At 44.8% G+C, this 62,675-nt stretch overlaps 3 long non-coding RNA genes across 4 annotated transcripts; 2 read left to right on the forward strand and 1 right to left on the reverse strand.

Annotated features, from left to right (window-relative positions):
* Positions 1-10,566: 10,566 nt before the first annotated feature.
* Positions 10,567-37,563, reverse strand: LOC136305226 (uncharacterized). 2 transcript variants are annotated; one of them, XR_010725167.1, is made up of 3 exons: positions 37,488-37,563; positions 12,921-13,028; positions 10,567-11,885 (listed from the first exon to the last, which is right to left on the reverse strand). It is a non-coding gene; the product is annotated as an uncharacterized lncRNA (long non-coding RNA). The 2 variants fall into 2 exon arrangements; XR_010725168.1 differs by having other exon boundaries at positions 10,567-11,950.
* Positions 37,564-38,837: 1,274 nt separating this feature from the next.
* LOC136305225 (uncharacterized) lies at positions 38,838-46,661 on the forward strand. The gene is made up of 3 exons (XR_010725166.1): positions 38,838-38,983; positions 46,028-46,250; positions 46,418-46,661. It is a non-coding gene; the product is annotated as an uncharacterized lncRNA (long non-coding RNA).
* Positions 46,662-49,340: 2,679 nt separating this feature from the next.
* Positions 49,341-57,338, forward strand: LOC136305224 (uncharacterized). The gene is made up of 4 exons (XR_010725165.1): positions 49,341-49,409; positions 49,939-50,082; positions 50,717-50,826; positions 57,215-57,338. It is a non-coding gene; the product is annotated as an uncharacterized lncRNA (long non-coding RNA).
* Positions 57,339-62,675: the final 5,337 nt, after the last annotated feature.

Consider the following 62,675-nt stretch of genomic DNA (forward strand, 5'->3'; position numbering starts at 1 on the left):
TGCCCAACTCCCTCTGCCGGGCACCCAGCTTCGGCCACCTACAATCTAGAACGGAACAGGATTGCTTCCTGATGCCAGCTGCCAAAATCTGGAAGCCTGGCTTCCCTTTGGAGGGCCAAAAGCTTCATAGAAACTGACATCAGGCACCTGAGAAGGTGACTTTACTTCTCGTTAGAAAAAGGCCATCCTTTGTGCTGAACGCCCTGTGCCGGGCACTCGGCCTCGGCCACCTACAATCCCGAACAGAACAGGATTACTTCCAGATGCAAGCTGCCACAAGCTGGAAGCTTGGCTTCCCTTGGAGGGCCAAAGGCCTCCTACAATTGGACATCAGGCACCTCGGCAGCTGACTTTACTTACCTTTGGAAACAGGCCATCCTTTGGGCCCAACTCCCTCTGCCGGGCACCTGGTTCTGGCCACCTACAATCCCGAACGGAACAGGATTTCTTCCAGATGCAAGCTGCCACAAGCTGGAAGGCTGGCTTCTCTTGGAAGACCAAAGGCCTCCTCCAAACTGACATCAGGCACCTGGGTATGTTACTTTACTTACCCTTGGAAGCAGGCAATCCTTTGTGCCCAACTCCCTCTGCCGGGCACCCGGCCTCGGCCACTTACAATCCTAAAATGAAAACGATTTCTTACAGATGCAAGCTGCCACAAACTGGAAGGCTGGCGTCCCTTGGAGGGTCAAAGGCCTCCTACAAACTGACATCAGGCACCTGGGCAGCTGACTTTACTTACCCTTGGAAACAGGCCATCCTTTGTGCCCAACTCCCTCTGCTGGGCCACCGGCCTCGGCAACCTACAACCCAAAAATGAAGAGGATTTCTTCCAGATACAAGCTGCCACAAGCTGGAAGCTTGGCTTCCCTGGGAGGGCAAAAGGCCTCCCACAAACTGACATCACGCACCTGGGCAGGTGACTTTACTTACCCCCGGAAACAGGCTATCGTTTTTGCCGAACTCCCTCTGCCGGGCACCTGGCCTCGGCCACCTACAATCTCGAACGAATCAAGATTACATCCAGATGCAAGCAGCCACAAAGTGGAAGCCTGGCTTCCCTTGGAGGGCCAAAGGCCTCCTACAAACTGACATCAGGCACCTGGGCAGCTGACATTACTTTCCTCTGGAAACAGGCCATCCTTTGTGCCCAACTTCCTCTGCCGGGCACCCGGCTTCGGCCACGTATAATCCCTAACAGAACAGCATTTCTTCCAGATGCAAGCAGTCTGGATCAGGAAGACTAGCTTCCTCTTAAAGGGCCAAAGGCATCTTACAAACTGACATCACGCACCTGGGCAGCTGACTTTACTAACCCTTGGAAACAGGCCATCCTTTGTGCCCAACTCCCTCTGCCGGGCGCCCGGGCTCGGCCACCAACAATCCCGAACGAATAAGGATTTCTTCCAGATGCAAGCTGCAACAAGCTGGGTACCTGGCTTCCCTTGGAGGGCCAAAAGCCTCCTACATACTGACATCAGGCACCTGGGCAGCTGACTTTACTTACTTAGGGAATCAGACCATCCTTTGTGCCCAACTCCCTCTGCCGGGCACTCTGCCTCGGCCACCTACAATCCCGAACGGATCAGGATTTCTTCCAGATGCAAGCTGCCACAAGCTGGAAGCCTGGCTTCCCTTGGAGGGCCAAAGGCCTCCTACAAACTGACATCAGGCACCTGGGCAGCTGACTTTACTCACCCCTAGAAACAGGCCATCCTTTGTGCCCAACTCCCTCTGCTGGGCCACCGGCCTCGGCCACTTACAACCCCGAAAGGAACAGGATTTCTTCCAGATACAAGCTGCCACAAGCTGGAAGCTTGGCTTCCCTGGGAGGGCAAAAGGCCTTCCACAAACTGACATCACGCACCTGGGCAGGTGACTTTACTTACCCCCGGAAACAGGCTATCGTTTTTGCCGAACTCCCTCTCCCGGGCACCTGGCCTCGGCCACCTACAATCTCGAACGAATCAAGATTACATCCAGATGCAAGCAGCCACAAACTGGAATCCTGGCTTCCCTTGGACGGCCAAAGGCCTCCTACAAACTGACATCAGGCACCTGGGCAGCTGACATTACTTTCATCTGGAAACAGGCCATCCTTTGTGCCCAACTTCCTCTGCCGGGCACCCGGCTTCGGCCACGTATAATCCCTAACAGAACAGCATTTCTTCCAGACGCAAGCAGTCTGGATCAGGAAGACTAGCTTCCTCTTAAAGCGCCAAAGGCGTCTTACCAACTGACATCACGCACCTGCGCAGCTGACTTTACTAACCCTTGGAAACAGGCCATCCTTTGTGCCCAACTCCCTCTGCCGGGCGCCCGGGCTCGGCCACCAACAATCCCGAACGAATCAGGATTTCATCCAGATTCAAGCTCCCACGAACTGGAAGCCTGGCTTCCCTTGGAGGGCCAAAGCCCTCCTACAGTCTGACACCAGGCACCTGGGCAGCTGACTTTACTTTCATCTGGAACAGGCCGTCATTTGTGCCCAACTCCCTCTGCTGGGCACCCGGCTTCGGCCACCTACAATCCCAAACGGAACAGGATTTCTTCCAGATGCAAGCTGCCACAAGCTGGAAGCCTGGCTTCCCTTGGAGGGCCAAAGGCCTCCTACAAACTGACATCAGGCACCTGGGCAGCTGAATTTACTTAAACCCCTGGAAACAGGCCATCCTTTGTGCCCAACTCCTTCTGCCGGGCACCCGGCCTCGGCCACCTACAATCCCGAACGGAACAGGATTTCTTCCAGATGCAAGCTGCCACAAGCAGGAAGACTGGCTTCCCTGGGAGGGCCAAAGGCCTCCTATAAACTGACATCAGGCATCTGGGTAGGTGACTTTACTTACCCCTGGAAACAGGCCATCCTTTGTGCCCAACTCCTTGTGCCGGCATCGTGGTTCTGCCACCTACAATCCTGAACGAATCAGGATTTTTTCCAGATGCAAGCTGCCACAAGGTGGAAGCCTGGCTTCCCATGGAGGGTCAAAGGCCGGCTACAAACTGACATCAGGCACCTGCGCAGCTGACTATACTTACCTCTGGAAACAGGCCATCCTTTGTGCCCAACTCCCTGTGCCGGGCACTCGGCCTCAGCCCCCTACAATCCCGAACGAATCAGGATTTCTTGCAGATGCAAGCAGCCAAAAGCTGGAAGACTGGCTTCCCTGGGAGGGCCAAAGGCCTCCTACAAACTGACATCACGCACCTGGGTAGTTGACTTTACTTACCCCTGGAAACAGGCCATCCTTTGTGCCCAACTCCCTCTGCCGGGCACTTGGCTTCGGCCATCTATATTCCTGAACGAATCAGGATTTCTTCCAGAGGCAAGCCGCCACAAACTGTCTCTCCTGGCTTCCCTTGGAGGGACAAAGGCCTCTTGCAAACTGACATCAGGCACCTGGGCAGCTGACTTCATTTTCTTTTTCTAAGGGCCATCCTTTGTGCCCAACTCCCTGTGCCTGGCACCTGGCCTCTGCCACCTACAATCCTGAACAGAACAGGATTTCTTCCAGATGCAAGCTGCCTCGAACAGGAAGACTAGCTTCCCTTGGAGGGCCAAAGGCCTCCTACAAACTGACATCACGCACCTGGACAGCTGACTTTACTTACCCCTGGAAACAGGCCATCCTTTTTGCCCAACTCTTTGTGCCGGCATCGTGGTTCTGCCACCTACAATCCTGAACGGAACAGGATTTCTTCCAGATGCAAGCTTCCTAGAACAGGAAGACTACGTTCCCTTGGAGGGCCAAAGGCCTGCTACAAACTGACATCAGGCACCTGGGCAGCTGACTTTACTTACCCTTGGAAACAGGCCATCCTTTGTGCCCAACTCCCTTTGCCGGGCACTCGGCCTCGGCCACCTACAACCCCGAATGAATCAGGATTCCTTTCAGATGCAAGCTGCCACAAGCTGGAAGCCTGGCTTCCCTTTGAGGGCCAAAGACCTCCTACAAACTGACATAAGGCACCTAGGCAGGTGAGTTCAGTTTCCCTTTTCTAAGGGCCATTCCTTTGTGCCCAACTCCCTCTGCCTGGCATCGTGCTTCTTTTTTTAATTCAGGGTTAGATAAACCAGAAAAAGAAATGAGAAAAGCAAAACACAAGTTGTCAGAGTAGCTGTCCATCAAATTAGAATCAATTGAGTGATTATAAATTATGAAACAATATGTCTGTAATTGCTCATAGGGGTCTTTTACTCTTGACTGTGGCTCAATCAAGATCAGCCGAACACTTACTAATGCTCTGCTTCTTCAGCTCTAACTCTGCACCCACCTGTACTCATTTATCCTTAAACTAGATACACTGCCAAGGAAAAGTGTGACTGATCACAAGTTTAAGTCATTAGTACCAGCTGTATAAATAGCTTGTGTATATGCTTTTAATGATCAGAAGAAAATATCACTCAGTTTCAAAGATATAGCACATAATGATCGGCATTTCTGGATTCTGTCTACAAACAAATTATTTGTTTGGTGCTCTAAGCAATTACTTCTTGTTCCTGGAAATGCTATTCTACATGGGGGAATTCTTCGTCCTAATATTTTCACCCCTTTGATGGGAGGCTTCTATTCATAGGTTTTTGGCGGTTTTTTTGTAAACGTACATGGAGTTTGCTTGTTTGGATAGGTTTTGTTATTTTTGTGTACTTAAGAGCAATTTTAAAACATTCCCATCCAAAGAAGTGTCATACAACAAAATAGGATTTGAAAGGTTACAAGATCCTCTGTTCTATTACTTTCTGAAACTATTCCAGTAGTTCTTTCACTTGAATACTTCCTTAGTACTGATAGTGTTCTTGTGGCTATTAAAACAAAGCACCCAGGATACAATGTCTTCCCATCATTCTTGATGTTCAGTCATGCTCTAAACACTCCTGCCCATTCACAAGGCTCTCACGAGCCACAGGGACATTTCCCACTGCTCCTTACTTACCCCTGATGCCTTCATGTCTTCTAAACGCTCCCAACATTTAATGGTTTTTACAGCACTTCTGTCAACATCCAAGTTCCATATTTGTATTTAAAGTCATTTTCAGCTTCCTTAATATGGAGTTTTCCAACTGACACGTCTGTAAGTGCGCACTCTCCTGTTTAACTACTGGTCACCACAAATATTTAAAGGAATTCAGGCACGCTTTCTTCAGCAATCCCTTGAAAAGAAGAAACCTGGATTATCAGACAAAGGCTACAAAATGGCACTGATGATCTGGCTCAGCACTGTGCCCTGAAGGCTGTTGCAGGCAGAGTAGTTCAGCCGCAAGATCATCGCCCCTTTCTACATTATCTGGAAATATTTCTTTAGCTCAACAGGGAGACAAGCTACACCAAAAATCCACACCTTATTGCCTATTTTCATTGTTTGTCTAACAGTTCTTTTGGTGGCTCTTCCCCAGCGTAACACCTAAATTCCACAAATACGGGAATTCTATTTCAAACTGCACCCACTTCTCATACCACATTGCTCCATATTCAGTAAAGCAAATGAAGTTCTGATGTATTTGAAACAAGACCACTGCCTGCAGGAGCTGTACTAGGGTACTACTGGTGCCTAAGAGAATCCAAAACTCCCTCAGAATAATGTCACTGCCCAAAAATACCTAGATTCCACTCAAATCTTCCCTAACACGTTACCAAGTCCTACAAGATCAGATGCTACTTAGATGTGAACGTTCCAGGGTGTTGCTCATTGCTCAAATTGTGACTGAACTTCAATCACAATTGAATGGGAGTGTTTTCAAGCCTCAATTTCCTCACTCGTATTTCCATAGAGAAATTTAATTTCTGCTGGAATCTACAACATTTTTTCCAAAGGCAGATAGAATACTGGTTCCAACCAACTTGGAGCTGCAGTAAAGAAAAACACTGGAAATACTTTAAGCAACTGCAGATGGCCATCAGGACTTGTGTACAAATACTCCTGGATCATTCAAGGAAGTATATTAATTCAAGACCACTGGAAAAAGGTACCAGTTAAAATGTCTGCCATCTCTCCTTGCAGTCACCAGGTGTATGTTTGGTGGCTGCGTGCTTCACTTCAGCACAAGGAAGACTTGGCATTTTTAATTTACAAGCTGCAGGTAAACTTTGAAGATGTTACTGGTTGTTGGCAGTATTGGCTGTTCAATTTGCTCTCTTCATACCCGCTTCTTTCTTCTCCACCTTGCCCCACACAGGAAAAAAAAAAACCTACGTAAGTGCTCTTCAGAGAGGAGAGACTAAATCACAAACACTTCAGGGCAGGAAGCTTCAACAGTTGAAGCTCTTATTTGCAAGTTCTGTAAATGCTATTTCATACAACTCGATATATTCGCCACCCCACCTTTTCCACAGGCAAACACTGTATCCATCCCTCCACCCCTGAAGCCCACCAGGGGCACTCCGGTATCTCTGCCACCATCTTGAGGAGCAACAGACTCTGAAACATTATTTTTAAGGAAATTGACAATTATACACACAGCATACGCTGTTTGCCTCTGCAAGTCACAGCCAACATTTCTATTCTTTCCTCCAACAATAAATTTAAAGTGTGTACTACATTTATATAAGAAGAATATATAACCCAAGAGCGCCGGCTGCAGCCCCACAAAGCCACCAAAAGTTTATTTTGTCTCGCAAAAGAAGGCAAGCACCTTTCAGAGGCATCACCATTTCCTTCTCTCCTGGATACAGATCCCTTCAGTCAGATTTGGCACACTCGCTTGCATTAAGAGGACAAGATGGAGCAATTCTGTCAGTGCAGCAGATTAAAAAAACCTGCCACCAAGAGGCTTTATTCCAAAGGCAATTCTCCTCTGATTCACAAAAGGTCTGCCTACCATACAGCCAAGCAGAGGCTCCCAGATGGTGCTGGCAAAGCAATCTCCACTTTCTCCCAACAGCACAGCAGCATGTTGATGTCTAGAAAAAATATTTCCAGTCCTGATCCCTTTGCTGTCAGTTCTGTAACATGCACTGCCCTGATTAAATAAATAAAAGCCTATCAACCACCAGCAGTTTCAAGACTTACATGAAGCTCTCCTACTCTTAGGGAAAAACCCCATGAAGTCAGCATTTAAAACCAAGAGAAAGTGCTTGGAATTATATCTCTTTCTTAATGACAGTCTCACTATTCCCTAAAGTTTGGGGAAGTTCTTTAAAGCCGCAACATTTTTGGCCAGGTGATCAATAGTTTGCTTCAGTACGAGACAGGACTAACACTGGACAGGTACCTCTAAAGTCACCAGAAACCAGCAGATTGCAGTTGGCTTCTCTCACAGACACACCTCTAAGCGATCTTGGCTCCCAGTTCCAGTCTCCTCCACCCTGGCATCCACACATGAACAAATGGACTAAGCAGCATTGCTCAAATCCTGCTGCACTTGCTTAACCTCCATAAGATTTCCCAGGAGAACTTTACTTTGTGGCACTTCTGCTCTCCTTCAATCCTGCAGCTCTTCTGCAAGTTTCTGCTCAAGACTTAGCACAGACTACTCAAGAAATCAGAACACAGGAACTCAGAAATATTTCAACAATTAAGCTTTCTTCTGGAGTAGAACCAACCATGTAAATCATACAACTAGAATATTTCCCTGATTTTTATTTTAAGCTTTAAAAAAAATCCACACTAATTAAAGGACCTTAATACATTGATAAAGTATTTACCAGGCCAATGAATAAAAAGGTTGAAGTTTCTCTCAAAGAAAAAAAACAAAACCAAACAACCAAAAAAACACAACCAAACAAGTCTAGGTGGGAGATAACAGGCACAGCACCCTGTGTCACATTTTTCTGTCTTGAAGAAAAAATAATGGGGATGTTTGGACAAGTATTTATCAGAACAAAGCCTACAGTGGCCCCTGAGGATAAAGTCAAATTTTTTCAATGCCAGCTAGTCAGTAGCTCATCGTGACTGTTAAAAAACTGAACTCAAGGACACTGGCAAAAGCAAGATTTGAGAACTGTAGATATACTATCAAATTTCTACCATGTGAAACCTATTTTGATGGCCACAACAAGCAAGACACATTCCCTAATGCACACATTTGTCATACTCAGGTTTGTTACACCGAGTGATTTAAAGTGACCCTGCAGAAAAACTGGTTTGCAAAGACAGCAGACAAGAAAAACTTAGAGGCCACAAAGAGTAGAAGAGGAAAAACTGAACCACCACTTGCTAATGATAGTTCAGTTCATGCACTTGTGTATGCAGACCCAGCCAAGCCAACAGAAGGTGAATGAAAAATCTGAAAGCACAATTGAGCAAACCTTCAAAAAATATCTATCACTTAAGAGGCCAATTTCATATGCACATGATGCTGAAAATTTAGAAGAATCAAAATAATTGAATACTGAAGCAGGAGAATAAGAGTCCATACCATTGACACACGATCATTTTTTCCTCTTAAAACAATGGGAGAAATGTCTTGTATTAAAACAATTGCTTTCTTTAGGACTTCTAAATTGCACTAAATATTAACCTTCCTAAAACTGCACAATGGCAAACCCAAATTAAAAAAAAAAAAACTTGGGACAAGAAGAAACAGTGATATATATGAACACAGTTCAACAGATCTCCATAGACACTCTTACATTTCAGAATTGAGTTCATATTGACTATCATACACATTAATTTGAAATCCCAGCTTTAGTCTTTCATACAAGTTCTACTTCTCAGTATTTTTTAATGAGGAACTAAGATCTTAATAAAGCCATTCATTTCATTGTATCCGAAAGTCCTTTGCCTGCTGTACATTTTCTCTGCAGCTGTAGGCATGCATGAGTATGCCTAGCATGTGCATCTGCGTATTTCTATTTACACTAGGAGTGCTTAAATATTCATCTGCAGTTATGTATTTATGTACACAGCTAAAACCACACAGCTATGTTAGATCTGATGTATTTTAATGGGGGTCAAATCTTCAATCCATGCTGGGATTTTCTGCTATTTAAGAGAAACAGGCTGTGGAGCATTTGATCTTTTTCTCCAAGAGCAAGATAAAATGTCCCAGATGTGCCCAATTCTCAAATGCATTGTTTGTATCTCTTGTAAGAACAAGTCTCCAGGCACCTGAGCAAAGATAACCCACGTTACATGGATACCTCACAGACTGGCAGCAAAGTGCTGTCATCTTACCAACCAATATTAAAAGCAGGCTACTGCATGAGGCTGCCAGAGAGGCTTAGGCAGTGCTGTTACAGCTCACATTTCGCACTTGGTTTGCTACAAGAAGCAACAAAAAATAGTATTTTTAGCTCACCAATAACAATAGGAAAAGAGCAAGTGCTTTCCATAAAGAAGGATTCTCACCTGACACCAGGAGCCCCCTGAAATCTTGGATACAATCAAGCTCTATGAAATACACTGCTGATATACCTTGCAGATAAGACAGAATTTTACACCAATCTCAGTTTCCCATCTTAATATATTCTCTTTGCTGTGACAGGTAATTATGCAGAGCAGGACAGCCCTCTGAATCGCTGTCTTGTAAAACAAACATCGCTTTAATTAACATAACCAGTACAACAAAACATTTTCTAAATTTGCACTCAAGAGAAAAGATTCCCTTCACTAAGACAGCAGCTTGAGGGCATTGAGAGGATTTTTTGGACTTGGGGGACAGGGACAGAGCAACATTACTTGTTTGTTTTCAGTTTTGTGCAGCTCCTCATCTGATTCACCGGCTATTGAGAACTGACAGAAATGCCACCTATCTTATCTAAACAGTTCTTATCTGACCTTTTTTGGCTTCTCTTGAGACAGACAGCAGGACTCTGGTACTGCTAAAGGAAAAAGTACTGCCTGGTATCTCTAAAAACACAGATTTTCAGAAAGAAAAGAACAGTCGAATGCATCAAACAAGAACACTTTATTCCTTCAATAATGCTTACGTATTTTCACTATTTCAAAGTCTCCAAATAAAGCTTAGAAATTAAACACGTTAATGCTACATTCAAATATTTCTCTCTTCTAACCTAAGCCAGGAAAAAAAAGAAAACCAAATCAGGAAAAGAAATCCTTATTTTTACTACAAAAAGTCTCAGTTTTCCACATGAGAAGCCACATTCTCAACAAATCGATGCCAGAAGAGTCAACATTATTGAAGAGGGTTAAAGTGAGCTGTCAAATTACCTTCCATCCTCTGAGGATGTGCACTACACTACCAGCATGTTTCCAGCTCTCACATTCAGAGTAGGAGAGCCAGGACTAAAACATCTGCTGGGCCTAACAAGGTCCATGTCACATCTCTGTGATAACACATTGCTCATGTCTATCACGTAACACAGGCAGAACATATTCTCCTGGTTTTAGCCCCTTAGATTCCTCGGTCTAAGCAAGAAATTGGCAGCCTGCCAGGCTTCCTATGGACCATTCTGGGGTGGGACCACCAGGTAAATCTCCCCGAGTCAGGTCATGATATCCTAAAGAGAGACACTGCCCTACTTCCCCATGGATAAATGGGATGATGAGCAGTGCAGCAGGAGCAGGAAGCTCTGCTAAGTTTCCACCACTGCCATGCATTTTCTCTTCACTAAACATCGATTTACTTGCAGGAAGAAAGGCTCCCCTAATAGAACCTGTTCTTTTTATTGCAACCAAGAGGGAAATGGCGAAAAAATAGCTTGAAACTATACCAGTTTCAAGCTATTATTAACTAGCAGGCATACACTGACAGTAGGAGAGATGCGGTGGCAAGAGGACTTTCAATAGCCAAAGAGCCCTTTCATCATCTGACCAGCTTCATCTATTGTATTCAAATAAATGTTAAAATACAGAGAAATCACACATATCTAGAGCCTTTACAAGGAGTATCCAGTTGCAGATTTCTTTCTGCACATGACTAAATTTAATGCATCCTTGCCGTATACAAAAAAAAAAAAAAAAAGCCTTGTGAAATGAGAGGTGCTAACATTTTCTAACAAATGCGATGACATTACAGAACAGGATCCTTTTTGTTACTCATGAAAACAACATGCACTTGGTGCAATTGATTTCACACATAAACGGCAACAGTTTCAAAGCCCAATATTGCTTTTTTTGGCCAGTTAGTAGAAACCCATTTCTAAAGCTGATAGCAACTCTGACAATTAATTACAAGCTCAAGATCAAGCATGTCAAATCCTTGTGAAATCCCTAGACATCAATCAGAATGACTCCTGAGGGCCTCCATAGAGTTCAGAGCAAGTATTCCCTCTTTTTGCAGATCATCTTTCAGTGCCTCTGAGCTGCACAGATTATCAGCAGGAATATTTTATGGAATAAGATCAAGGTAAATAGGACCAGGAGGTGTACAGTTTCCTGAGTTTAGGTACAACAGACTTGCCACAGGTAAATAACTGCTCACTTAGGCACTTATACATATTACAGCCTGGTGAGGGGTGGGGAAACACTCACAAAGGAGACTAAAACACACTGCAGGGCAAACTGCAATTCCACCAATCCACACCTGCAAAACTCATTTACCACAACCGTGCTCAGCACTCCATAAAGACTCCTAATGAATTTATGCAGCACCAGTACAAGTTGACAAATACATGAAAAACATTTTAAAAAAAATAACTATAATGTCATGATGTTCCTCATGCTGATCTGAGTCAGGGTAAGAGCTGAAGGGCATTTCCTTGTGAGCTGAGAGGCCCACAGAAATAACCCAGCCATGATTGTCCCCAAGGACAACAAATGGGGCAGACCCCACACTTCCAACAGGCTGAGCTAATCAACAGATCTGCACATCTACTGCAGAATCTGCATAAGAAATCGATTGAAACCATGTGTTGTTATGGATTCATTTTGCCAAAAAATTAACTGTGACGGGTTGGCACGGTAATGACTTGAACTTTTCCACAATACCATGAAGTACTGATGCTTCTGGAACAACAAAGTAGATTCTGATGTACCATTTAGCCTTCCTAGAAAGAAACCACGCCAACAAGATAAGGTAATCTTGAAATTGCCATCTCCAAGCTTCCTAAAACTGGAGAGAAGGTTTGAAATCTATTCGGACTCTGATTAAACTCAGCAATCAACACGGTAAAAAATATATTAAATAGAGCTTTTAAATAGACAAACTGCAACAGTATTAACTTATTTTCTTCTATTTCTCCTCCCTGGAATCAAGTACTCAGGAAAACTTCTTACTTCTACAACAGCATATTGACTTTTTGACACTATGATCATTAAAGTCAACGTGGAAAATACATGCCCAAATAGAAAATCTAGATGCTGAAAGGAATATCAACCAAGTCAAATCCAACTTTTAAAAACAGAATCCTCAAGAAATGAGTCACCCACCCCCAAAACAAATGCAGCAGGAGAGGCAACTTATTCATCTCACAGAGATCATTCTCCTATCTCTCCATGCTCTGCTCCAAAGTGTGTTCAAATCAAAGGTTCTCATTTTTTTTCCTCTTCCCCTCAAATGTATTTAATTAGGTTTTTTTTTTCTTTGAAGTCAAGGAAAAGAGGCCTATTTATTTCAAGGAATATTTAGCCTGGCTTTTTCCTTCCAGTGTTCTACCTCACTGCATCTTCAAACCCATTGTTCCATAGGGACAGGGAGGCATCCAAATAAAGATTAATAAAAAGGCAATTACTGTGGTATTATTAATTGAAGGAACAGGATCACTTTTTCCAGTGTCAATGAACTTCAATACACTAATAAAATTAACAAATATCAAAGTGGTTTGGGTCTGAAATAGAAACATTTCCATTAAATCTGAGTAGCTTTTCCAAATACTGGGCAAATAGTTTGATACACTTTGAAATACTAAAATATCTCCAGTGCTCCAAGATGAAGCTGAGCAAATTTCACTGTATGAAATGAGAGTAGACATTGTTTGCACCTTCTAAGCATGCATTATATTTTCATCTTGGTGCTTAAAACAAGGCCACTGCAAGGAGAATTTCCACTATCCCAGCTGTCAGTAACTGGTTTTGTGACTTACCTGCTGGGGAATTACTCACTTCCCATTGCAAATCTGAAATCACTGTTCATTTGGACAGACTGCTCCTGACTGCACCCTGATGATGTGTCCTCAGTCCAGCTCATGGCACTGGCAAGATAAATGTGTAGAATGAGATTAGGGGCAAAACACTAACAAATTTTGCTTAGATCAATGAGATGCACTCACACCCTGTCAGTACTACCTGACATCTTCCTGACAATATTATGAGGCAATTAATGTCTGTATGTCTTGGCTGATGGAGGTGAATTATGGTAAGTTCTAGGAGGCAACTGTCTAAAGCAGGGGAAGCTGATTAATTACCCAGCAATAATTCATTATTGAGACATTTAGGTTGACTTGTGCACCACAAAGTCAGAGAGAGCAGGAAACAATCAAACCTATGAATACTATTCAGACTAAACTCTTTGCAGCTATAGCCATAGAGGCACATATACATAGAAAATAACACCATCTCAGAGAAATAAGGTGCTTGGAAGCAAATCCTCAAACCAAGTGGGCAGTCTCCATCCCATACAACGGATGTATCAGCACATGCAGCAGGAGCGCCTGTGCTGGAATTCTCACTATTTCTCAGGTCTGCCTGTTTCCTGTATCAAACAATGATCACACACCCAGGGGCACAAATGAGGAGCCAGTCTGCAAAGCCTTGGGCTTTGATCTCACACTGCTACACTGAAGCAAATGGACAGGAAAATAGAAGAAGCCTGTAAACACCTCTGCTGATAAAGATCTGTATGTTAATACCTTTAACATTGACTACATCTAATTTAAAGCTGATATCTGCCTGCATATCACATACAAGTCTCTTTTCAGGTGTACAAAAAATGTGTCTATTTCACAGCATTTCTTCCTTTACTTCTCCACCTGGATCATACAGAAAATACATTTCTTGGCCACCAGCAAATCATTACCCCTCATGGGGGCTGTTCCCTAAAGAGTTTAAGTACCAGAACAATGGACTACTGCACAGCACCAAATTTCAATTGTGACTTAACTATTCCACAAAGGGGATTTACTGTAGTGACACCTCTCAGGAATACACCATTATTTTAAATTTCACTGATATTTTCCACTAACAAAACAGCACTTCTACTTTAGCAGTGATTCGAAGATGGAAACTTTCCATAAAGCCTTTTCTTTCTTCTGGGTGTCAGAGTTGTCCTCAAAGTCCTTCTGTGTTAAAAATTAATTGTCTGGTTTGGTCTAACACACCCAATGTATTAGTTAAGGAGTACATGCACAGTAATATTTCAGAAAGATTACAACCCTCCTCCCCAGAATCTTGGATGGCAATTTTGGGTTACTCTGAACCTCTCTCCAGCTTTGGCTTCTGAACTTTTCATTAGTTTTCCTCTTTTTGTAACCTGCTGTCCAAATACCAGAACAACCACTTGACCATTTCCATAAACAAAACATCCTCTGCAAAAGTCTTCAGTCAGAATCTTATTATTAAAGCAAGTTTTTCCAAACAGTTTCTGCTGCAGAGTCAAAGGGCCCTCTGCTCAGAATCCTTTTCCTTAAAAGGATGGGGATATGGATGATTTCTGTGCCTTGTAAAGGTCCAGTGCCATTCACCTCTGGATACCAAACTGTTCTTACATCTGACTGGGGATGTAGTCACGGAAGATGAGAGGATTTCTCTCTAGCAATGATATCCTGCCCCTTGGCAGATATCAGGCAGTTCAAATCAAATTTCAGGTTTAGCTCACAACACTCAGGATGCTGACAGATGATGGAAGCACTGTCATAGCAGCTCTAGCTTGACTTTCCGCCTACACTACTGCACATTTTAAATCACTTCCAAACAGGATCACTAGAAATGGGCAGCGATCCTTAAATCATCCATGAAAACACAATGGCATCCAACAGGTGTTTGCTTGAGTTATCCCCCTAAGGGAAGGCAGTACTTAAACAGGCATATAGAGGAAAAAAGGAATAATTCTGTTCCTAAGAGCTGCCTCCTTCCCCTGTCTCCTCATTTCACATCAACATCTAAGAGGTCAACATTCAAGAGCTTTTCTTACAGTCTCTTCTTGAACTCCTCGGACTTGTTCTCATCTCAGTATATCCAGGTAACTCCATTTAGAGTTAGTATATCCAGGTAACTCCATTTAGAGTTACTGGAGATTTGTTCATCACGTTTATTATCTTCCAAGCTACTAGGCAAACCAAGTGGGTTATCCTGTCTTAAAAATTCCAGGTCTGCCTGACCAATATATGATAGACATTCAATTTAGGAAATACTGCCAAAAAGAAGACATTTCCCTGATCTTCTGAGTATAGTGGACACCACATAAAAGTACTAGAGCAGAGCCATGAAAACCAGAGCAAGGGGAACAATGCCTGGCCCAGAATTGTCTCTCTCACACAGAAAAAAAAGTCAGAACAATTAGGAGGAAGTCCAAGATTATTTAGATGATAACCATGTGTCCACCAAAACACTGCACTGGGGAAATGGATGGAGTCTAGAGAATTAGAGCAGCTGCCAACATGAGACTTAAGTTTGTAAACACACTTTTCATTGTAACTCTCCACAAAAAACCTTGGGACCTTTCACTACTCTCCCCAGAGGTTTTGGCCTTGTTATTAGTTTGCTTGGTGCCAGTTTGAGTGCCACTGAACCCACCTTATAATTTATCTTCAGAATATTTAATTAGATGAATTTTGTGCTCTATTAACATGCTTGGGTTTAACTTTTTGCCTTATTTAACATTATAAAGTAGATAAAGGATAGGGCCTATAATTGTTTACATCGCATTAGGCACAATTTCTGCATTCTGTGAATGCTTCCTCATTAGTTTTTCTCTGCTTGCTTAATTTATCCACTCCAAAAGACTGAATTCATTAACTACAATTACCATGGTTATTGTCTTTGGAATATTTTTATGTACTTATAATTAACGTATTTTAAACATACAGTCAAAGGTCATACATTTGAAATCATGTGTAGCCTTCCGTACTGATATCAAGATTTAGTTCAAGAATATGATTGATAATTTAAATATTTTCCTTTCTCAAGTCATGGAGCATAATAGAATAATTATCAAAAAAAAATACTGCCATATCATCCTATCATCATGCCTATTCTATTATTCCTGTGGATTATTTGAGTAATCCATAATAATAAAAGTTCTAACGAACAATAATTAAGAGAAAAGATACAGGATAGTTCCTCCCAGTTTTGATACCATGAGCCCTGTAAGGTTAACTCCGAAGGCCTCCAACGGGCGTTCAGAATAATTCATTTTGTGTATGATATTCCTTATTTATAGCCAAAGCAGGGAATATACTTCAGCTTCTAAACATTTACAATCTCTAATCCATTTTTTTTTCAACATGAGTAATTTACATATCCAAGTCCAAACTGAATGAAAACTACGTTTTGATTTACTAAAATCTCATTATTCTTCTAATTGCAATAGGCACGAGATTGTACAGTAGCAAATCCCTCCAATTTCCACTAACTTCACTGAATACCACACCTTAACTTTATACAGGATAAAGATATTTAAGGAATTCTATATTGTTTGACAGTTCTAAGATACAGTTTTGCTTTTGCAAACTGTATTCCAACTGCTGTTTTCAACATCACCTCATGCTACACAAAAATCACAATGCAACCTTTTCATTTCCACTGGATACATGCAATATTATTATTAGTTACTAAAATTAATTGTGGGACACTGTCATGATCTTTAGAAAGGTTAAAAAATCCTTCGTTGCCCTTTAACTGAAGTCGTTTCAAGTGCAAAAACGCCAGAATCAAAGCACAGCAATAGAGAAAAGGAGAGGAAACAGAACTAATCTTATTAAGGAATGAAAAATAGATCCTTTACCATAATGAGAATGGTTCCTACAAATGGTGTTTATTGTGTGCTTAACAAAATAAATATTAATAGAACTTAGCAAAGTAATGCCTTAGATCCAAGCTTATAGCATCATATCCTTTCAATAGTTATGCTTGTTGGTTTTGTCCTTTTCTTCATTCCTGTCATTGATTATCCTTTGACCTAGTCCTCCCTCCACCTCTGACCATCATTCATCACACATGGTCTTATACTGCAAATCATCTACCCAAAAGAGAAACCAGTGCATTCTTCAGCCAGTGATCAAATTCCAAGTACTCAATGAAACAAGTCTAAAATACAAAAGATTTTTCAGTTCATTTTATAACTTGCCTGCTGTCATTACCCCAGCATCCCAGAATTAACATTTTTCATTCCCACTTCTAGATTATTTATTTCCTAATGCCTTCCATTGCTCTCTTAAGACATGTTTTAGATCTGGTTATCCCACAGTTATTCCAAGTATTTTAGCTAGGCACGACATTGAGACTGAGGTTTACCTAAGTCATTAACTGAAAGCCAGGAGAAAAAAACAAAACCAAACAAAATAAAGACCAAAACCAAAAACCAAAAAACCCAACCAACCAAACAAAAAAACCCCCAAAATCAAGACAGCTTTTTTCTGTAACCAACAGCAAAGAAAGAAAAGCGTGTTTGCTTTCCTCACTCCCATCTTTACAGTCTCTCTGGTCTTAGCATCAAAATCAAGTTGTTCCTTTTGCTCTTCCCTTGCTATTTCTTCCCCCACCAAAAATCAAAACCTGATGTCATCTAGATCAACTTCGCAATGAGAACCACAGTGCTGGGAGAATGGCTACCTGAGCACAGAAACACAGAGCTCAAAGCCTTAAACCTGGGCTAATCCTTCAGGAGAACGGGTCCATTCTCTCAGAGGAAAAATGGCAACCTGAACTGCATTAAAAAATGCAGGTTTTTGATCCCTCTTCAAGTGCACAGCACACAATATTTTGCTCTGCACATAGCTGTTTAAGCAGTCCATCATCAAGGCTTTCTAGCCTTTACTAGAAAGTGTCATTAACACGGGGGTTGGGACATTAAGTGTCAGCTTTTACCATTAACTCATTTTAAAGGCATGTTCTCTTTCCATTTAAATCTGCACTGCACCTTCAGTTTGATTTTGGCAAGCAAGACAGAGTCACAAGACAAGAAAGATCAACTCAAAACTTCCAAAAGTGAATGTGACCTCTGAAGATTGCATCCTGTTTTACCAGCTGCTTCATCAACATCTGTGCACCTTGGAGTAGCCTGAGACATAGCAAAGGACACACTTACTGCTAATTTTGATTCTTTTATAGTAAAAATTCTTTAAGAGATTTCAGGGAAGAAAAGAGCAAGTACCAAACAGTCTATAAAGGTTTCACTGGTATTATGATACAGCACATTAATAGCTTTAATGTGAAGAAAAAAAAATTACATGTGGGCTAATAAAAAGCCTTCTTTTAATTCCCTCTGTAACACCTCCCCACGACTTGACCATCTGTACATTGATATATGAGTAAAAACACTCTAATGTGTGGTGCCAAGGGACTTGTAGATTCACAGAAGCTGACTACAACAGCACCACGTTGAGAACACCCCCTGCACAACCTTCAGCTCTGCACAAGAAGCCAAAATTAGCACTTCCCCCCTCAGCTGCTTCAGAGTCGTGCTGACTTCACCAGCCAAAGAGTAATTTCATAAAACATCTGTCTGACCTAAAATCAAACTTGCAAAGAAACAAGGATAGGTTGAAGGTAAGGCAACTTGGGAAGATCTTTCCTCTGTAAAGATGCTACTGCACATCCACTCAGCTCAAAATACACCAACTCTTTAAGCATTTTTCTTTCACTCCTCAGTATTTTACTTGAATAAGCTACATATACTCTTATGAAAATGGTGCAAAGATTATAGATGTGTACAGGATATATATACAACATTGTTTCTAGTACAAAATTCATAGCTTCAGATTTTTTCTAAATTCAAATTCATGGCTTAGAAATTTGCTTTGTAGGGAAACCGTATCACATTCTTCTAGAAATCAAATTTCCTTGGGAAATAAAAGGAGAAAGAACTTGAAAAACTATTTAAGAATATCTTAAGTTGCTCTAAATCAGGAACTATAGTAATTTTTTTGGTCTTGACTCACAGCAAAATGATTTTAACTAGGAAAACAGTCTCTGCAAACTTGAACTGAGCGTTTCACCAATGCAAGTAATGAGAGATGGTTGCTGTGAAGTGAATATTTCACCTCGGGATGTGTTTTGCAATCCAGCAAACCATAAGCTGTCAGGAGCATCTCATCTCAGTGACTTCCCTGAATAGTCCTCACAGGATTTCTGACTCAGTCAGAATATGGTAAGGAGTATGGCCAAGCAGAGAAACCTCTTGATAACGTTTGTTTTTAAAGGAGGGGCAGAGTGGCATTTTTACATCTTTGCACAATAGTCCTATTTTTGCTGGGCCCAAGTTACCCTACATTGCACAGAATTTCTGATGTTAGGGTTGAAATTAGAACGGCAAATCCTAAACACCAAGGATGCAGTGTGTCCTTAAAGAGAAACATCAAAAGCTAGTACACTTTGTGCCAAGTTAAAGGTTTTGAGTACAAAGATGTAACAACAGAAAAGTTCATGCATGCTTATATGAAAAAATATGAAGTGTATCTGCAACCTAGGGCTTGGAAATTATTCATTAAAATAAGAAGGCCCAAGCCCTTAGATACTGTTTTGACTTTCTTCTTATTTTGATCTTAATGTGAAACAATTTACAACATCAAAATGTTGTTATATTTCAGAAGTTTTGTTTTAATTGTAATGCCGAATTATATAATAATTATAATTTGCTTTTCAAATCATCTTTGAGAAGAAAGGAATAATAAAATTATCCTAGTAAAACCACTAGGGGATTATTGTTGCACTGGAATATCAAAGAACTTCGGATGCATTGAAGATTTATTGTCGCACAAAACATCGAAGTGTTAATGATCTTAATCTGAAACTGGGTGTTCTTCCTTTGATTAGGCACTATACATCAGTATGACAGTCTTAATACTTTCTGGTTAGACTGATAAATGCAACAGATTTTGTTACGTTACTCAGTATGCCTGCAAGTTAATATAGAAATAAAACTATTTCCTTATAAATTTTAGATTATGCAGAGGTAAGCACAGTACAGCTGTTGCCTTATTTTGCAGTGCACACTGTATTATGAAATGGATTAAGCAACTTCCCACCCCCCAAACAGGAAAAATTATGGGAGTTTTTCCTCTGAGCTGATGTTCCTCCTAACAAATGCTTCAGTTCAAACTGATCAAGGCATTTAACATTTGAATGAGCTTACTAATTTAAGCAACAGTACTATGCTTACAGCCAGGAGCATACACACCTCACCTAACTGACTGAGCAAGGGGGACCTGCAAGTCCACAATTATTCTGGAATTTTCACTCTGTGGCTTACGAGTACCTCCATCTCATGTTTATTAGCAAGACTCAAACACAGCAAGAACAATCACATATTTCCTAAGATAATGAGCCCTTGTTAATTCTTCATTTATCCTTACTAAGAAAACCTAAGAAACCAAGCTTTATATTGCAAATGGATAACAGAAAAGAGCAAAAATTTTTCCTAAGAGTCATATGGGAATAAAATAACTACATCCATTTCAAATTATTTCATGCATACCAAACCTTGCAAAGCAGGCATGCAAACATTCATGCCTAGGCACAAAGTATTTCTGCTGAGAAATGCAATCTTTCACTTGCACATCGCTGTAAGTTAATATAAATCTTTCAAAAGATTCCTCAGTATTTTTCATTTTTCAAACCCGAATTTAAATAACATCCATCAAGAATTCACATAAGCAGAACAAGCACAGCAACAACAAATGAAAAAACGACTCTCTGAAGCAGACAGTTTAATGCCCAGCACGCAAGACAACACAAACAAAACTAAAAGCAATGGCTCAAAATAGGCACTGTTTTTTCTCTTTTCATCAAAAGCTGATTATAACCCCTCTAAGAAACCAGCATGATCTCCACAGGCTTCACTGTCCTATATGAGGAAGATACAGTGGCATTTATTTGTTGGATTCACACAGTGGGTGTGTGACCCGCTCGAGCAGGGTGTGGAGGGCAGAGCTGGGCACACATACAGCTCCTGCCCAAGGTGCACAACAAACAAACACTGCTGCTGTTGCAGGACCACCTTCCCTACACAATTTTTCCTACAGGTGATCTCATGCTGTGCAATTTGTAACAAGAAACTGAGAGAATCCAGGAATCAGGTGGCTCCAGAGAATGCTCGCTGATTTACAAGGTTAATTTCCCACAGCGGCATCCAGACAGGTTAGTGAACTATGAAGCATTTTCCTTTCAGTAATGGAATGGAATAACATGCTGACAGAACAGACTGAAAATACTTAATTTCTCCCTCTTACATAAGAATATTTAATGTGACTTCTAAATGACCCAGCTGAGAGAGGCATTCTTTCCTTAGATAAAATACATGACAGAGAAGAAAAAAAATATCTTTTGAAACAACTCTCCCTAAATTATATGGGCTTTGCAGGATATTCCATGACCAGAATGAAATCTAAGTAAACAAAGGAGGATGCCAAATTTCAGATTCCTAAGGTTCATGAAGTTGAATTCTACAGCTCATGATGACCACAGTGGTTTCAGAGAGAGGATGACAACGTTTGATGTTGTCCAAGAGTCCACAGGAGATGATGATGCTACTGAGTGATGAACAACACACACCTCTGAGTTTCCCTGTCATTCTGAACAGAATTCCTGACTGTACAATCATGCAGCAGAAAGACAGCCAGGAACCAAAGAAAATTCCCAAACAACCCCACAGAGAAGCCCCCCACCAGCTCTGCACTGCTTTCATCAAGAGGTATCAGACCACAGCTTTTTTAATGACATGCTCTTCACAACAGTACTCCATACATGAAATTTCATGTGAATAGCTGCACTGAACATGCTGGAATTACAGAAGAAATTTCCAGCTGCAGTAGAAAATTAGACATTTGATGGAACTGAGCAACTGAAAGTGTTTGTTATAAATATCTACAAGTATTTTTATAAGAGTCCAGCATCACTCTATCCTGCATCTAAGCAAACAAATATTTAGCATAACCTGCTCAACTCTGCAGCATAACACTAATGACAAGATTTCTTTTAAAGGTAATTTGTATTATTATCACTCTGATAATAACACATTACTGTCATTAACTGCAACTCATGAAAAATAAAAATACACTGCTTAACATGAATATTGCTTTCTGTTGGTTTAAAGGAGGAGGCTGACTGTCATTCTGCTCCAAGAGAAGCATACAAGGCTTGGCATGAAAACCCCTTTGGTTTATATTTTCGAGAAATCACCATTTCCCCCTGGCCTTGGTCAGAACTTCTTTTAGATTCCCTAAATGCCACCAAAAGCAGGAGACATTGGCTCTACAGTTGGCCTGTTCAGGAAGGTATGAGGGATTTTCCAGATAACACATTCAAATAGTCTCTGGTGAGTACACTAGGATTTATGACAACAATTAATACAAACTGAATCAAAAAGGAAGATAAAATGTTTTAAGTTTAGATATTATTGCAAATTCTGGTTTTTAAGATCAGAATTTTTCCAAGAATGCTCAGTCATTCTCCTGCAGCAACAGTCTTTTGAGCTGTCAGTGTGAATTGTCCACGGTTCATCCTGAAATTAAAGAAAATCCCTGGCAGCAAAAGTGAAGAGTCAGCCAAAACCTATCCATTTCACTCACTGCCAACTTGCTCTCAATCTCTCCATTACTCTCTGGAAGCTCCTCTACCAACTTTCCTTTCTTTTCCTATGTTAAGGGACAGAGGGATGGCTCTTCATACTTTTGGAGCATCTTCAGAGAAAATTTTAATAGAAGTACCCGTGTTTTATTATTTCCTCAATCTCATATTACATAAAACTATCTAAAACAGTCTCTCCTTTGGAATAAATTTGATGCCACCACTGATATGCCCATTGCACTTTACTACTATCTGAATAGGACCGAATGTTAAGTGATCTTGTTTTATTGTTCTAATATAATACCGAGAAGAAAGAAAAGTCAGTTAAAAAGCTTATTGCTGAAAAATGAATTTCTTATGAATTCTCTCTAAGTGAATAGAGAGACAGATTGCAGCTTCCTTATGAAGGAGGTTACTGGGGAACTGGCTTCTCTAATTCACACTCTCAAATAAATCCATTCTGACAAATGCTTTAAAACACATGTGAAAACCTTCTTTTAGTGTTAAAAGAAATAAAAAATACATTAGGAGAAAGGAAATTTCCCTACATGAAGACTCCACACAGTACTTCAAGAGACACTTCAAGTGCAGCCATATGCCTATGAAAACTGGATTTACACAATCTCCTGTCACTAGAATTCGTTTATTGACAGCACAAAGTACCCAGTAACTGCAGGGTCATCTTGCACTAGCATGCAGCTTCCCTCCCGCCTACAGAAAAGGTGTTTGTTTGCTGCTATTTCAGGAGTCCTGTTCACCCTGACCTACAGCGCCCTGTTTTTTATGGTAGATACAAAGCATACTGGAAGATGGAGGAAATCGAGTCCCCTCTACCAACAAGTAGACTAAAACCAAGCTTAACTCTGCCAGCTTTTCTGTTGGTAATTACACCAGGTTACAAAATTGCTGTTACAAAAAACATGATCAAACTTCAAGGAACCACACCAAAGATCTGAGGGATTCTAAAGTAAAGTTAAACAAATGTTTTCAGCCCACTACACAGACACTCATTTCTAATACAGTAAAAATACAGGACTGATGTGAATATTTTAAGAAATCATGGACTAAGCCAGCCTGAACTCTAATACAGGTAGAATCACCATTTTTTTCAGGACAATAAAGCTTGGAACTTGCATACACAACAAAATCCTTCTCCGCACGATTTACTGGCAGAAATCATCCACAAAGTTGGCCAAAAGAAAATTTTGAACCCTTTCACCTTACATATGCAGTACAAAACATTACCTGCTGCACTACAGAGAAGCAAGTCTTTTAAGAGAGTCACCTGTACCATGCAAAGTCACAGTAAAATATGACACATTTTTTCCAACTCAGTATTTATGCAGAGGGCAGAGTGTACAGGGAAGGGGAGAAAAGAATCATTATTTAATTGCAAAGCATTGCTAGAAGAAAAGCAGGTTAAGGCAGCAAAAAAGCCAAATGCCAGTAACTTTAGCTGAACAATAGTAACTAGAGACAATTGCCACAACAATTCCACATGGCTAGAATTAAGATTTGTGACAGCTCAGAGCTAAAGGAGGCACAACTTATGACTAGTTTCTTGCTATGATCAGAACAACTGCAAAAACAGAACCAGAGACACAGATTCTTGTAATGAAGACACTGAGAAACTACACTGATAATAAATCAGAGTTCCTCCCTGCAGTTATCAAATGGGATATCACTTCAGAAGCCTGATAACCTACACAACACAGTCTGGCTGCCAGGCTCACAAGAGATGATGCGAGCTTTGGGCTAGAAAATAAATATCCATTACCATGACCTTTCTACTGCACGTTACTAAGACTTGCTCCTATCTGGAATCCAAATATCTTGCAGATAAGTAACTTGCACTTTCATTGTAAGGTCCACAACTACCTGGAAAACCATTTACTGCATCTCTAGCGTAAATGTTATCTTTCTCACAACTGAAAGTTAATTACAAATTATGGATTCAGCCCAGAATGATTCACATTTCCCCTGGGGGTTAAGGAACAGAACCAGATCATTGCACACAATCACAGCCATAATGCAAAATAAATCTGTAAGTCTCTTAAACAATTGTTGCTTAAAACTCTTTAAATGAGTCTGTTCTGTGGCTCAGAAATTAAGAGGAAAATGACAAATGCAATCACTTGCAGTGCATCCGAGCCCTGAATGACCTCATGACACAAGTCAAGCCTGTCTAGGCCCAACACCATCTTCCGAGAACATTTCATTAAAGCTGAAAGAACACTTATTTCTACCTACAAGAACCCTAAAGAAATCATTTCAGGAAAAAAGCTGTCATTAGTACCAGAACATGTCTCAAATACCTGCTATGTCATTTAGAAACTGCATTGCACCATGACAGCAACTTATTTCTAGAACACTCTTTTTGACAGATACAATGCTATTGCACTAAAAATAACGTGGGTCAAACAATGAGGAAAGGAGGATATTCTAACACAGACATGGCTTACTGCATTTGTACAATGTTTCAGCAACATCTAGAAAGAAAAAAAACCTTGTTTTAAGGCCTGACTGCAAGTTAAAAGTTTTGCATTCTGGTTGGGTCACAGGGTACGAGTAACTCACCCACCATCACAGGCCTGGTGACAGAAGGGCTTTCCTGGTGGCAGAAGGGCTTCCCTGGCGCAGCTGATCCTCCAGAGCCTCCTGAGGCCTCCCCCTGCCCTCAGGCACGAGGCTGCTCTGCCCAGGGCCGTGCCCAGCACTGCACACTGACCCCAAACACACCAGGAGCCCACTGGGGCCACAGCAACCGCCTGGCGCCCCCAACACTCCATGGACAGCAGCCCATTATGACCACAGCAACAGCCTGGCACCCAAACATTCCCACCACTGCTGTCTCCTGGGAAACAGATGCAGAACCCAAGAATATGATTACCCCTATTAGCAGTACCACGACACAGGCTACCATTGCTACCAGTGATAAAAATTCAACCAAAATCCCATCCATTTCATTCTGCTGCCAACCCTCTCTGATTTAGCTAAGAGAATCATCTACATTTCCTCCAAAGATCTGATCTACTTCATAAACCATTTATTTCCAATTTCAATCCAAACAACTTGCATATAAATATTTTACCATTTCCCTAAATAATATCCACATTTACCTGGAAACCATTTACTGCATCTCTACTATAAATATTACGTTATTCAACTTCATTACAAATTTATCTCAAATTTAGAGTCCAATTTAGGTCAAAGTTTTCAGCCTTCCTAAAGTACAGTTCCATTTTTAACCTGTATTTCCATCTTCTATCAATACATAGTAAAAGCAAGTACACAATGCATTCAGTTCCCCTTAATTTTTTAAGCCAAAACTAAAAATAAGAACAAACCCAAACTTCAACCTGGTCACTGTCACAGATATGCTCTCAGACATACTTTCTCCATTTTTGGACCATTACCTCACTCTTCCTGATACTCTTCATATTGTTTTCAAAATCTTTGCACAGTGATTTGACCATTTAACTGAGACTTCAGCAGCACAGGAACCAGCTTTAGGCAACCCCTGGACAAAGAAGTTAATACTCATAAGCCTATTAAACCCGCCCATTTTTCCTAGAGTTCAAAAGCTCAGACTGTGGGGGGTTCTGCAACAAACGCAACCTGCACGCCCAGAACCTGACGGGCACGTTCAGTTCGAGTCGCCTGTGAGGACACCCACGGCCCTTTCTCCTTCATGAGGGAAGCACCGCACTAGAGGAGTAGAGGAGCGCCCCTCTCCATGACGTCCTTCCCGCCAGCGAACACCGCACGCCCTCATGCGACATCACACGGCTCGCCCCACCAGTCAGCACCCAGAAACACGGAAGCAGAGGATTGCTTTCTTCCAAAGTGATTTCTCATTTCCCGGGCTAGGAGACACACTTGTGCTGCTGTGGTAGCTTCTCTGCTTCTGCAGAGCACAGACAGCACACGCGGCTGCCGCGCCAAGCCACAAGAAAGAGCCAGCAAGAGCACTAGATCTGACGAAAAAGAGATTTCTCGCTTCCCGGGCTAGGAGATGCACTTGCGCTGCTGCAGGAGCTTCTCTGGTTGCGATATAAAGGAGAAAAGAACCTACACAGAAAAATGCAGTGTTTGATTTCATAATGTATGTCCTGAAGTCTCCACTGTGATCCAATCCCAAAACATTCCTGCAGTGTCAAGTCAACAGCTGGAGAGCAATTGTTTGGGTTTTGGGTTTTTTTATTAGATTTAAGTGGAAAATTTAAGGGAGATGCTCGATAAGCTTCTAAGACTCCAAACCACCCAAAGAAGGTAATAAGAACACGGCAAAAAACTGTCTGTTTTTCACTAAACAGGATTAAACTACTATGGGAGACTTTTTTAGGCAAGTCACTATTAGGCAGAGCGGCAGTACCATAAATTAACAGCCCTGTTGTTCAATTCACTTTTGGAAGAAATTCCAGTTCTGAGCTAATTGAGTCAGTTGGAAGTCATCAAAAACTGTGGATTGCTGCAGAGGAGAAGAGTTTTTCCTACCCCTTACCTAGTACCAAGGAAAGTAAGGTCTCCCCAACAAGATATTCAGAGATTACTGCTGTGAAATGAGTCTTCTTTGCAAGGAAGGAAGCTGCTGTTAGAGCTCCTAGGGTCATTCTAAAAACCTCAGACAAAAAACTCACAGTCAATTCTAAAGAAGCCACCAGTAGAAATACCAAACTCATTTGAAGCATCATGCAGTGCCTGGGTAAGTAGGAAAGAAAAATGGAGAAAGAGTAAATTATTACCCGTTGAAAACTAGACCAAGCAAGATGCACAAGTTGACCACACCTAAAAAAGGCACTGCTTCTAAATGGGGACAGATCTTAAAACAATAATCCTGAGTTTATGCACCTGAGAATTCCAAGATTTGAAGAACCGACTAAAGAAAACCAAACAAACAGCAATAACAACAAAAAGAAACAAGGATTAAAAACTTGCCTGGCAATAGAAATACCTGTTTTATAGGAGTTTTTAGTTTTGGTTTCAAAGATTTGACTTACTCCCAAATGAAGAGTCCACAGCAGCCTTCATCCAGAAAGAATCTCCAGGACTAGCCTTGCAAACATTTAACCAGAAGCAGGCTTCTGAAAGCCCAGCTACAGTAGCTCAAAACAGCAGCTAATTCACTCTAACCATTACCTTTTCCATCTTCCTGTACACAGATACAACATAAAGGCACAGCCTAAAGCCTTTTACTGCATCTTCCCCTTGCCAAAAGTTTCGGCTGCCCCAGCTTAGGACAAATTGAGAAAGAGACAAGAGAAAGCAGCTAAATCCTAAGGAAAGTGCACAGCCCTTCCCTGCTCTTAAACTCAGGCTCTTGATTGGCTTTAGCTGTAGACAAAGTCAAAATATGCCTTAAGTGCCTTAAGCAAAGAAGAGACTCTATTGGTTGACAGAAAAGCCCTCAAGTCCAGTTCAAAGTTCAGTAGCATTGCCTTTTAGAAAGTTAACTAATTCCTAGACATAATATAAACATAACAGAGCATTGCTAACATTGCTAGACACAATAGGTAGGCTGTAGGCCTAGGCCTCCTGTAAGAAATAACCCCATTGTCACACAACTGTCTTACACCAGGATAGGTGCAAAAAGACAGGAATTCACTTTCCTATTTATCTTCCAGATTATGTCTGTCCTGATTAACTGTTAGAAACATATAGAAAGAGGTGCAAGTACAAAACCTAGAATATTAGATGTATTTATACAGACTTCCACTGTCATTTCCAGAAACACCTTCTCTCAAGAACTTCACTCTCTTTTCCAATTTCTAGAATAAAAGAGACAGTATTCCTAGGACACTAATTAATTTTCAGCTGAATCTGATTAGTGCAGCTGCTGGACTGCAGAGCCTTGTCTTGCACAAGTTACAACTGAAAGCACAAAATACTGGATGGGAGAATAAAATGCCTCCTTTGGTTTTTCCTCCATTCAAAGGTATGGATGTGTCACCCAGAACACTTTGCCACTAGCTCACCTCTACTAACGTCTTGATACAGATCTACAACAATTTCTGCAGGCCAATGATACGTGAGCTAATTTATAAATAATGAATCAAATTAAAATACATTCAGGTAATAAACGTGCACATTTACATAGAAAACATTTGCTGAAAAACACTAAACACTAGCAACAAAATTGTATTTTCTCATTTTTTGACAGTATCTGGATCAAAGAAAATACACACCATGACTAAGCTCTTGAGTTTGAAGGCTAAAATGGATTTGACAGTAAGGGCCCATGACACCTGGCACTTGTTTAGTCTTGAAATCTCTAACCAGATGCAATCTCTGTTGGCTAACTTCTTCACTATTAGAAATTAGCAGAACTCCTGCACTGCCACAGTGACTGCAACATGTTCATGGTTTGTTGGGACCTAAAATCTCTCCACTTTTTTTTTCCTTCTCATTATATTCATGGCTTTTCCTCCCCAAATCTTCAATTTTTTCCCCCTCATTAGAAGAAAATTCCTTCTGTCCTAAAATCTGGGGGATGTTTTGAATGGTTAGATTCCAAGGGGGGGTGGAAATTTCTCTCCTACCAAAATTCAGAAAATAGTTTTCTGATTCTTTTGCACTGCCCGTAACTTCACTGTTATTGATTAGTCAGAATCCTCACAGCAAAGGTTAATTTAACAAGGATGCAGAGAGCAGAACTGCATTTTCACTGCCTAGACTAGAAAAGAACTGAATTTTCCTGGGTATCACAATTGGATACCGCTGACAGAGGCTGCCTTAAACTGGCTTTATTATCAAAACAGAAAGAGGGAGAATGACAGCAGGAAAACGGGAGAAAAATCAGAACATGCTGAACTCAATGGAAACAGAGAGTGCAGTTAAGATCAGCTCCCTGGCTAGAGGTACTGAGGGACAGATGTCTGTATTTGGCTGATCAGAATGAAAGAAATCAGCATAAGGGGCAAAATGTCTAAAAGTGGAATGGATGTAAGAGCAGAATTCTTTGCATTACAGGCATCCATTGAAGGCTATGAAGGCACTCTTTCTTTCTATCATTACTTCACCTTATAATCTCAGCTGATATAAAGCAAAGTGCTATAATTAAAAATGAATTCATTTATTCTGAACACATTCCTTCCTTCATCTTTGTCTTTAACTTTGCTCTTAAAAGCTTTAACACATTTTTTTCATTTGACATTAAGCTTCCATTTCTTCCCTCCAGAGTTATGGCACTTCCCCATGTGATGCAGAGGTATGTTCAAGTCAGTGCACGTTCTGAGACTGCAAATCACAGAATGCAATGCTCTGAGCAATGCTTTCCCTGAGACTTTGCTCTTGCATGTGCACCAGAAAGCTTCCAGGGGCCATTTTTGCCATTGAATACCAAAAAAGGTTACTACTATGATAGGGGGGAAAAAAAAGTCAATTATTACCCAACAGACAACATCAAATGCACAACACAGCATCACATCATGGAATGATGATCACAACTTGTGTGGGACAACTGTCAAAGCAAAGACTTGACCGAAAAATTCAGTACAGTTCGTACTGAATTTCAAACTTCAAGGAATATTTTGTTCTTTAAAAGACACATTAAAAAGGAAAGAATTCGGTAGCTACAAAGACAAAATTATAGAATTGTCACTGAATAATGACTTTCCTTGGGTATTTTCTTCTAGCTTTTAGATTTTTATCTTTTTTAAGAAATAGATTGAAATAAAATTTAAAACCTCCTCAAATACCGCTGAAATCCAGTACCTAAATATTTAGATATACCTGTGCCGTTCCACATAAAAAGTTGTTCAAATTCACTTGCTACTATAATTGAGTTACATCATGCTTCATCAAATGTTGCAGTCGCTTCAAAAACTTTTTTATTTCATTTTAGAAGCATTGAAACAGAATCCCTGTTGTACAAAAATTTGGGGTTCACTTTCATGCAGAGGATCCAATACGAAGATGGAAAAGTAGAAAATTAGCATATTAAATCAACTACTTTGCAGAGTGATTGCACAATGGACTAGAGGATCAAGTTCCTTTCAACAATTCATTTTCAATTTTGTGACAAATCATGATATACAATTCCTTTTCTATCACGTTTTGATTTCAATCTACCTACATGCACGGAGAAATATTCTTGCTAGGAGTATGTAGGAACAAGGTTTAGATCTTCATATCAGTATAGGAATAATTTGATGCCTGCCTTCACTAGAGGAGAAAATGCCTATGTTTGCGATAGTGATGGCAAACAATGTGCTTTTGTGGAAAATTCTTGCCGTCTGGAAAGGTGTTAAATGAACACTTTGTTAGGTTATTGGTTTGTTTTGCTGATAGCCAGAGCACTTCTTTTCTATCTTTGGCATTTATTGTTCTTTGCAAATTGCTTTCCTCAGCCGCTATAGCAATACAATTTAACACTACTTCAAGCATATCCTCACTTGGGACTGGAAAACACTGACAAAGAAATGCATCAATTAATCATCACAAATTTACTCAAAGTCATTAGGATGGAACTTACTCTCCTATATCAGGGTTCAGTTGTCTGCTAGGAATACAGCAAGTAAAATTTAGCACAAACAACTTTAAATGTTTATCTTTTGCTCAATAACCATCTTCAGGCCAGATGACACACTGTTAACATGCTAAGTCGGCCATTGTATTGACTACAAAAAAGAAGAATTAGATACACTTCTACAGATTTGACCTGTATTTGCACACACTAGTCAATGTTTTCTACTGAAAAGAAGAAACTCTAGGGGAAAAAAACCTATTAAGGTAAAATTAATAACTTAGATAAAAACCAAGTTAGGATAGATGGGACACATACCAAAGTTTTTCACATGGGCAGATCTATTACTCAGCACTTCAGACCTGAATGTGAGCTTTGACCCAGCACAGCTTGGAAGAACACCACGCCAAAATTGAGATCTCAAGCCGAAGAACAACCAGATAGATTTTCGTTCTTTATTTTCTGTACAGAGGGCAGAAAGTATGCTGCTTTACCATTTTCCCTCATGGAGAAGCACGGTTATTTAGCTCTTTGCACAGTGATACAACTTCAACAGCCACACCTTACCCAGGCACTTAATTTTAAGGACACCATTTATCTAATTGGAACCAAACAAATATCAGCACATTTCAGCTTCAATGGTTACATAAATCCTTTGTTACAAGCTGAGAGTTTCTGCAATGAAGTGGACAAGCAAGAAAGGAATAATGAATGGAAGTTTACAACCATTCCTCTGCAGATTTAGTCCAACAGAAGTTGCAAGAGCTGGATTTAGTTTTCCACCCCACCCGTCACATTTTTCACTCAATTATGCAAGGAATTCTCACGTCTTGAATCTTAGTGTAATAAATCAGATTTGCAGTTTGATTCCAGTAAGTGGTTTCAAATAGAATAAATTCTATCACAATTAACAGAATTCATGGAATTCGGTGTGTATTCCATCTAAATTTATCTGTCTGTGCATAGGTATTCTCATCTCAAGGGATTCACAAGAACATCAGACTCATGCTTCACATACAATTCTTTGTTTTATTGTTGCACTAAAAACACGTGCCATTTAGAGTTGCAGCTTCTGTACATTCAGGATTTAGAATAGATGATGTTCTCCTTCAATGACAAGTAATCTTTTTCTAGTCCTGTTTCCTACTCTAAAGTGAAAAAGCTCTAAAATACAGTTGGACCAATAAAACCCAATGATACAATACCTACTGCATGTTTCCAGCTGGAGTAGTATATGCAATTATCAGGAGTAAAAATATCTAGAATTCAACTATGTAATATTCTTATATGTATATCAGTATATAAATACAAGGTGTCTTACATATCTCTTTAAAATAAGACTAAAATTGTTGCATGTTCTAAAAAAATACTTCCAGACAGCCAAAATTTAAAAAGTTTTACAATTAAAAATGGGGTTTTATGAAATTATTTTACATCCTTTTTAATTATAGTCTGAAATGGTATAGCATTTACTTTGAGAAGAAGAACAATCTGCAAAGTAGCTAAAGTAATTTTTTATCTGTCACTAAATAGAAGATGAACCATTCCAATCTCCCTGGAAAAAAAGCATACCTTCTGGCAAAGTTCTCACTCTGCTCTATTCCTCTTTGTGCTGTGAAATACATGAGGAAGTAGAACAGGACAAGAAATTAAAAAACAAACCACACCACTTTGTATTTTCAATTCCTTGCTCACTCTTGTATCTGTATAATCCATACCGTGATTTTATCAAAAACCTAAACTCAAAATACTTGTAAAAAAGATGAAGCAAAAAAAAAAAATCATCAACTACTTCCCTGAAATAAATTCTGAAATAGTTTGGGAGAGATTAATAGTTCTTAAAAAAACCATATTCACTAGCATGACTTTGAGGAGCTAAATAACAGGCCTATAAACAGTCTGCAATTTTTCAATACAAAATATCGTTATATCTTTCAAAAAAAATCTAATGTGCCAAGTCTTATTAGTATTAGAAACATATTGCTCATAAAATAAGAATTGCTCTTTTGATTATGAATTTTTTGGCACCAAGATAATAAACACTGATTAACCAATTCTACCTGAGATATTCGATTTTTTTCCCCTAAAGCAATTTCTCGCTTCCCAGGCTAGGAGACCCTCTTGCAATGCTGCAGTAGCTTCTCTGGTTGCGCAGAGCCCAGAAAGCACACGGGGCTGCTGTTCCAAGCAAAGCTACAAGAAACAGCCTCAGAGAGCACAGGATCTGCCGAAAAAGCGAATTCTTGCTTCCTGGACGAGGAGATGCAGTTGCCATGCTGCGGTAGCTTCCCTGCTTGTGGAGAGCCCAAAAACCGCGCGGGGCTCCTGGTCCAAGCAAAGCTACAGAAAGAACCTCCGAGAGCACTGAGATCCACCTAAAGCAGTTTCTTGCTTCCGGGCTAGGAGACTGTCTTGGTTTGGATAGACAGGTATTTGCCAGGGAAGATTGGAGTCTCTCTTAGAATGTGGAGATTCAATCCAACGTGGAATATGATGAAATACATTACAAAGACAAGAACCTTACACACGTTTATAGCAGCACATCAGCTACAGAGCACTACAAACATTTTGAAGGAAAGGAACTAAGGTCTCCCAGTGGCAGCAAGCACCATTTGTTTCCTTTACAACAGAAGGTGCTTCTAAACCAGGACTACAACAAAAACCCCACACATTCAAGGACCTTCCCGAGCTCTGTTCATTTGCCCAAGCAAGCATGAGTTAGAATCGTGCAACTCCCTAATGCCCTATTATCAAGGGTCAGCAAGGGAGAAGAACCCAGTTCAGGCTCCCCCAGCCCATCTCCAGGTTTCTCTATAAGCCCTCCAAGGGGCTACCTGCTCCCACTGCAGAACAGAACCAGCACCCAGCCAGCAGCTCCTCAGTCCTGGCAGGTCAGCGGCACTTCCAGGAGCACACCAGGCTGGCAGCAAACTGCCCAAAGGGCACTCAGCCCTAGACCCTTCAAACCCTCCAAAGTAGCTTGGCCAGGGGGCAGGGTCAGCACCAAAGACACAGACACCAACCTCAGGAGCTCAGGGTCTTTGGAGACAGCTCAGAGCAGCCAAGAACCTCCCAAGGAGAAGCTCAGCAATGCTCCCCAGCACTGCTACCCAAGGTGACCTACAGGGACTGAGATCCAGCACCAGGGACCCTGAGCCTTACCCCCAGCAGCTGGGAATCCCCTGTCACAACCCAGCCCTGGAGAGCCCCCCCAGAACTGGCAATTCCCGCGGGTGCGTCCGCCCGCAGGCCAAGAGGCTCCGGCTGTGCCGGGACAGGGCCCAGGTCGGGCAAATGCTGCAATAAACAGGCGCACACAACTCCCACGGTGGGAACAGCTGGGCTCAGCCTCCTCCTGCGTCGCCCCAAAGCCTGGCCAGGGCTTCAGGAGCAATGCAGGAGCTGCCTTTGGCCCCGCTCCTCCCAACAAGGCCACAGGACTCATCTCAGGGCCCTGTCCGGCCTCTGAACACAGAAAGGTCAAGCCATGTTTCACTAATGAGCACGGACCTAGCCCAGAACACTAACGATCCTGGCTACCGCACTACCGACAGGATACAAACACAACATCTGAGTTGAAGGCTCACCCAGAGGTCAGCTTTGCCTCAAGACTCTGCTTCAGGCCTCAGGCCTTCAGGAAGTCCCAAGCTGCTTGAACCTCTGCGCAAAGCCTGCTCCCATCTCCTGTGGAACCTCACAGATCAGGCAGCACTTCCTCAGCCCACTCCTGAGGCTATTTAGCCTGCCAGCAAAGAGCAGGGGCTGACCTGGGAATGACAGAAGGCAGGGAGGGGAAAGGACCCTTTTGCTTCCATCCAGAAAGCCAAAGGCCGTCAAAAAACCCTCTGGTGAACACCTGAGCAGCACCAGGAGATGAAAGGCCTGGCACTCCTGACTCCCAGAGCTCCCAGGCCTGCCTTGCCCCTCACCTTCAGCCCCCGTCTTGGACAGCAAGGCAATCCCAGGGACAGAAATCCAGGCTCCTGCTGCTCCTGGACGGAGGCACCCAACAGCTCTGTGCTGGCTCAACATGGCAGCAAAATCAGGATGCTGCTCTTCCTTGGGCAAAACTCCAGCCACTAAAAAGCTGGAACGCAGGACAACCCTGCCTCTCCACCGGGGCACTTGGATCCAGCCCTACTGACACATGGACATTTGAGACAGGAATCCATAACCCTCCGTGAAATCACAGCACAGCCTCCAGGTGTTTTCCTGTTCGTGTCCTCACTTACCTGGCATAGGCTTCTTCCAAGGCTTTGCAGACACTTTGCCTCTAGCCAAAAAGATTAACATCGCCTTCTTTCCAGCTTTCAAGAAGTCACAGCAAGTCATCCTGGTCCAATGTTCCACATCAGATTCTCCCATAAGAAGATAGATATTTTTCCATTCAGATCCTTTCTCAAGCTATCAAGAAAACCAGGACCCCACATGCACTCCCAGAAATTCTCTCAGCACCATTTGCTGCTTCTCTCTCTGCCAGGGCACCAACAAGTCCTGGGTTGCTTCTTGTTCCATGCTGGCCAGTGACCTTGAGCGATAAAAGAAGGCACCAGTATTGCTGCTAATTTTACAGCCACAGGCTTTCAGCTTCGCACAGGTTAAAAGCAGAAGCAGACACTCCTCCCCCTGCTGGAGCTGATGGGTCCATTCCCCGCTCTGCTCTCACAAACCCTTCAGTCCCGCTGCCAAACCCAGCACTGCTGCAGATCTGCAACACAACAGCACTTTATCCAGGGGGGCTGCCCCAAACACACATTTCCCATCACGGGTCCAGAGCAGCCCCAGCGCTTATTTTACATCTCCCCAAGCACGGCCAAGGTCCCCCCCAGGTGCACAGGAACATCAAATCCTCACGGTGTACCAAGAGCACCAACAGGTTCAACCCATTCAGGCAACAACTGCTCCAGTTCACTGCCGGGCACTGGCACTGCTCAGTGTGGGAGGATCCACTGAGCTCCTGGGTATACTGAAGGACAAAACATTTCCCATCATGTATCCAGACCAGTTTATTCACGGGGCTGCTCCAAACACACATTTCCCATCAAGTAACCGGAGTAATCCAAGTGCTGATTCTACCTCTCCCCAAGCGCGCCTAAAACCCCATGCACACAGGAACACCACATTCCCACAGGGTGGCAAAAGAAACTGGAATAGACTTCATCCATTATTCCTCAGACAACAATTAATCCAATTAACCACCGTGCACTTGCAGTGCTTGGTTTGAAGGGTCAATACACCTTCTGTACATGCTGAGCTACAGAGCATAAACACAAAAATGAATCTTGCTCTGTAAATAAAACCAAACAGAAAGAATAACCATAAGAAAATTCCATAGACAAGGAAACTCTTGCATGCCTTTAAGCATATCTCCTGAGAACTCAAATAGCCATTTACAACAGGAAGTATTCCCAAGCCAGACAAAAGCCCCGAACACTGGACCTAGTACACAAAGTTTCCAGTACAAAACCTTCATGCTTCATGACAAAGCTAAGACAAGGAAAAAAGCTCCTCCTGACAAAACAAGTTAAACACTCTCTACCCCCACGATAAAAGTCCCCAAAACATACCCCCAAACCAAAAGCAAACAAAGCAACCCAAACAAACCCCAGCTGCCCTGAGTGCCATTTATCATTCAGCCCCTTCCCAGACTGGGGACACCTAAGGGAGGTCTCACACACCTTTTCCAACTCTTCTGCCCCTGCTTCCCTGCCCCTCAGGCACCACTGCCCTGCCCAGGGCTGAGGCAACCTAAATATTATGGAACAAAAAACTTAAACTAGCAGAAATAACTCACACTACTCAAAAGCTGTCTCTGCTTCCAATAAGTAGCCCTTTGAAACATGATAGCACTTTCCACAGAAATTCTATAATTGAAGTCACTCCATAAACCAGCCAAGAAAGCAAACCTCACAAGGTTGTTTCTTCCTACCATGTTCTTCCTAGTGAAAGGCTAATTAAAACCTTCACTACCAGACACCAGCCAGGCCCACATGTCACGGGAGATTAAAGGGGGAAAAAAAAGACAGGAAAACTTTGGTACCTTCCCTAAACAACACACCCCAAGAGTACACGTCCTCCCCCCCCCCCCCCCCAACACCTGCAAACACATCAAGGCTTAGCATAGCTTTGATTTATAGGAGAACTTACCAAGAAAATTCTATAGCACAGCACAAAACTCCCCACATTCCCTCTACCTCAACCATAGGAAAGCTCAAGCAAGAGAAAACACTGAGACAGAATGCACAAAAAAATCCCTGATTTAGCACCAAAAAAGGCCAAAAACAAGCTAAATTAAAACAACGTCTGCCTCCTAACCACACATAACAGAATATCTTGGAATTCAGAGAGAAACTCTGACAAACACACAGAACAACAGCCCCTCAGCCCTACCTACCATCACCCACTACATAATAAACACAATCCCACACAGCACAGCTTATACAGAAACAAATGAACAAATTCTCACCGCACTAAAACAGCCTGGAGAAACTCCATACCCACACAGACAGACCTCAGCATTCCACACCGAACCACAGATCCCCACAGCCCCTTCCGGGGCCCTTTTGAACCCCCACCCGGCTCGCGATTCGTGGGCTCTCTGAGGCATCGGAAGCGCTGATTGGACAGCGGGCCCTGGGAACCCACCCGGCCCCGGCCCTGCCCAGCCTGCGCTGAGGGCCCGGGGGCTCCGCCCCGCCCTCAGAACCGGCACCAGCCCCCCGGCCCCGATCCCCCGATAACCCTTGGCACCGGCCTGGGCTCTACCCCCGTACCGGCCCCGGCCTCAATCGCCCCCGGTCCTACTCCCTCGTCCCTGCCCCGGCCCCGCCTTGGCCCCGCCCTGTGCTCTGCCCCAGACTCTGCCCCGGCCCCGCTCTGAGGGCCCGTGGCTCCGCCCTCTCCCTCGATCCTCCCTGGCCCCCCCACCCCGGCCCCGGCCCCGGCCCTGCTCTGAGGGCCCGGGGTTCTGCCAGATCCCCCGGCCCTGATCCCCCCCGGCCCCGTTCACCCCCGGCCCCAGCCCCGCTCCCCCGCTGCAAGCCCAGGCTCCGCCCCGGCTCTGACACCAGCCCAGCCCCGGCCCGCCCCATCCCCCCCGTGGCAGGTTTGCGTTCGGTTTGTGTCTGAGAAGTAGGATCTCTGCCAGAATGGTGCTGTTGGGAAGAAAGTAAATCTGCCCCAGGGATCTGCAATAAGGGATAAAGTTGCAAGGAAGGGGAGTATTTATAAATGGTCTCCGTAGTTCCTCGTAATTCTGGGTGTTTGGATTTAGCCTGGGATTGTCAGCTTAAGTCATAAAAAAGCCAACCAGGCTTCTGAACTCTCAATGAATGTTTGAAACACTTCCACAGAAAGACAAGTTAACAATGATTCCAAGGCAAAATTCTAAATGGAGGGTAATGACTTCTGGGGGATTTCCTAAGGAATTGTGGATCTCAGGCATATGGACTTTTGGAGGTGGAATCCCAGTTTCAGCCTTGGGCACCTGCAGAAGAGGGACCCTTACCCATAGCAAGGAAAGCCCGCTGCCCCAGCGTGTCAGGTGCAGACATTGAACTCTCTGGGGAATAAGCAGCAAGTCCGCTCTGCCCCTGCCCTCACACTCGGAGTGGCAGCAGCCGCAAGGTGAGAGCTGTCACAGAATGATTGAGGGGACAGACTAGCCCCAGGTATGAGCTGTAAACGGTGAGGGGAGAACAGAGCAGCCACAGGTGTGACCTGTCAGGATAATGAGGGAGCAGACCAGCTGCAGGTGTGAGATGTTACAATGATGATGGGGCGGTTCCTGCCAGGGGCGGTTTAACAGAGGAGCCTCGGTTCACTTTTCCATTGAGCTGTAGAGGTTGAGGAACTCATGTTGAGTTTCTATGTGGGGTTGCTGCAGTGGTGGGAAAGCCTCTTATAGTGCCTGCAGGAGTACATGGATGTGGAGTGTTTCTTTGTGGCAGACAGCAGCAGCAGGTAAGCCAGTGTGGAGTCGTAGGGGGGATTTTTCTCTTTTTCAGCTTTGTTTTGCTAATCTCTTTTAAGTGCTCCCAGAAGAAAAAGGGCTTACGAAGGCAAAAAGAGTTCAAAATGAATAATGAAACTCCTCTTCTGTTTTTGTTTGTGTTTAAAGTAAGAGGGATTTCTCTCCACCTGGGATTTTATAAATAGGGGTACATATACGTGTTTTTTTTCACTGTTGCTTTCTTTGATGATATATAGTCTTTTGTTTGATTTTTTTGGCATTATTTATTACATGTAATTTGGTTTTTGAGTGAAGATAACTTTATGGGTGGGTTTGTATTTGACATATGTCTTGGTTTAGGAAGACAGGTATCTGCTAGGTAAAATTACAATCAGAGGCTCTTTGGCAAAGATTTGGGAAATAGGAATAGCAGTTCTTTACTAGTATGTAATACAAAGCAAACAAACACAAAAAAAAACTCCCCCGCCCACCAAACAACTACAGCATTAATGACAAACGACAACAGTACCAAGAACCTTGAGGGCTTTGTTTCACAAAACCCAGGGCAGTTTGGTTTCGGTGTCCCTGCAGGATCCTCAGAGCACCAAGATGGAACTGTGGAAAAGTCCCGGCAGGTAGCTGGGATGGCAGGGTGTCCCGGCAGGCAGGGGCAGGATGTCCCGGCAGGGCAGGGGGTGCAGGGTCACGCTGCAGCAAGAGGAGCAGCGCCGAAGAAAGCCGAAGGAGAGGCAGGGCCTGGACCAGCTCCCCGCGGGTGGCTGGGAAAACTCCGGATTCAGGCCGAACTGGTGATAGTAGATTTCCCAGGACTGGATCCCTTTGGCCACAGTGAAACTCCTCCAGCCAGCAACAGCCGTTCTCCCCTCCGCGTGCTTTTCGGCAGCTGAGCTCCTCCAGGAGCGGCAGACACGCGTCTCCCCGAACGCCGGAAGCAGAAAAGCACGCCGCTGCCTCAAGCTTTGTCTTTTACCTGCGTTATCTCCCCCTTCCACCTTTTGTCCACCTCTTTGTTTCAGTTAAGTACTCTCAAGTATCCAACACTTGATCTCCTTGGTAACTTGTGGGGAAAAAATTCTTTAGAGAAAGAAGGAACAAACCTAACCCCCAACAACATACAATTAAGTAGCTTTTTTGATAAGCTTCTGATATGTGCTATTGGGGTTTTGATCATTGTGTGCAGGGATTCAGATTGGGTAGGGCCACCCTGGCTGGTTGAAGTTTAGGTATATTGTTAGAGGCAGCTTTTTTTTTTTTTTCCAAATTTTTTTCTGTTTAATGGTTTTAAAGCGGCCTTTAATAACTTATTGTGTAGCTTTATTTTGCTTGGCAATAGTGTATGATGAGGAATGTGATCTATTTACTTTACATTAGGCTTCTTAGTTTACATGTGGGTTAGGTTGTTTTTGAACTGAGTTGTGTTGTTGGAGGTTTTTATTTTGGTGGGGTATTATGTTTTCCAAGGATTTGTTTCCTGAGGTTTACAGTGGTGTAATTGGTTGTAGTGTGAGGTATGGGGGCGGTTTTATTTATTTAGGGGTGGCTTTTATCATGGTGTGTAGTGTTTTTTTGGTGGGTTTGAGGTAAGGGGCAGTAGTTCATTTCTTGGAGTATAATAATATTTAAAATCAGATTATTGTTTTTTTGTGTTATAGGGATTTGTGTATTTAGCTTGTTTGGCTATAGTATGTGTTCTATAGTTATGGATAATTTGGGAGATACTGTTTATAGTTGAATGGATCTTTTAGTTTTAGGGTGGGGGGGTCCTGGGTATTTACTTTGGAGGTTTTTTCAGGAGACTAGACATAGGAGTTATTTTTATTGTATTTGGTAGCTGGATTAGGAGAAATAATAGTTGGCTTTTGTTTGGTGGATTTTTGTTTGTTTTTTCTTTTCTAAAACTCCTGTATTTGTGTGGTCAGGGTAGTGGTGTTTCTGGTGTAAATCTAAGCATCCATTACTGTTTGTGTGAATTAGGTGGTCCACAGGTAGTATACTGAGACCCTCCCACTGACCGGCACATAGATCTGCTGAGATCATGCATTGATGTTTGGTTTTCTGTATGGTACCTGACTAGATAGACAGCAGCTGGGTGACAGCAAAGAATTCCCAGAGGCAGAGGCAGCCTTCTTTAGCACACGGTATGGATTCTCATCTCTGAACATCCCAGAGATAATTGGAAAGCTCAGAGACACAGAGGGAATGAAAGCAGGGTGCCAGGGCAGGAGTCACTGGGAGGGGTTTTGAGACAGGTTTAGAGACAGGGATGTCCCAGATGTGACCCCTTAGGCTACGTGAAGAGAAAGTCTCATTTTGGATCAAAGTGCTGAGGTGTGCAGGGCAGAGCAGTCTTGGTGTGTATTGTGTCACTTGTCTGTTGTGCACTCTGTGTCTTTTGGGTGTCTCGTATGGTGTGTCTTTTGACTTAGGCCTTTGAACAACCTCTTGGAAATGCTAGGCATTGTTCTTAACAGATCCTATTCCTTGGTGAGGTGCTGATGCCATTAAACCTTATGCTTCGACACATAGTAGAATCCGTCTCTCTTCGCAAGCATGCAGGCTGATGCCTCTTCAAGTCTTGTTCTGAGCTGTATCACCAGCTGTGCACCGCCCTTATCCGTTCCGGTGGATTAGGTCTTGTAAGAATGCCAAGATAGGTAGAGGATTCTGACCGTAGGATTCTTGGGCATCTGTCTCTGTGTCTTCTGGGATAAGTCATCCCGTTGGCATCTTCTTCCTGCAGGGTTCTCTGAGCCTGGTCAGCTCGCCTTCAGTCTTACCTCGGTCATCTCGTTCTTAGTTCGCTGCTCCTTCAGGGTTATTCTTCTTGCCAGAGGATTTGTGTCCCTGTTGTGTCCCCTTGTTTGTCCTGTCCTGTCTCACGGGTGTTGGTGTGTGTTTGGCCCGGAGCTGCTCTGCCTTGCTGCTCAGTCTGGGTGTATGGGTAATAGTACAAGTCCTGGGGACTTGAAATTTGTGATGTAGGGTGTAGTAGGGCTGTAGAGGGTATTCCTAGATTGCCACCAGGTGTCTGGAGCTGTCCAGTTATCCTGCAGCCCTTTGACTTCTGTCCCAGCTTTGTTTCAGATGCAGAGGGATGAAATCCATGGCGGAATGCCCCATCCTGGATGAGGGGGCTCCCCCGAGAAGGTCAGTCACTGTTTGTGTTTGCAGTGGAGGTGTAAATGGTGGCTATGTTACAGCGCTGTTCTTTGTCGTTTTTTTTAGGAGGTACGGCCGGATATCAGCGGGCAAGGTGAGCAGTGATGGGTAGGCAGTAGTAGTTACTATTGCTCAAGTCTTATTTGCTGGTGCAACTCTAAGCATTCACTGTTCTTTTTTTTTTTTTGATTTTCGGGTGTCCCCCTACCAGATGTGCTGGCCCCGGATGCCAGAGGCCAGATGGGTGCAGCATTAAGGTATATTTGTGGCGTGCTTCAGTCAGAGCTGGGAGGTGCTGTTTCACAGCAACTCGGCGTGATTTTTTGCTTTGCGGGTGCTGCTGCTGTCCTAGGCGTGCCAAGGAACAGAGGGAGCTGGTGAGTCGGCCTTTAGGCAGAGTGACCCACAGGTGTGCGCCGTGCTCAGCACGTACCTTTTCCTTTTGCTGGGTACGCTCCCGGCAGCCTCTGGAGCGGGATGAAGATCTGAGGGGGAGCCACGACAGCGGTGCTGAGGAGCCCCGGGGATTACTCTTCTGGAGGGGGATAGTCGCATTTTCTGTTTTGTGATCCTAGGTAGTGTGAGGAGGTGTGGAGCCAAAGTTTGGGTACAGCGGCCCTGAGGTGGACGCAGAGAACCTCTGGACGTCCACGGTGCTGAGATGTTCGTTTCTGTCGAGGATGCATTTCGCCTGCTGGTGTTCCAAAAGCTAAGTGTTGGGGCTGGCGGTCGGGAGAAGGGAGAAAACCTTTTCAGTCTTGGGTGGTGATTTAAAGTTACCTTACAGGAGAGGGCCCTAGTGGGATGATCCCCTCAGGATTAAAGGGTGAGGGTTTCTCCTCAGCAGCACCAGAGCCTTGGCAGGGCAGTTCTGACCCATCTCCATGTTCTAGGGAGTTTGACATTGTTGGTCTCCTTTTAGAGTCCAAAGGGTTAGGGTGCAGCGGGGGATTCCTGGCCCAGCACACCCTGGGATCCCTTTCCCAGGAGCATCCTGTTATAGGGCAATGCTGATTGCGAGGTGTACGGTAGTAGGGTTCAGCAGGGGGGGGTTTACAGTGACACACAGAGGCTGAAGGAGGGCTTGAGAGGTAAAGGACTCGAGGGCTAGAGAGCACACAGTGAAAATCAGGGGTACAGGCTAGGATACAAGTCAGAGTACAGGTATACTGGCCCTCACAGCGCTGCTACCAGCACGCTTTCCCTGAGAGCAGGTGCAGGCAGCAGCCCTAGTGCGGGAACGTACCAGACGCTCTGACATGTGCAGACACGGCCAGGCAGGAAGCGATAGTGGGGAGCAGGATCCAGCAGGGCTGGGGATAACGGGGGTTTTCCCGCCCCACCCACCCTGGGATTCCCCGTCTCTCCGCAGCCGGTGGAAGTGCTCCTGATTTCCCTCTCGGGGCGGCGGTTGGTAAGGCTTCGTGCCTTTGCCTGTGCAAAGAGTTTGGCTCTGTCAGCCTCTGCCCTGTCTCAGGGCCACGTTTTTTAGGGTAGGCAGGGAACAACTGTGGATGTACCTGCCCTGCTTGCAGGACAGCTTTTGGGACACTAACGGTGTAGAGCGTCCCCGCCTTGAAGGTGTAGGGCTCTAAAGAAGTAGGGTTCAGAAGGGGGGAGCTTATAGTGACACATACAGAGGCTGAGGCAGGGCTTGAGAGGTAAAGGAGTCAAGAACTAGAGAACACACAGTGAAAATCAGGGGTACAGCCTAGGATACAAGTCAGAGTACAGGTATACCAGCCCTCACAGCACTGCTGCCAACACTGTTTCCCTGAGAGAGGTGCAGGCAGCAATCCTAATGGCAAGGCAATGCCAGAAGTCCTGAGAGGTGCAGGCAGTACCCCTAAGCTAGGGCCAGACAGGAAGTTCCCATGGTGGGGCAGAGTCCACAGGGTTGAGGTTCACTGGGGATGTCCACCGTGCGTTCCTGTCCTGCCCCAACCGGGGATGCTCACACCCCTAATGGAGGCTGTGGTGGGTGGGCTCAGTGCCAGTAATGCCTCTAAGGCTTTGGCACTGTGAGTGTCAGCCTCTGGACGCAGCTGAGGCGTGCTGCCCGAGGACCCGGGCCTTCTTAGGAGATGGTGAGTAGCAGAATTGCTGGTTTTTGGCTGACGTGCTGCTAAGATTATGCTTTGATATTTGGTTTTCTTGATTGTAGCTGACTTAGGAGACAACCGCCCGGCAACAGCAGGAATTTCCCTGAGGGAGAGGCAGCCTTCTTTGGCACCTGGCGTGGATTTGCCTCCCTGGACATCTGAGAGAGAAGTGGAGGGCTTGGAGCCCCACAGAGGGGATGAAAGCGGGGTGCCAGGGCAGGGGTCAGTGGGAGGGATTTTTTGAGTCAGGTTTAGAGACAGGGATGTCCCAGATGTGACCCCTTAGGCTACATGAAGAGAAAGTCTCATTTTGGATCAAAGTGCTGAGGTGTGCAGGGCAGAGCAGTCCTGGTGTGTGTTGTGTCACTTGTCTGTTGTGCACTCTGTGTCTTTTGGGTGTCTTGTGCTTCATGTCTTGTCCCTTAGCCCTTTGAGGGGCCTATTAAAAATCCTGGCATCCGTCTTAGCATATCTGGTCTCTGCCTTCCTCGGCCAGGCGTCTTTGTTTCGTGTTCTCGGACACACGCGTTGGAATCCGTCTCTCTTCGCAAGCATGCAGGCTGATGCCTCTTCAAGTCTTGTTCTGAGCTGTATCACCAGCTGTGCACCGCCCTTATCCGTTCCGGTGGATTAGGTCTTGTAAGAATGCCAAGATAGGTAGAGGATTCTGACCGTAGGATTCTTGGGCATCTGTCTCTGTGTCTTCTGGGATAAGTCATCCCGTTGGCATCTTCTTCCTGCAGGGTTCTCTGAGCCTGGTCAGCTCGCCTTCAGTCTTACCTCGGTCATCTCGTTCTTAGTTCACTGCTCCTTCAGGGTCATTCTTCTTGCCAGAGGATTTGTGTCCCTGTTGTGTCCCCTTGTTTGTCCTGTCCTGTCTCACGGGTGTTGGTGTGTGTTTGGCCCGGAGCTGCTCTGCCTTGCTGCTCAGTCTGGGTGTATGGGTAATAGTACAAGTCCTGGGGACTTGAAATTTGTGATGTAGGGTGTAGTAGGGCTGTAGAGGGTATTCCTAGATTGCCACCAGGTGTCTGGAGCTGTCCAGTTATCCTGCAGCCCTTTGACTTTTGTCCTAGCTTTGTTTCAGATGCAGAGGGATGAAATCCATGGCGGAATGCCCCATCTAAGGTGATGTGGATTCCCTGAGAATATCAGTCACCGTTAAAGATGAGAGTCGCTTATGTCAAATTTATTGGCACTCCAGTGCAGGCCCCTTGCATTTACAGCTTCAAACAAGTGGGTCCCTTGGCAACCGTCCTGGGCAGCAGCTCGACCCTGCTCCGGGCTGGGCTGAGGGAGCAAACACTTGGGGCTGGCACTGCTCCATAGTGAGGGTACTTGTGAAAACACCTGGATTGTCCTGGATATTTTTTTGAGCTTTCTACAAGGTCTTAAGCATCAACTTTGTAAACATAAATGGCAAGGACTGAACACATGAGGCGCTGGAAAATTATACACACCAAAGACACCCTTTTTTTAAAAAATAACTCGGTGGCTTATATGTTAATTTTGAGACTCCTTTTTGGCCAGCTTTACTGTAAAAGAATCTCATTTAAATTTAGTTGCTTCAATGAATTTTTTGTACAAATATGCTCTAGTGTCAGGAGATTAAAGCAGTAACACCAACATGCCCCCTCTGGAAGAAATTTCTGTGTCTCTTCAGACCTGCTGGTTTGCAGTAGAGTTTGAGCACATTTTGCTGCAGCTTTGGTTCTTAATAAGTGTAAGTCGATGGATTGCTGGATGATTTCCGTAAGTTCTCCTATTTTGTAGGAGCTGCACGGTGAGGTCAGAATTCTGAGGGAGGCCCTGGCAAAGCTGCCAAGGGCGAAGAACATGGATGATCCAGGGGCTTCTCCCACCTGAGTTTCTCCTGGAGCGTGCTGTGTGTCATGCCAGATATTTAACCCGGGTTTGGGGTGTTCTCCTGCAGTCCCAGCTCTAACTGCTGCCCCTGAGCCCAGGCCTTGCTCTGTCTCAGCACTAAACCTGGCAGGTGGGTGTGCTTTTCCAGCCCTTTAATCCCACAGGCAATCCCAGATTCCCGGAGCTCCCCGAGGCACAGCATGGACTTGCTCCCTGGGAGCTGCACTTCAGTTTGCCTGAACCAAGGATGGCCTGCCTATGTTTGTAACTTTATTCCTGCTGTTTTTCCTTTTCCAGGTTGTTGGCAAGAAGGAGAGAGCCAGTAGGAAGTGAAGCCATTGGAAGGCCTTATCCCAGTCCAAGGTTCCCACTGGTCTCTCTGACTCCTGGATAATTGCCTGACCATAACCAGAGACTCTCAGTTTGATTTCCTGCCTTTTCCAATAAATCCTTGCTTTCAGCTGGAGTGTGTTCATGGTATCATCCTCCTCCTCTTCCATGGATTTGTAAATAAAATTTCTGGCTTTTGTTGAGTCAAATTTTTTTATTGCAGGAATTGTGGCTCTTTTGTTCCACTGAAACTTCCCAACTCTGCTCAGAGTTTCAGATATCAAATACAAGTAAGACTGGAGTTTCTTTGGGTTGTTACTCCCACAAAACACAGATAATTTTTGGATAGGAGTAACTAGACCTGTTCAATTCCCACTTCCCTTTAAACTCAGAGCAGAGGAGGCAGATTTTAAACCATTGTTCCATGAACTTCCACCAACTTGATGACTGTTCCGAAAGTTTTCAGTGTTAGAAATTCCTGAGCTTGTTTTCCAGGCAAGCTGGGATTTAGAGATTATTCCTTCCTTTTATTTGATGTTTTTTCTCTCTGCTTCTAGTAAGGGAATATTTATTTTTTCCAAATTTCCATCCTGATTAGAATTTTTGTACGTCTTAGAGCACATTTCCAAGGAAATCTACCAGATGCATGTTGGTAAATCAGAAGCTATTTCACACTATTCACCACCATGGTGCCATTTTTTTCCTTTCAACCCCCTAACACGGCTAATTCTACCCATGCACAGTATTACGAGCCGTAACTTGGTGTCAAGGTGTATTTCAGAGGTAGCAATAAAACAAAGTTGACATTATCTTTTGTAAGTCTCTGCACCTCCTTGTTTACTAATAAAGAAATCCAGAACAAAACAAAGAGAAAAAAAAATCTGAAACAAAAGCCCCTACAACCACCCCCCCCAAGAAAGAGCACAGAAAGAGAAAGTATGCCAATATTATTTAAATAAAAATCAAATCTTTACCCCTTTAGAAAACCAGGCTCATTTGTTATAAATAATGGTGGTTCTGATGTGTTAGGTAAATGAATTCATATCATTTAAAATATAAACAAATAAACACAAATTTAAAAAATAAATACAAAAATAGAAAAATATAAGGAACAAAAATAGAAATAGAAAATACAAAAAATATCCATTATATAACTAATTACAATATTGCATGTGAGATATATTATAATATATATAGTAGGTGTAGATATGAATATAAAAGTTAAATGGTAATGATAAAATATAAAAAAAATAAATACAAAAATTTTATTTTTTGTGGAACAAAGCTTAAACTAAAGGCTTTTTTGGGTTGAATTTTGTTAGAGGCAGGATGTTTGAAGTTGTGGTTGAGGGTCTTTTGGGGCATTTATTTGAGAGGATTTTTGGCCACGTGCTTTTTTGCCTCTGTTCTCTGCCTGTCCCCTATGCGTGTCCCCGGCCGAACTGTGCGGCAGGGCTGTCACCGTGTGGACAGAGAGTGGTACTGCAGCGATCCCCCCCGGCATCCCCGGGCCGAGCTGTGCGGCAGTGCTGCCGTCCTGTGGATAGGGAGGAGCACTGCAGCTGTCGCCCGTCCCCGAGGTCCGTGGCAGCCCCGGGCTGTGAGCTTGGGGACAGTGCTGCCGCCCGACCGTCCAAAGTTTGCGGGAAAATAGGCGGGAAAAATGCAGAAACCCCGGGTGCATGGCAGGCAACTGCCTGTGCGCGACCCCGACCACGGCGCCGCCTGGGCACAACTTTACACAGCATTTCCAGGTGTGCGGACGCAGGATGTGGGCTCGGCAGTGCTGTGGCTGTGTTCAGGCAGTCGAATTAGTCAGGTGCCTCTTTAAGGCGCCGGGGGGGCCTTAGGTATGCCATAAAAAAGATGGTGGGACGACCGTAAATGGCTTCACCCACAACCAAGACGGCAGCAAAGAAGGGCAGAGATCATGTGATGTCACTTCCAAGATGGCGGCTCGGCACGACGCGCTTGACCTTCCAAAGACGGCGGGAAAAAGGCAAGGACCCCGGGGGCGTCTACCTGACTTGCTTGTGCCCTGCCCCGACCACGGCGCCGCCCGGTCGCGATTTTCGGCGTCATTTCCAGGTGCGCGGCCACGGGCTGTGGGCTCACCGGCGCCACGGGTGGGCGGGAGCCGGGCCGGCGCTGACAGGCAGCGGCGGGGACGCCTCTCTCTGCCGAGGTCCTGCCACTGCCTGTGGCCTGGGCGTGGCCCTTGTGCCGGGCGCCCGTCCCGTTCCCCACGTTCCCGCCGCTCCCCGCCGTCCCCACACGCCCCTTCCTGCAGCCCTCCAGCCCCGGAGAAATGGAGGAAAACACAAAATCATTCTGGCAGAACCGTCGGCGGAGCTGCCCCGAGCCGTCCCCGTCCTGTAGCCAGCAGCAGGAGGCAGCTGCTCTCTGCTGCAAAGCTGAGCGAGGCCGAGGTAAGCAGAGGGGTTGTGGGGGGGACGCTCCGGTTGTCCGGGCAGGGCTTCCCGGGGACAGTTTCAGCTTCCCGCAGCTCTGGCTGAGGGCTGCAGGGAGTCCGGGCTGAGCCAGCTGGGAGCGGGGTCTGCTGTTCACATCCCCCCGGGAGCTGCCGCTGCCCGAAGAGGGCTCGCTAGAGCCTCGTGTCCTCTGTGTGTGCAAGTTTTTGATCGGCTTTGTAGCAAATGTGGTGTTTCAGGCTGGGTGCGCTGGGTTCCCTGGGTGGGAAATACCTTGAAGTAGCCAGGCTGAGCAGTTGCTGAGAATTCCAAGCCTGGGATTCTTGAAACAATGTTTGAATAGCTTATCATTGACCTGAGGCAGTGAGTCAAGTCCGTTTGTTGGAGTGGCAGAAATGATGCCACCTTTTTCTCTTCACAGAGGAGCATATGTACATAAAGGTAAACAGATTTCTTCTGTCACATCAGTACTCGGACCTGAGGAAAGTACCAGTTTTTTCCAGCTTTTCTACAGTTTTGATTCTGAGGTAAGTGTACCGTTTTAGGTATCCAGTAATTCTTCAGAAATTTATGGAAAAAGGCCATAAAAATACATTGAAATCTCATTTTCCCCTCGGTGGTTATTTAGAAGCATCTTTCTTTTGTTTCATATTGGAATTTAAACTGCTATTCCTGTGGTGGCTTTGTTGTTTTCTTCATACTAACACACAGTGAGTTGTGCTGTGTATGCTCTGTGAGCGCAATAAACAGCATATTCTGCCCCAGCTAGCTTCCATTCATCTCTGAGTTTAGATTAATGTTGAGTTCCACTGAAGTGTTTTAGGAATAGCAACTTCCCAATTTCCACTCCTTCCAAATTTAATCCCTAACATCCATCAGGAACAATCAGTCTGCAGCCCAAACATGCAGTGGAAATGGAATTGTAGAAGTTCAGAACAAGCTGTGGTAAGCCCTGAGCTGGCACTGGCAGGGAACCAGGTTTTATGCTCTTAGGGGCAGTTATTTTTTGGAAATGCCTAAATGTCTGATGGTGGTATTTTTCTTTGCGGCTTCCAGTACAAAGCACAGCGTGAGCAGATCCTTGGATGTCTTGGGGAAGGGCTGCGTGACAAACATTGCGGTGAGCTTCATGACTGCCAGAGGATTTTCCAGGTCATTCTCTGCTTTTTCAACAGTCCTTTGTGTGATGAGGGCTCCCAGGTAAGAATTTAAAAGGAAAGCACCGAAACACCCCAAAGCACAGAAGTTTGCATGGCTTTGAGATCTCAAGCACAAAGTAAAAAGGAGCAGCTGACTCTGCCTCCGTCTTCTTGAAAACCTGTTCCTTGTTGATTTTCTGGATGTGTGGAGGGGGAAAAAAATTGCTTATGTCTAAACTATGCAATATATCTAAGACATATTGCTTATGTCTAAACCAGTAAAACCCTTATCAACTGGAACAGGTTGCTGCCATCACAGAGCCTCACGTGGGCACCGTGCCTTTGTGCCTACAGTCAGGGCCTTTTCTTTTTTGGGGCTCTCCATTCCCCAGGCAGCACATTTGTTACCTGAACTGCGCTTCAGCAGGAGGGAAACTCATGTGCCAGTAGCTCTCAGGTTTGGGAGCATCCACCCTGAGTATTTCAGGTATCAAAATCTTGGACAAAAGGACAAAATCCTCTCGCTACCTGGAGACTTCTTGTAAGAGTAGCTTTGAACAGAGAATGTCTTTCCTTCCCTGGAGTTGCTGAGAGCAGGTGGTGTTCATTTCACCTTGAAGTTGATCCAGTTGCTAATTCCAAGTTAGATAATTAGATCTTGATGGTAAAAGAACAAGTTATATTTTCTGTTTCAGAGTTGTATGCTGGAGATATTCCAAAGTGCTGCCCATGCCAGCAGAGCTGCCTATGAGCTGATCCAGGATCACAGCCACCTCACATGGGTCCTGCACAGCTTAGAGAAAAGGTAAGCAGAGAAGTACAGGAGAAGTGGGAACAATTTGGCTGTCCACGGTAGAGTAATTGCATGACTGAGTATGAAAAGTGACAGGCAGGGAGCCAGACGCACCAAGGGCTGGACTGGCACAACTTGCTGAACTCTGAAGTGTCCCTTGTGGTTTTGAAAACAGAATCAAGATGCTTTCAGGTTGTGGTAGGAGGGATGATGGTGGAGGGGCTTCATGAATTGAAAACCACTTCCTTGAAAAACTGAGAAAGCAAAATGGCACTTTGGAATTTAAAAGGTAAAGACACTAATACGAACACCCTCAATTCACATCCTGTCACAGGACCTGCTGCACAGGAAGTGGCACAGTAATGGCTTTGAGCTGTCTAGAACATTCCTCCTCCCCTTGCCTCTCCCTCACATACATTTACATCCACCAAAAATCTCTTCTGCACAGAGCGCCCTGACAGTTTCAGGCAAGTGCACTAGGATATGGTCGCCTGTAGGTGATGGACCAGCTGCTGGTGAGGATCTGCCTTCCAAACGTGGTTTTCTCTTTTGTTTTGTTGTTGTTTGGTTAGTTTTGGGGTTTTTTTCAGGTTTCTGGAAAACAAAGTGATAAATAAAATGATTTCCTTACTCCATACTCTGGGGCTAACAAATTTAGATGAGAGAAAACAAGAATCAATCCCAGGTGAAGAGGAAATTTCTTTCTATTCAGCTTGTAAATGAATTTCTGTATGTTTTGGCCACATTAATCAAACGTATTTGATAAGTACTTTGTTTTAGTCGGTTTGCATTTCATCCTCTGTTTAGTTTGAATTCTATTAAGGCCAGGAGGATTTCTTTATCTCTGGTAGATGAATGGCTTTTTTCACCCTCAATTTGTGTCTTGAGTAGTGAATTTGGGTGTTATTTCTTTGAAAGGAGGATTTAGCTATTTGAATCCATGGGGAATAAAGTAAGCCTTCGGGAGCTTCTCTCACCTCCAGGCCGGGGGATCCAGTTTGGAATAGAGTTCCAGCCTGGAGTGTTGGGTTAACTGGAGCCGCAGGAGAAGAGCCTCATGCTATCATGGTCAGCAAATCTCGTTTATTTCAGGTAGCATACACACATTTATATCTTCTATAATCAGCTCATACATATTGCAAAAGTTAAGCTCAGGATTGGTGCTCAGACTAAAAGTCAGCTACGCCTCTTTCTACATTTCTTTGTGGTTACATAGTTTGAGTAAGTTTTAGTTTTACCGTGCTTCTCCCTCATATCTTTCAGCTACAAGGTCTTGTTATCGTATAGCAGCTGTGCTCAAGGACATACGAAGCTTACTGCCTTGCTGGTTTTCATGAGAGTGCCTGTGTGCTCAGCAAAGCTCTCTCATGTCTGCGTGACCTTTTGCAGCTAGCCAGTTATCAATCACACTCTCCACACTTCCCCCGTTTTCTTTTACTGCTATCATTGTTATCTTAAAATTATCAAACATTGACAATACCATACGCTGCAAACATTGCAACACACAAGGCAAAACTAAAAGCAAAACAACAATTACAAGCAAAATCACAAGCACTACTTGTATCAAATGTTTTAACCAGCCTGTAATGTGCGCTGAAGTTGCATGAAAAGTTCACTCAGTCGGGGGTTGTTAACTTCTTTGAGACTTGCGTTATAATTCTGGAGACAACTCCCACTACATAAAGTGAGTCAGAAACTACATTAACAGGTTCTCGGAAGGTTTGAAAAGCCCATATAACTGCCAATAGTTCTAACGTCTGGAGATTGTCCTGTGGGCTTGCTGGAATCACATGATGATGCCACTGGCCTGCCTTGTTCCAAGTAGCTGCTGCTCGGCGGGAGCGCTTTCCTGCATCAGTAAAAGCTGTAATTGCGTGTGGAATAGGTTGGTCTTCTCTCAAAGGTTTAGTAATTAATTGCCATTCTCCTAGCCAGTGCAATAATTTCGGTTTAAGAGGGCCTGTTGTAACAAAACTCGGTGCTTGTAGTAATGCCTCTGCCAATTCTGCGGAGTTGAGCAGAAACCAGTCCAGAGACACTTTTTCCATAGGTAGATGTATCACACTAGGTTCCTTGCCACTTAGCTCTATTGTGCGTAATCGGCCTTTCATAATTAACAAGGCAAGTTTTTCAATTTTTTGTGTAATTGTTTTTCTTTGCTGTAAGGGAGGGCTAATCCATTCCAGGACCCCCAAGTCCTCCATATTTCCTGGCCTCTCCCCCGTTTTCTTTTTCTGCGTAATAGCTCCTAGAAGGTGATCTTTGTTATTCCAAATAGTCAGTGAAACAGAAAGGGATGGATCGTACCTGGTGACAAAGCCATTGGCAACACACCACAAAATACTTTGAAGGGCACTGATTTGGTCTGCAGAAAGTATAACCGGAGCACAGGGGTCCGTGCCTTTTAAGAGGGGGCGCAACGCTTCTAGAAGGGTGTTAGGAATGCCAACTACAGGCTTAAGCCATTGGAGGTCTCCCAATAGTTTTTGTGCTTCATGCAAAGTGGACGGTGGAGCCTGGATGGTAAGTTTTTGCGGGCGTATTTGTCTCTGTGTAATTGTCCATCCCAAATACTTCCATGGTGCATGGGTTTGAATTTTTTCATCAGAAACCATAAGGCCATAATTTCTCAACATGGCAATGATGGATTGTACCTGTATGACTGTAAAAGGCGAGCTTTGGGCAAACAAAATATCATCCATGTAATGGTAAATAATTGTTTTAGGCATCGCTTGTCTAACAGGTTGCAGAGCTGTGTCAACATATAGCTGACACAAGGTAGGCGAGTTGCGCATTTCTTGTGGCAAAACTGTCCATTCAAAGCGCTTATCAGGTTCACCCCTATTAAGGGAAGGCAAGGTAAATGCAAACCTCTTAGTATCCTTTGGATGTAGGGGTATCGTAAAAAAGCAATCCTTCAAATCTATAACAAGAATAGGCCAATCCTGTGGTAGCATAGCTGGATTAGGGAGCCCTGGTTGTAGAGCTCCCATTGGCTCCATCTGCTGATTGACTGCTCGCAAGTCCTGTAGCAGACGATAACTTCCTGATTTTTTCTTTATAACAAAAATAGGCGTATTCCATGGGCTAGTTGATGGGCGAAGGTGTTTAAGCTGTAGTTGTTCCGCAACTAAGCGGTGTGCCTGCTCAAGATTTTCCCTTTTTAACGGCCACTGCTTAACTACCACGGGGTCATCAGAGGTCCAGGTCAATGGTAGAGGGAATGTCCAAGCAATGGCCATCACAATAAAGGGCGATCGGTAAGTACGTATCCCAATTGTGTCAGAACATCCCTTCCCAGGATGCAATCGACCTCCGATGGCAGGGGTGTCAGCGAAAACACTGCTTTAGCTTGTTTGCCGTCGATCTCTACAGCAAGAATGGGGGATCGTTGTGCAAGCTTAATGCTACCAATGCCAGAAACTGTGGTATTAGCTGGTAAAAGCGGCCACGTCTTTGGGTATTTGGCCGTATCAATAATACATGTATCCGCCCCTGTGTCCAACAATGCCTTATGCAAAATGATCGTTTGTCCTTGGTAACATAAACAGCAAATCCTTTTGGGTCTTGTAGATAAGTCTATGACAGGAAGAGTGATACCTCCTGAGGAGCCAAGGCATTTTTTTCCGCGCGGCTCATCAGATCGTGGTGGTATGCTCATAGTTAATTGCGGTAGAGGTATGAACTGGGTGATCCGTTGGCCTTTTGGAATGTTCACCGGCGGGAAAAGTGTATGAGCTATAACAAAAATCTCTCCTTCAGCATCAGCGTCGATAACTCCAGGTTCTACCATTAGGCCCAAAACAGACCCAGACGATCGACCTAAAATGAGTCCTCCTGTGGGTTGTCCATTAATGAGAATAGGTCCAAAAATTCCGGTAGAAATCACATGTGGACTGCTGTTATATAGGGTAACTTTTACTGCTGCTGCTAGGTCCAATCCGAGGCTGCCGGAGGTTGCTGGCAAGAGTTGCCCATCGATGGTGTGGCTGGAACTATTTGTGTCCCGGCGCGGCCCAGTTTCGCGCTGGTCTTGGAGTTTCCCGATCCAGATCGGCAAGCGGTGCTGTTGTGGGTATTGGATCGGCACTTGCCGCACCATACGCCCGTGGCGCCACATTCGCGGCGGATGTGTCCCGGCTTTCCGCAGCGGAAACACTTCATCCTCCCACCGGTATTGGGGCTTTGACGCGCTGTCGCCGCTTGGAGGGGTGCGAGGGCAGCTAAAACCTGAGTCTGAGCTGATACTGCTTGTTCTCTAAAAGCCTGAGCCTGCTGTTGTAACCCCTCACCTATCTTTTGCAGCGCTTCTACCACAAATACCTGAGTGCCGGAAGGCATGGCTGCCGCTTTATCTAACAAATCTTGAACATTCCAATTCCCAGGGGCTGAAGCTATGAGGGAACGAGTGTTAGCATTCCCATTCTGCAAGATACATTGTTTAACTAGGGCATCTTGCATGTGCTCAGCAATGCCTGCTTTACTTAAAGCATCAATGATCTTGTCCACAAAGGGGCCAAGAGGCTCCTCCCTCCCCTGTTTTATCCCCATATAAAGAGGAACACCTCCTGGAGCTCTAATTTTCTCCATAGCTCTTTTAGCTACCGCCATGGCCTCTCTCAATTTATCAGGACCTAGGGTAGCTTGAGCCTCTACTCTATGAAGCGGTCCTTGACCCATAAGCTCGTCAACGGTAATGCCGAGTAAGGGGTCTCCTTGGGGTCGAGGGAGTGCGGCACTTGCAGCCGCCTCTTCCCTCCATCGGGCTTCAAACAGTAACCTTTGATGTGGGGTATAAATTAAACGAGAAAGACCTCTAACATCTGCGGGCAACAGGAGATTCATATTAAAAAGGAATTCTAACATTTGTTTAGCGGGTTCGCTTGTGACCCCATAGCTCGCTACGGTAGATCGTAGTTGTGACAAAAGTTTCCAGTCTAAATTAGTAACCTCCGCCCGTTGCCCTCCCTGTGGGTTGTTGTGAAAGATAACTGGGAGGGCGAGGGGGGACGACATCTGCTCCTGAGCTGCCGTGGCCAGATCCGTATCTCCCTCCCGCCAGCCCTGATTTGCCAGTGCCGCCCATACCTCCCGTCTTTCTCGTGCCATAGCCTCCGCGAGGTCCGATAAGGCTCCGGGGAACGGCTCCGTGGCAACAGGACAGGGAGGGGCATTCCTAGCCTCTGCATTCATGGGGGTAGGGGGTGAAGGCATTAGTGGAGCAGAGGGCTGTGGCGAGGGCTGAACGGTGGGTGTACTGGCCGGCTCTACAGAGTCAGATGACGGGAGGTCAACGGTTGCAAAGACTGGAGGGTTTGGAGCGGAAGGGTCATCCCCATAAGCCCTATTCCTAGTGTGCATTTCACGAGCATTATCGACAGCTTTCTTCTCCGCCTGACACATAAGCAATTCATTATGCACAGTTCTCCACAACTTGCTCATCTTTTTTGCTGGCTTATCATCATCTAGCACTAATTCCCAAAGCTTATCCCCATACCTGCGCCATTCGGCTAATTCATGAACAGTATGGGGGTTAGCAAAAGAGCCATAAGAGGTAGCATGGCTCAAAAGAGGGGGGAGCTCCTTATCTAAGTCAAGCCCCTTAAATCCCCGCTTTCTAAGAAAAGCAGTAAAGAGATCATACGCTGCTTGCCTTTCCATACTCACCGGTACCGTTGCAAACCCCCAGGCGTCGGCAGCGCGTAGCGGCAGGGCGCACCGATGTGACCACCCCGGGCGTAAATCCGCCGTCCAAAGGGACCCGACCCCAATGCAGCTCTAGAGAGGGTAGGGGAGAAGCCTGTTCGGGCGCCAGATGTTGGGTTAACCGGAGCCGCAGGAGAAGAGCCTCATGCTATCATGGTCAGCAAATCTCGTTTATTTCAGGTAGCATACACACATTTATATCTTCTATAATCAGCTCATACATATTGCAAAAGTTAAGCTCAGGATTGGTGCTCAGACTAAAAGTCAGCTACGCCTCTTTCTACATTTCTTTGTGGTTACATAGTTTGAGTAAGTTTTAGTTTTACCGTGCTTCTCCCTCATATCTTTCAGCTACAAGGTCTTGTTATCGTATAGCAGCTGTGCTCAAGGACATACGAAGTTTACTGCCTTGCTGGTTTTCATGAGAGTGCCTGTGTGCTCAGCAAAGCTCTCTCATGTCTGCGTGACCTTTTGCAGCTAGCCAGTTATCAATCACACTCTCCACACTGGAGTCCCTGGGAGCTCCCGGAGCCCATTGGAACGGCGCAGACTCCATCTGGCTGCTTAACGAGGCTGGTGCCTACCATGGTAAAAACTGAATCAACACAGGAGAGCACCTTACTTGCACAAGTTTGTATCAGGAAAATCCTTTGGAGTATCTGATGTTTGTTTTGGTGGGGTTTTCTTCTTACAGAAAATACTAAAGACAAGAACAAATCTCAAGCCTCATCTCATCAGAAAAATCATCACTCTCAGAAAAAAAACGAGGAAGAAGGTGACACTGCTGCAGACGTGGAAGTGTCTGAGCTGAAGAAATGCAGCCCATTGGGCCCCTGTTTTCCCAGCACCACCCTCCACACAGGGAGGGGAGACCCTCAGAGCTGGTGAACCTGGGGGCGAGGCAGTGGCCGTCACCTGTGCGTCCACTCACGTGGTCACCGAGGGGCTGCTGAGGTCCCTGGCCAGGCAGAGCCTCCTCAGGGAGCAGGACGTGTCCCCAGCCCTGAGGTGGCTGCGGAACCACGTCCCACCATGCCTGCCGGCTGCGCACGTGATGCTCAGGGATGAGACACTGAGGAACGACCTCTTCAGGCTTTACACCCGGCTCAGCCAGGCCAGCAGCGCCTCAGCTGGGCTCTCCAGGGAGCTCGGAGTGCTCAGTTCCATCATGTTGCAGCTACTGGAGGAGCAGGCCCTGTCCAGCACCTTCCACAAGCCTGTGAAATCCCTGTGCCTGTCACCAGCGACGGAAGAGGATGCGGACCAGACAGGTGCCTTGTCTTGTTCTTATCACTCGTTACGAGGCAGTGGTGGGAGGAACTAGGAAATTCCATGGCTTTTTAAATCCAGTTTTAAACCAGTTTACCCATATCCACCCAGGCTCATGGCTTCCCACAGCAGAAGCAGTGTCTTTCTTGGGATGGGGGCAGGGGTGGGTAGCACGGAGCATGGTTACTCTATGAGGTTTTCTGACACTACAACACTCACACTCCTTCTAAGAAACTTCCCTTTCAAGGACTAAACTGGAACAAAAGGTATAAAAGAAATGTAATTCCAAGAGGGAAAACAGTCTGCAAAAAACAGGTCCGTGTGGGCATGGATGCTGATTCCTGTTGCTGGTCAATGATAGCAGCTGACGGGTCAGATTTCAAACTATTTTATTTAACAGGAAACTGGTTTGTTCCCACTTGTGAGCACGATCATTGGCTTGGCATGGGCAAAGCCACTCCAGATTTTCCATCTGAGAAAACTAGTTAGGGAACTATTTTAAAATGTAGTCCTGGAGGTAAACAGCTTGGCCGTTTTTTATTACTGTGTGGAAAGAGAAGAATATCTGTTCTGATTTTTCTCTCATCTTTCTTCCACAGCTGTTTTTGTATTCCTGACTTCCGTTTACAACGGAGACACGTGGCTTGGAGCCCAGGAGCCGGATATGTTACTTACTCATGTCAGATGGGTCTGCACTCGTGCAGGTTATGAATTACAGGATGACTCGGAAACTCAGAAACAAGGAAAAGAAGCTATTATGTCTCTCTGCAAAAAAAATTTGGCTACATCAGGGCATTAATTCAGGGAACTAACACTTCATCTTTAACGTTCTCTGCTCTGCCATCATCACTGTGTGCCATGGAAGCCTCCTGAGCTGCTCTCATACAGACCTGACTTGTTTGGTAAAAAAACCTCAGTATTTTATTACTGTGTGCAAACTTAGGGGAAAGATTTTATTCAGTATCTCTCAGTGGAACATTAAAGCTTCAATTTCTCTTTTCTTGAACAGTCTGAGACAGAATATTACTTATATCATTTTTATTACTGACATTTTTAACTTTTTGTAGAACCAGAGAGACTGTTTGTGGACGTGTGTGTTATTAATATCCATCTTCTCTCCAATATAAGATGGGGAAAAAAAGGCTGCAGAGCTTCCCACAATGGGCTGTAAGTGCAAATGACAAGGAGCCAGAGGTTTAGTCATGACAATTTACTATTTCGAAGAATCTGGCTGATTTCATGATACCAAAACCAGTATGAATAAAAGACTGAACTCGGGAATCATGATGGTCTTCTTGGGTTTAAAAAAACTTTATTGGCTTGGAAAGACATTGATATCAGACCTGGGTTTTTTTATTACCCTTTTTTTTTAATTAAAAAAAGCCCTCATCCATCACTGCTGCTGTGATGTGCAACAAAAGCCCATCTTCCCTCCACTTGGAACAGGTGAGAGATGGAACTAAACCCCAAAGGATTTTCTGCTTATTGAGTATACGTGCAAAATCTGATAAGCTGTTCTCGAATGTGGCCATGAGGGTAGTTGAACATGCCACCCCACATCTGCAAATATGCAGTGCCAGAACAAGCACCTGTGAAAGGTAAACCAGGATTTATTCAATTGACTCATGACTGCGTCCTGTCCCGGGTCCTTTGCACAAATACTGTACAGGGGAAAACCAGAACTGCAAGTTCCTTGTGATATGCATTGAATTTCCAGGGAAGGGGTAAATGAAAATGAGATGCAAATAAGGGAATTGCTTCTACATTTAAATATTCTTGTCCTAAAGGAGCCATTGGCTCTGTACCAAGACTTGAGTTTAAATTTTCATTTCTTTAAAAACCCCCAAGCCCTTTAAAAGCTACAGTTTGTGTCATGTAGAATTACTAGCAGCTGACATGAGGAAATCTGTGAGCCGAATCTAGCTGAGCTTAGCTAAGTTTAACCAAATCTAGCCAAGTTCAGCCGAACCGAGCCAAGTTTAAGTGAACTGGGCAGCGTGCAGCCGAACTGAGCTGAGCGGCACCGAGCTCAGCCGAGCCCAGCTGCCTGCTCTCATGCCCATTAATTAGCGCGAGTGCAGTCACTGCATGGTGAGGTGCTGCTGGACCCTGTGCCCCTGTTCGTGTCCGTGCGCCGGCTTGCGGGACTCGGCAGCCGGAAAACACCGAGCTCTGCGTGTTTAACGTGAGGCAGCTCCGCTTCCCCGTGCGGCGCCTCGGCCCGGCCCACGCCACCCCCAGGCAGCCGAGCCGAGATTGGCCGAATGCAGCAAGCGGCACCGAGTTCAGCCGACCGAGCCAAGCTCCGCAGAATGCAGCATCCCGGACAGGGCGGGGTCCGGGCCGGGCTTGGGACAGGGCCGGGGCTCTGTGAGGCACACCCTGGAGGCGGCCGGGGGCAGGGCAGGGGGGTACCAGGGACGCAGCTTCAGGGGCGGGTCTCGGGCTCGGATCAGGTGCACGGGGCCGGGACGAAGTGATTTAATCTATGGAAATCGCTTTGCCAGCCCTTTGCTCACTCTGAGCTCGTTGGAGACAGGAGCCCACTGTCCAGGCTCACAGCCTGGGACAGGACGGGATTCGGCTTCCCCTCCTGTCCCCCCCCTCTACCCCTCATTCCTCTTCCCCGTATTCCCCTCCTTTCTCTCCCTTTTCCCCCTTTCCCTCTCCTCCCCAAAGCCTTTCCCTCCCATTCTGGCCTGCCCTCCTGTCCCCCCTTCTAACCTTCCTTTCTTCTCCCTGTATTCCTGTTCTTTGTCCCCAAAGCACTCCCCTCCTCTCCCCCCCAAACCTGACCCCCCACTTCTTCCTCTCCTGTCCCTACCCCGCTACCCACTTCTATTCCCCCTCTCCCCCATCCACCCGCCTTCTTCCCCCCCACCCTTCTTTTCCCTTCCCCTCCTGCTTCCCAACACACCCTGACAACACCCCCGCTCAACCCTTCTCATCCCTGCTAGCCCTCCTCTCTTCCCGTCATCCCCTTTCTTGCTTCCTCCTGCATCCGTGGGTCTCGGGGCACGGGAGACTAAAGCCCAGAGGGCTGGAGCCTGGCACCCCCCGCCCTCGCTGGAGCCCCCACACGGGGCCGGCCTGCTCTGCGGCTGTCCCCCCATGCAGTTAAAAACACGGCCTGACACACCCGGGGATCTGACTTTCCCCACATCACACTGGGGTGCCCCTGGGGGAGTTGGGGCAGGGGTTAGGGGGGCCCCTTCCTTAGAGAAGGGGGGTCCCGCGGTGGGGGGGCTGAGTGTTAGGGAGGGCCCCTCCTTAGGAGGGGGTCCTGGGCTAGGGGGTTAGGAAGGGCTCCCTCCGGAGGAGGGGGTCCCTGGGTGAGCCCCCTTGGGGGGAGGGGGGTGGGACAGAGGGATGACTTTTTATCCCCTTCAGTCCCAGCCCCTTCCCCTGGGCCCTCTCCTCTGATCGGGGTTCGCCCCGGCCTCCTCCTCAGGACCCCCTTATCCGGTCCGGGGGTGGGAGCAGGGGAAAGCAGAAGGGATCATGTCACTTCTGCAGTGTGAACAGACAAAGTGTCAGCCAAACAACTGAACCCTCCCATCCTGTCCCACCTACCACCCCTCCAAAAATTGTAAATAAAGGGTAATGATTGCTGGGGAATTTCCTTAGGAATTATGAACCTCACACATATGGAATTTTGGAACTGGAATCCCAGTCTCAGCCTTGGGCACCTGCAGGAAAAGAGGGGGGTCCTTATCTATAGCAAGGAAAGCCCAGTGCCCCAGTGTGTGAGGTGCAGACATTGAAGTGTCCAGGGGATGACTGGCAAACCGCTTCTGCCCCTGCCCTCACACTCTGAGTGGCAGAAACCCCAGGTGCGAGCTGTGAGGGTGATGAGGGGGCAGCTCCTGCCGAGGGCTTCTTGCGAGGGGGTCTCCCTCAGTTTACTTTGGCATGGAGCTGCTGGAGGAGAGGGGCTTAGGGTTGGCTACTGGGGGTGTCTCATGGAATGATGGTGGGATTATTGGCTCTGGATGCACTTGGATGTGGGGCATTGCTTAAAGGAGGTGCAAGGGACAAATATTTGTGCCAGGCAACAGCAGTAGGTGAGCCAGTGTAGGTTGGGGGGGGGGGGGGGTGTCTCCTTTCCCTTTTCAATTTTATCTTGCCAGCCCCCTCCCTGGTGCCCCTAGAAAAAAACATGGAGGTTGTGAGGAAAAAAGAGGTTTAAATTGGGATGAATCCCCCTCCACTTGGGATTTTATTAAATAGTGGTATTTATATGTGGTTTTTATTCAATATTGCATTCTTTGGTGATATATAGTGTTTTGTTGGGAGCTTTTTTGGTATTAATTTTTATGTGTAATTTGGTTTTTGAGTGAAGATAACTTTGTAGATGGGTCTGTTTATATTTGAGGTAGAATTAATTTAAGTAGCTTTTTAACAGACTTCTGTTATGTGTTATTGGGGTTTTGTATATTGTATGTAGGGGTTGAGATTGGGTAGGGTGTTGGGGATTAGGTTGGTTCCTTCTTTCTCTAAAGAATTTTTTCCCCACAAGTTACCAAGGAGACCAAGTGTTGGATACTTGAGAGTACTTAACCGAAACAAAGAGGTGGACAAAGGTGGAAGGGGGAGACAACGCAGGTAAAAGACAAAGCTTGAGGCAACTGCGGGCTTTTCTTTTTCCGGCGTTCGGGGAGACGCGTGTCTGCCGCTCCTTGAGGATCTCAGCGGCCGCAAGGCACGCCGAGCGGAGAATGGCTGTTTCTGGCTGGAGGAGTTTAACTGTGGCCAAAAAAAATCCAGTCCTGGAAAATCTACTATCACCAGTTCGGCCTGAATCCTGAGTTTTGCCGGCCACCCATGGGGAGCTGGTCCAGGCCCTGCCTCTCCTTCGGTTTTCTTCGGCGCTGCTTGTCTTGCTA

The sequence above is a fragment of the Chamaea fasciata genome, unplaced genomic scaffold (genome assembly GCF_029207755.1).
Source record: "Chamaea fasciata isolate MVZ Bird 193981 ecotype frontalis unplaced genomic scaffold, bChaFas1.0.hap1 SCAF_326, whole genome shotgun sequence".
NCBI classification, from domain to species: Eukaryota; Metazoa; Chordata; class Aves; order Passeriformes; family Sylviidae; genus Chamaea; species Chamaea fasciata.